Source organism: Wolffia australiana, chromosome 6 (genome assembly GCF_029677425.1).
Source record: "Wolffia australiana isolate 7733 chromosome 6, ASM2967742v1".
NCBI classification, from domain to species: Eukaryota; Viridiplantae; Streptophyta; class Magnoliopsida; order Alismatales; family Araceae; genus Wolffia; species Wolffia australiana.
In genome coordinates this window covers 16,376,319-16,433,788 of record NC_135840.1, presented here as the reverse complement: position 1 = coordinate 16,433,788, position 57,470 = coordinate 16,376,319, and the positions used below count along the sequence as shown (strand labels likewise).

General features: G+C 45.6%; 1 protein-coding gene and 1 long non-coding RNA gene across 3 annotated transcripts; one reads left to right on the top strand and one right to left on the bottom strand.

Moving 5' to 3' along the window:
* Window positions 1-8,059: 8,059 nt before the first annotated feature.
* EMB2016 (mRNA methyltransferase EMB2016) lies at window positions 8,060-55,465 on the top strand. 2 transcript variants are annotated; one of them, XM_078576412.1, is made up of 29 exons: window positions 8,060-8,325; window positions 8,716-8,804; window positions 27,773-27,896; window positions 28,353-28,994; window positions 29,056-29,421; window positions 29,496-29,582; window positions 29,851-30,027; window positions 36,336-36,477; window positions 36,549-36,730; window positions 37,766-37,848; window positions 37,927-37,975; window positions 38,086-38,152; window positions 38,219-38,700; window positions 38,768-38,867; window positions 39,459-39,592; window positions 40,807-40,874; window positions 48,157-48,373; window positions 48,580-48,795; window positions 48,880-49,035; window positions 49,105-49,158; window positions 49,237-49,451; window positions 49,529-49,598; window positions 50,906-51,219; window positions 51,770-51,947; window positions 52,037-53,236; window positions 53,716-54,177; window positions 54,262-54,360; window positions 54,901-54,972; window positions 55,291-55,465. In XM_078576412.1, exons 1-29 carry the CDS (start codon window positions 8,251-8,253, stop codon window positions 55,309-55,311), a joined length of 6,141 nt encoding a protein of 2,046 aa, XP_078432538.1. In that variant the 5' UTR covers window positions 8,060-8,250; the 3' UTR covers window positions 55,312-55,465. The 2 variants fall into 2 exon arrangements, with proteins under 2 accessions (XP_078432538.1, XP_078432537.1); XM_078576411.1 differs by having other exon boundaries at window positions 53,716-54,360.
* LOC144704576 (uncharacterized) lies at window positions 24,995-25,708 on the bottom strand. Its single transcript, XR_013581849.1, has 2 exons — window positions 25,599-25,708; window positions 24,995-25,259 (listed from the first exon to the last, which is right to left on the bottom strand). It is a non-coding gene; the product is annotated as an uncharacterized LOC144704576 (long non-coding RNA).
* Window positions 55,466-57,470: the final 2,005 nt, after the last annotated feature.

Here is a 57,470-nt window from a genome sequence, read left to right as displayed (position 1 = left end):
TTATGTGAAATAGGGTAGTAGACATATTATTATGAGAGATAAATATTAAAGATAAATAGTGTGAAATAGGGTACTATAAATATTATTATCAAAGATAAAAATCACATTTTTCCACTTGCTGCTGCCCATCAGCCATAGTGCTGCCACCATCACCGTCGTCGCTTGTCGCCCCCGTCGTTGTCGCCTCTCTTGCCGTGACGTACCCTCTCCCCTCTTGCAAAGTATTACATGCTTGTTGTCCATGGACTTGACTGTCGATAGTGATTGATTCAAATTTGGCTTTTTTTTCTGATACTCGCGGCCGAACTTATAGGTTTTTTACCAAACTAAAGTTTAAGCATAGGTTTAGGTTTCTGCCAAAACACCAATGCCAGGACTGAGGCCATCATTGACTACTAGTCACAAGCCAATTAGGTTTGAGGGCAAAAATGGAACACGATGACACAATGATTAGGTAAGCCATCTGTCACAGAGTTTGTAGTTTTGTTTTGTTGTTAACTAAGGGCATAGACAGAACGAGTAAGCACCCAATGATGCAACGAAAGGCAGAAAGGCTTACGGTCTGTTTCCAATATGGAGGTTAGGACGGGTGATGGATATAAGATCAATGAAGTGCATGAGTATGTTATCGTACTAATTATTTTTACAAGTAGTTTTTTCTTCTTGTTACACTTGGCTGCCATGAGCTTCCACTATTCTGCACCATACTTAAATTTGAAACTATGTTATGCATGTAAAAACTGTATCAAATAGAATATGAATTGGTGTTAGCCATGACCAAAGAGAAAAAGTATTATTAGACGTCCGTGTTTAATAATTTGCCTATCTCATTTGTCAATACGAGATTATATTGCGTTATCCAACCAGCTTTAAGTCAACTTAGATGTAAATAAGATAACCCTAAGACTGATCATTCACCCAGGGTGTTACCTAAAATAGCAATGCTTTTACTTAGTACTTGACTGAAAAACAATACACAGTTAACGCAGTTTCCAAGTTACATAATATAGTTGAAGTAAACATTACCAGAAATGCAAAAATATTCTCAAATTTCTTGGGTCTAAATACTTATGCCCATCATATTTCCATGTGAAAAATATTTTAAGTGCCTTAATTGATGTTATACGAGTGAAAAATGTAATAATGACTCAGTTTAATTACACTGTATTTATGAGGAGTGATTAGTATTAAAATACAGGTTAACTGAATGGATACCCCAGCGAACAAACTTTACAAATTCACTTTTGATGAGATTCTACGCTTTTATTGTGACATAAAGAGGTTATGCTGATCTGTGGAAACCTAGGTGGCTGACATGACGATTTTGAATCTTTTAAGTTTTGGATCATACAAAAGTTTGTTGAACTATTGAATTATTTTTCCCCATTTCTTATTTGAGGCTTAGCTAGTGAAGTTCATCTTCTGAAATATAAGGAGTCTACTTATGTGGAACATACATAGTTCCCGTCGTGATACACACCAAATGGCAAAAACTAGATAATTTTAGCATACTTATCTACACAATGGTTGATTATAAGATATAGACATTTGGAGCCATTTATCATAGATATCATTTCTGTTATAATGTTTTTGATATTTTCTAAATAATATGATATGAGGTCATTCTTAACTTCACTGCATTTATGTATAATACTTTAACCTTCAATATGATGGGAGGATCTCCCACAATGTGGCAGGTTCATAAGGTACAAGGTATCATTTACTATTGTCTTGATTAGATCTAAAGCCTCGTCCCCATGCTGTATAATTAAGTTTCCTATACCAGCCAATAATAGAAGGTACTTATCTGTGTGTTCTAATCTCAAACTGAATATCCCAAAGAACTCGTGATATATATTGGTCAATGTTGTGGAAACTACCCAGTGTAATTTTTCATCATCTCCAATGCATCGTGAGATCAAAAGGTAGTTTCCTCAAATCACTGTTTTTTCCCATCAAATCCCATGTCAGTTTCATAAATAACTATTTTTATACATACATCCTTTTGCTTTATTTTAATCCAGTTGGATATTCTCAAACTGATTCATCTCACGAATATGGTGAAATTCTAAAGTTTTTTATTTGGTAACTACAATGGTATTGTAAATCATGACAATGTATTCAAAAAGTGAGAACTAATTCTAAAGTTAATGTCATAGTTATATATTATATCAGCTTTATTGTTGTATTGTAGACCATAGGTGTGAAATGAACCTTCAACCTCTTCCTATCATCACTACTGAGATATCTAGATGTCAGCCATAAGGGTGTCTCTCAAGAAGCATGGAGTGTGAAGAAGCAGGTGAAGGAGAATAATGTGGAGGTGAAGGGTTACCGTCCAAATGTCTTCGTAAGACCTAATGCCTATGCCAAAATGGCTATGTTCTATTCTAAATACTACATCTTCCAGAAATCCATAGGGTTGCCTAATTGAACCACCTGCTAACTGAAGTCATAGGAAAATAGGTTATAAAACTCCAAAATTAACATTATCATTTATGGCTTCAGGCAAAAATTTTACACTTTCTCCTGAATTAAGTAAAGATACTGAGAAAAAGAGCTCCAAGATCCCTACATTTCTCAATAGTATTTTGTAAAATAGAATACAAATTTTCAGATAATTAATTCCTATTCCGCTTTCTAATAGGTATGCACGAATTTTTCAAAAAATTAGCATACCAAGGAATTTGATGAATTGCTTCAGTGAAGGGAATTTTAATTGTTATATTTAAAAATTTTAAGATGATGCTCATCATTAGAACTTTTTTAATTTTAGAAGTTTTCCAATCATCACAAAATGGAATGGCTGGCACATAATCTTAGGATAAGGTTCCATTTATTCTACTTTTTCAGAAATATTAGAAAACACCTTGGCATTTCTCGACTTAAAAATTGCATGCACAGTTTGATGATAATTTTCACTAGGGATTTGAGTATCAATTGAAACGAAATTCTAGGTTAAAATTTTCAGGCTGAACTGGGAGTTGACCTTGTTCATGGTCCTGGGAACCATTTTTGTCTGATTTATCATTTTTTTAAATATGTACATGTTGCATGCCCCTCTCCCATTCAATCTATATCCTTCCCGAACTATTGCATCGTTCCCAGCACGTGAACTTGCATTTTCTCCATTCTGTCATGATTTACTTACATGTTCCTGAATAACTCATCATGATATTGGTTAGGGTTTGGCTAGAAAGATTTCTATCGACCTTGTGGAAAGAAACTCCTTTGGTATTGCTACTGAAAGGAAGAAGGGTTAGATGAATAAGAGTTCCTTCAAAAAAGTTAAGCCTATAGTATGGATTATCTCTAGAATTTTGAGCCACAGATATGTTTGTCCGTCTTGGATTTATCAATAGTCATAACCTGTTTGTGCAAAGGACAATCAACTTCCACATAAGCAGCGCTATATCAATGATGACATAATGACATATCTAATCAAGATGGGTGAGGTGAATCAGGAGTGCTCGTGTTGTTAAAACATAAACTTATTTAACTAGCTTGTCAATCCATAAATTAGGTTCAACCACACTTACCTTGATTGCTCCAACTCTTCTAGGATTTGAATTTCTCCTTTTTGCGGTTGATGGTGGCATAGAATGCATCATTAGCTGCAAAGGTTTATAGACTTTTACGTGCTCCGTCCAAATATTTATGCATTGATGTACCTCTACTTGCGGCGCCAAACATCCTCTAATCTTGGTCTCTTAACTCTGTAAAAAAATTATGGAAGATTTCCCATTCTTGTCTATGGTGGTGTGGACATTTCTGAGTGAGTTCTTTCAACTTATTCATGGATATTATATGGTCGTCAAGCCAATCACACTACCATGTTTATTTAAGTTCATTGAATAAAATATTTACGTTCATTATTACTCCATGTGATGTTTGTAATGAAGTCCATGAATACGTGCAATGACTTGCTAAATTATGATGATATCATAATACAATGATCACTAGTCTTTAAACATGTATTCCAAATATCCCTATTCGATGGATAGTCAAGACGGACATCGAATTATCCGGATAGAATAGCACTAAGTGATCCTACTTATATGATAGATATAACTGATCGTGTGGCGATTAGTGTGGCAACACTAAGGACAAATTAGTGGTGCTCTTTGGAGAAAGAGTTCACTGAATTGATCCGTACGAATCCTTGAATGGTATTATACCTAAACGTCAATCGGGTTGATTCATATCACGGCTACAAGTAATCCATTAACCTGAGAGACCAAGGACATCTTGTGAATGGACTACTACATTTTGACTACGACTTACGAGCCTCTAATTATGGGATTCAAACAAGTCATAGCTCGGATGTAGTAAGAAGCTCACAGAGATGATTGAGTGGTCGAGATGGGATCATCTTCCCTCGGTATAAGAAGATATTGACTCAAGGAAGACGATGCAGAAAAACCCCTGGCCAAGGTAGTGAGGATATTGTAGAAGGCGTTGCGCATTAGTTCTAATCAAATAAAGGATTAGGGTTTGACGATAAACCATATATGAAGTCGCTTGAGAGTCTTGCGCGGATGATGGATTATACATATACGGTAATCGATGACAGTTAAGGTTTCATGAGAGAGTTTGACACTACTCAGTATCTTTTAGAACACGAGGTGTAACTTGGCACCCCACGGGCTGGAAACTTAACCTATCGATTGGGTTAAATCGATCTTATTTAATTAATTTATATGTCGATATAGTTAATAAGGTTGGTCAATAATTTTTATTGGGCCATTAAAGTTATCAACTAAAATGAAGCAGGGGCCTAGAGGGTCACACGCACAAGGTCATAAGGGTATTGGTGGATATATTTTACTTTGTAGGGTTTTTGATAAAAATCTTAAGTGAAATATGAAGAGGGTAAGGGCTCTCGTTTTTAAGCACTCGTACAAGCCATATTTGAGAGCCCCTCCCTTTCTCCATTCTCTTCTCCACTCATCCAAGAAGAGTTGGAGATCCAAGCGCCGAGTGATCGCGTGGACACTTCTGGAAGCTGGACAAGTGAATGGCTTCCGAATGATCTTAGAGCGGCAAAGTCAAGCGTGGAACGACTTCCCCAAATGGTACATTCAATGTTTATTTTTAAGATTGACTGTGAATCGATCGACATGCTTCCGCATCCATGGAAACGTGTTTTCCATGGAGGAACCAAGGCACCAAGCCCAACACTGATCACATATATCCACCCTATATTCATACAATCCTTACCTAAATTTCCATATCACTCGCCTATACGCATTGGTCTTTCTAACATACTAAAATTAATTAAAAAATTCAATCTCCATTTCTTTCCACTAATCAAAGCTCATGAATAAGGATGTCGACGAACTATGAGCTTTATCACTAAGACTGAAAGGAAATAATCTTATTTTTATAACCTCATTCACGAAATTACAAAAATGAAACATTTTAAAAATATGAGTGGAATCTTCTAAATCATTATACTTTTCTTGAGATAAACCATAAGGAAGAAACCTTATAATCATTAACAATATTTCTTATAATAGGGAATACAATAATTGATGGGAAAAAATGTTGTGTGAACATGACGTCAGATTCAGAGATTCTATAAAAAATTACTGTATTAATTAAAATTGATAAATATTGTGATACATTCTCACTTTAACTTGAGAAATATCAGTATTACAATTGTGATACCATCTCCTTTCAATGATTTTCGAGTTGGTTGATAAATATTCACCCTTTCAATGTACGGCATTAATAGAATATGTTGAGAAAGTTATTATTATTATAATCGTGTTCCCATCTCAGTCATTGATGATTGTAGGATAATGAGATGTACTATATTCACTACCATTGTCTTAGTGAAGTTACTGTTACCTGATCATCTATCAGTATTAACACTAGAAAGACATCATTTTTGAGTTGGGTGGTAAATATTCACCCTTTCAATGTACGACATGAATAGAATACATTAGAGCAAGTTATTATTATTATAATCTTGTTCCCACCTCAGTCGTTGATGATTGTAGGATAATGAAATGTACTATAATTGCTATCATTGTCTTAGTGAAGTTATGGTTACCTGATCATCTAATTTGATCCAATAAGCATAATCTACAATGTAAGAAAATTTGTCTGTCTTTAATTTAGATGTAATATGCCCATTTTATTTTTTTGTGAATTAAATTGATTATAGTTTAATTGATAAATATTTTGGTTTAGTGTCGTGACTGTTGTAATCCACAATACTCACTTTTTTACTGTTTTAGATCTTACTCAAGATTCTCAAAAAAACATTTCTTCTACCAAATACACATTTTTTAGTTAAACATTACTTCATGCTCACTATAATAAAATTAAGTGGAAACTCTTCGTGGAAATAGATTCCTCGAGTTACAGTAACATGTAATAGTTAAATGGTCAATTAAGTTGGCTATCATACCAGAGATAATGCCAATTAAGATATTACTGTAAATAATGTTTCATGAAAATCCTAAGAAATTAAATCCCTTAAAATATCTGCAGATTACTGCTTCATTGGAATACATTTGTCAAATCAAAATAGACATGTCAAAATATTGAAACTCAAATTGGTCTGACGATTTATAGGCTCACTTCTTCATTAGTTAATTTTAAAATATTAAAGGAATGCACTAGCAAGGGTATATTTCTGGCAGCATATTAATGAGAGAATTAGGAATAATCTGAGACCAAGCAAAATATACTTTGTATTTATCATAGTGGGACATTTTTGCATGCAATGGAGATTAAAATTTTCAACTATTCCACACACCATCTGATGCAACATTTTTGCACAAAAAAATATTGTTACCCCCACTTGTCTCTCTTTGAATTACCACACAAACATCAGTAATGAAAATTTCTAAAAACAAATACCTCGATTGACTGGTTCACTCATTAGAAACAAAAAACAATCTATAATCATTTTGATGCTATAAAAAAATTAAATGTCCAACACAGAAATAGTTGTGGATAAGTCAACCAATATCCTAGAAATATATAGTGGCAAACTCACCTTTCGCATATATTCATCAACTCTAACTGTAGCATTTATACAAAGTTAATAAGTGAAATTATAATGACAATCATCCAGAAACATATTCACAAGCCTACATCTCATCAATATAAAAAACTTTCCAAATTTATAATCTTAATACCATTTGACAGTAATTTGATAACGATCCAAGCAAAAAAAATAGAAAATTCCTCACTAATTGTTTTCAGGCTCATTAGTATGGTTTATTTGCCGGTCAACACAGTTAAATCACAGCCGTTGAAAGCACAGCAAGTGGCAAATAGAAAAATTATTTTTTAAACGTAAATCTAAATGGCACCACTCCTCAAAATATGTTATGGCAAACTCAACTTTGAAATATATTCATCAACTCTAATTGAATCATCTGTAGAATGTTAGGATATAAAATTCTAATGACTACCATCCAGAAAAATATTCACAAGCCCACATCTGATGAATACGAAGATTTTTCCAAATTTATAAACTTGAAACCAGTTGACAGTAATTTGATGAATATCAAAGAAAAAAACTAGAAAATTCCCTACTAATTGTTTTTTAGGCTCACTATTATGATTTAATTGCCTATATCAAACCACAATTAATATCATGGCCAATGAAAGCGCGGCACATGGCAAATGGAACACACTTTTTAAACGCATATCAACATCACACAAGCATCCTAGAAATATATTATGATAAACTTAACGTTGATGTAAATTCATCGACTATAATGGGATCATTTATAGAAAGTTAGGAAATGAAATTCTAATTATAATCATTCAGAAAGAAATATTCACAAGCCTACATCTCATCAGTACAAAGAATTATCCAAATTTATAAACTTAAAACCAGTTGACAGTAATTTGATAAAAATCAAAGAAAAGATTAGAAAATTCCCCACTAATTGTTTTTTTTTCAGGCTCACTATTATGATTTAATTGCCCATTAAACCACAGCTAATACCACGGCCAATGGCTGTATGACACGTGGCAAACAACTATTTAATCCGTTTCGTCCTCTTTCTTCATCGTTGCTTGTTAACCGCCAATCTTCGAACTTTTATCTGAGCCCTAGAGCGTCCTCCCGCTCAATTCAGTGAAGTAGATCGTCGAGTTCGTCGTTCGGAACGTTCTAGGTGTCCTGCGTGCTAGATCGAGGTGAAATATCTGTGCCTTGTAATGCGTGATTTGGCAAAAATGGCTGTTTGAAGCAGGATTTTGAGGTTTTTCGAGGAAAAAATGGGGCGGCCTGAGCCCTGCGTTCTGTTCTCGCATTCCTTCGTCCATGTGGATCTCGATGAGTACGTCGATGAGGTCTGTCGCTTTCCCTATATTGTTTTGAGTGAAGTGAAGGTTTGCTCTGTTTTTACTATTTTGATTGCCTTCTGCTTGGGAATGTGGCGATTCCCGGTCGGTGAAGATCTTTTACGGACTTGTGAGATTTATATTTTTTTCGAGAATTTTGAGATTTCCTTTGATCTCCCTGATTGCGTTGGCCAGGCTTTTTGTAAGATCGTTGTGGCGCTAGCAAATTTTCACTCATTTACTTTTATTTGTATTTCTCGCTATATCATGGCATTTACACTTAGTTTATTTATAGCTTTTAATGGGAACTAGCCCGATACTGTTTTCCAATCAATTTCGTCTTTTGGTGAATAATTCTCGGACGAAAGTAGCTTAATTGGCATCTCTTTCTTTGTCCAGGTTTTGTTTGCAGGACCCGTCGTTATTACGGGTTGCGAGTTTATTGAGCAAAATGCATCTCCTTCAGTTCCCGCAGTATCTCTTGTTGGGTATGACGTACATCTTTTTCTGCTTTAAAGGTTTCCCATTTTCATTTAACATTAAGGCACATGCCATGTACGAGAATTTCGAAATAATTCAGTTTTTCGAAATTCTCTTACCTGAGAAGAACAGATCGTAGATAGATGGAACTAGGAAATGAAATAGGCAGGATTAGGAAGCTAATATTTGTCTGCGAGAAAAGCCTGGGAAATTTTACAGATAGTCATTGAGTAAAAATAATGTTAAGAAAGAAACTCCTTTATTGGAATACGTAACTTCGATACTGTTACAGTGAGATCAATCAGGAAGAGACCAAACATAACCCTAGAAGGAAATCTCTTCACAAATGTGAAATTGAGTTCAATCAATTAACTGATAATGCAATCAACAAATGGTTGAAGAGTATAGGGTCAGGTATGGGGAGAGATCCGGAGAAAAAAAACGTGATGGAGGATGGAAGATGGACGAACAGAATGAGAGGAGTCAGGTTACTCCTTCCCCTTCTGGTCGTGAGTCTCTCCCGCATCTCAACCCTTGGCCCGTGCTGGCTTTCCAGTCGGGGGATGACCTTCCTGAAAATAACGAATCAGATAGTTAGAAAGCATCTTCGCTTACTCAATGACTTGATGCCAACAGAATTTGACTAAGTCTGACGGCGCCTCGTTAGTTCTCACTTACAGTTATTTCCTTTACAGAATGACATGAAGCAAGCCTTATATGTGTGCCTGAAAAATACCATATGATGTCGATTACTCTGTTTACACCCCAGATCCTTCATTATATTTTTAAGCCTTCCGAATGTTGAGTGCTTACTGTCAACTCTTGGATGATCGGAGGAGAGAATGAGAGGCAGGGCGGCGAGAGGAATCCCGCCGCCCGGGGAGCCAGGGAATAAAACCCTAGTGTTAGTGAGACATATCCTATATGGGCTAATGGGCCCTGTTCTATAAGCCCATTAGCCCTCTTATCTGTTTCTCTCTCCATAGGGTATATATACCCCTTTTACATCTCCTTATTCTCTTAAGTCATTACTCTATTCTCCTCTCAATCTCTCGTTCTCTCCAAGGACCCTCTAGGGTTCACATGGTATCAGAGCATTCGATGAGAAATGGACGGCGGATTTTGCGTTCTTGCTGGGAGATTTCTGATGGGATGCCGCTCAGAGGATGATGATTTTTTCCCCTCGATCTCGACACCGAATTAGGGAGACAAGGAGATTGATCTCGGCATCTAGGTCGGCCCACATCGGAGCTTCGATTTCGTCCAAGAACGCCCAGTGATCGGGGATCTTGGACGCGCGACGATCTTTGATCCCCGTCATCTCCTTACATCTCCATAGAGAATTCTTCCGCCTTCCCCGATCGTCTTGATTCCTCAGAGGGCTTGACATCACCCTCCTGGTGCACGGCCTTAGTCGTGCTCGCCATCCCGACTGCCACGTGCAGCCCTAGCTGCGCACAGCAGTCAAGGTCGCAGGCCGCAACCTTCAGGCCGCAACCCGCAGGCCGCAACCCGCAGGCCGCAACCCGCAGGCCGCAACCCGCAGGCTGCCGTCTGTGGAAGCCCAAGCCGTCTGTGGAAGCCCGAGCCGTCAGTTTCTCAGGTGAAGCCGAGGCCATGGTTGATGACAAGACTGCCGCCACGGCGGAGGAATTCTCCGACAACGATTTTCTGGAAAAACCACTGTCACATAAAGTGGTTCACCCCCTGCCGCATCCATCCGATGCGGGTCGTCTTTCTGGCCCCAATGTTCTCAAATGGAGTCGCTTCGTGGAGTCTACGCTGCAGGCTCGACAGTTGTACAAGCACTGCACGGCTCCAGCACTTCCGGCCTCCCATCCTCATTATGCCGCATGGGATGCGGAGGAACATTTTATATTGAATTGGCTTCGTCTTCACACTCTCACGCCGGAGTTTGCAGACACGTTCCCTTATCAGGCCACGGTCAAGGGTTTTTGGGACCAAGCCAACTTATTCTGCGGCAAAGATGGGGACAATTGGCGTCTCCTTGATCTCGTTGACCAGGCCTACTCCCTCCGCTAGGGTCACTGTCGATTATGGAGTATGCCCTGGCCCACAAACGTATATGGGATGAGGTGGATCGCTATCTTCCTCCGGATGATACCACCTGTCTTACGTATCAGCATACGATGCGTCTCCGCTTGCTGGGCTTTATCCGTGGACTGAATCGTGAGTACGAGCATATTCGACGTGCTGCCATGTACCGCAAGGAAGGCCTGCCCACTATTACTGACTTAGTGAAGGAACTTCAAGAAGAGGAGAGTCACATCCTGAAGTTTGGCCGTCTAGCTTCTGAGGATTCAAGGGACTCGACGGCCCTCCTCTCTCGCCCCTCCTCCACTCCTACACCGGCCCCGGGTGGTACTGCCCCTGTGTGCTCATACTGCAACCGCATTGGCCATACTGAGTCCCACTGTCGGAAGAAATTCTGGGCTGAACAGAAGAAGAAGAAGAAGAAAGATGCGGCCATGGTTACTCAGTCTACCCCGTCCACGTCCGGCACTTCGTCTTCCGTCACCGTTGAGCAGTTTGACCGTGTGCAGGCCCAGCTTGCTAGTCTCACGTCCCAGCTTGCTAGTCTCACGTCCCAGCTAGCTGCCCTTCAGCCATCTGCCCCTACGTAGTCGCCCTCCTTTGGTGCGTGCTCTCCCTCCCCCACTACGGAGTGGTATTGTGGCCATACCGCCTTTACTGCTCCCCTTGTTTCGGACACGACTTGGGTGATTGATTCGGGGGCCACGGAACATATGACCCCCTTCAACCACCGGTTTGTCTCGTATGATCGGCATGTTGGGGGTCGTACAGTGCTCACCGCGGGAGGTGGCCGACTCCCAGTGGCGGGTATTGGGGCAGTTTACATTGATGGCCTCGGCGTGGTTTAGGGGGTTCTTCATGTTCCGTCTTTAAGAGCGATTTTGATGTCACCCCAGCGTCTTGTCGATTCAGTGTTTTGCTCTTTTCACCTAACACCTGACGGAATGTCTCTGTCTGACAAGGTGGGGAGGACTACACCGATTAGACGAGAGCACGGGCTACTGCTGTTGGACGACGGGGGGACCTCGCAGTGCTTCCGGGTACAGCTTAGTCTTCGGCCGGCCGATGAGCAACGGAGGGGTCTACTTCATCTGACGCATCAGCGCCTCGGACATCCGTCTTTCACGTCTTTGCGGCGCTTATTTCCGACTTTGTTTGTGGGATTGGACCCGAAGACTATCGTGTGTGAGGCTTGTCAATTGGCTAAACACCGTCGTTCGTCTTTTCCCCCATCTCAGTCTCATACCTCGACGCCGCTGTTTCGCATTCATAGTGATGTCTGGGGACCAGCCCCCCGACCGAGCCTGCAGGGACATCGTTACTTCCTGATTTTCGTTGACGAGGCCACCCGGCTCACGTGGACGTATCTACTTCGGGCCAAGTCCGATGTATCGGAGACTGTTCGCCATTATTGCGCCATGATCCAGACACAGTTTGGCCGTGGTATTCAGCGCTTCCGGTCGGACAATGCACGAGATTTCGTCAACGCCGATCTTGCTGCGTTCTTTGCCGACAGAGGGATCCTCCATGAGTCCTCGTGCGTGGCTACACCGGAGCAGAACGGCATGGCCGAAAGACGGATCGGCTACGTGACATCGACAACTCAGACGCTTCTGGAGAACTATGAGGTCCCGTGGACGTATTGGGGTGAGGCGATTTTGACGAGTACACATCTCGTCAATCGTCTCCCATCCCAATCACTGGGCTTCACTAGTCCTCTTGATCGTTTCAGTGCGGCTTTCCCGGAGGTCTCCTTGAAGACCGGTCTTCTTCCTCGCATCTTTGGTTGCACCGCGTACGTCCACGACACCTCACCGTCCTTGACGAAGCTGGATGCTAGAGCTCTACGGTGTGTGTTCGTGGGGTACTCGACTCTCCAAAAAGGGTACCGCTGTTATCATCCTCCTTCGAGGCGGTTCTTTGTCTCGGCGAATGTCACCTTCGCTGAGTACGAGCCCTATTTTGGAGACTACTCTTCCTCATCCCGCCTTCCGTTGGATGAGGCTCCTTCGGTTGATCCTTCGTCATCTTCTCCTGATCCACCTTCCTTTGATCCTTCCGTTCCCCCCGTGCCATCTCCCGAGGTGCGTACGGAGCCGACCATTCCTGATTTCGACGTCGTTCCGTCTTTGCCTCCCCTTGAGGCCACCTCATCGTCGACTCCCAATGAGGATTCTTCTCCCGTTTTTCCTCTAGTGGAGAACTCACTTCCTCATACTCATGCTTCCGCTCCCTCTTCTTCCGGCGGTGGGCCTCCTTCCTCTGATGGTGACGATGACCACCTTGGCAGGCCCATCGCCCTTCGCAAAGGGGTTCGCAAGTGCACCCGCACTTCCCTTTATCCAATGTCTCATTATGTCTCTCTTGCACGGCTGAGTAACCCCTACCGGCTGTTTCTTTCTCGCATCGACTCGGATCCTATCCCTCGCCGCATCACCGATGCTATCGCTTCTCCTCATTGGAAAGCGGCGATGGACGAGGAGATGCAGTCCTTGCTCAAGAACCACACATGGGATGTCGTCCCCCTCCCTCCGGGCAAGAAGGCGGTGGGTTGCAAGTGGGTCCACGCCAAGAAGCACCACGCAGACGGGACCCTCGAGCGCCACAAATCTCGACTTGTGGCCCGGGGGTTCACCCAAGCTTACGGCATCGACTACTTCGAGACATTCTCTCCGGTGGCGAAGATGGAGACTATCCGTCTTCTCTTGGCATTGGCGGCTCATTTCCACTGGGTGATTCGGCAATTCGATGTGAAGAACGCCTTTCTGCACGGCGATCTGACCGAGGAGGTATACATGCAGCAGCCTCCGGGATATCCTCTTGGCCCGCCGGGCACCGTCTGTCGATTGCGTAAGTCCATTTATGGGCTGAAGCAGTCGCCACGGATGTGGTTCGGCCGCTTTGTCTCAGTCATGAAGGCCGAAGGATACACCCAGAGCAATGGGGATGCCACCTTGTTTTTCTGACATTCTCCTGGTGGCGTTTCCATCCTTGCTGTTTATGTTGATGATATGCTGTTGACGGGGTCCGATACAGTCGAAGCTACTCGTCTTGCTGCTGCTTTGGCCAAGGAGTTCGAGATCAAGGCCCTGGGAGAACTCCGGTATTTCCTTGGCCTTGAAGTTGCTTACTCTTCGAGGGGTATCTTCGTCTCCCAGCAGAAGTATTGCACGGATCTGTTGACTTTGACTGGTATGACAGAGTGCGCGCCAGCTAGCACTCCCCTCGACCCTAACGTCAAATTGGGGAAGGGGGAGGACTCGCATCCAGTGGATCACTATGAGTACCAGCAGATTGTGGGCAAATTGATCTACTTGACGCACACTCGGCCCGACATCAGCTTTGCCGTCAACCTCCTGAGCCAGTTCATGCATGATCCGCACGTCATTCATCGTCAGGCGGTCACTCGGGTACTCGCGTATCTGAAGGGCTGCCCAGGGAAGGGTGTGCTCTTCCCGCGAAGCTCGGACCGGACGGTGAAAGTATATACTGATGCAGATTTTGGTGGGTCTCTTATCGATTATCGCTCCACCACAGGGTATTGCACATTCATCTTCGGCAGCTTGGTTAGTTGGAAGAGCAGCAAGCAGGACAAAGTGTCCCGCTCTAGTGCCGAAGCCGAGTACCGAGCGCTTGCTGATGGGGCCTCTGAGGCTCAGTGGATCTATGGGATACTTCAAGACCTACGGGTTGAGTATTCCGGCCCAATTCACTTCTTCTGTGACAACAAGTCGGCAATTGCACTGGCCAAGAATCCTGGCCAGCAGGGAAAGATCAAGCACATGGAACGTGACCGCTACTTCTTCAAGGAGCGGGTTGACGAGGGCATTTTCGACATTGATTTTGTTGCCTCTTCGGACCAAGCCGCTGATGTGCTTACCAAGGGCCTGTCCAGGCCTCTCTTGCAACGTGCAGTGTCCAAGCTCGGTATGGACGATATCCATGCTTCGCTTGCGGGGGGCTGTTAGTGAGACATATCCTATATGGGCTAATGGGCCCTGTTCTATAAGCCCATTAGCCCTCTTATCTGTTTCTCTCTCCATAGGGTATATATACCCCTTGTACATCTCCTTATTCTCTTAAGTCATTACTCTATTCTCCTCTCAATCTCTCGTTCTCTCCAAGGACCCTCTAGGGTTCACACCTAGAAAAATAGTGGAATAGCTCAATGTCATTCATATTCTACCTGCTTTAAATAGGGAGATAGAGTTTTACACTTTTACACAAAACCCCCTGAGAAACTAGGGAAAGACATTTTAACCCTACAATCTAACACTTATATTTGCAGACCGCAATCCCTCATGTTGATATATTTTAATCTGGTGGAAGATCCGTGTATAAATCCTCCAGTTCTCTATGTAGAAACTAGTCCTTGACATCAAACTGATGACGGATCTTATCTTCGATGGATAGGGTATACAACTAGAGTCAGTGTGGTGCTTTGCTTTGTTAACAGTAGCAACTTTTTCAAATTTATCAAGGCAAAAGGACTGAGTGAAACTTCTGGCATACTATCCACAAAAGAATGCTTCGTACTTCTCAAGTGTGCCATCCGCTGATTCCTGAAATTTTTGTCTTTTGAAGAAAAAAGGGGAAGATTACCGAAGATCAGTGACCAACCCAAAGCTGCATATACATATATATTTATGTTATTTCGAAAAGAATACATTTATGTGAAATATATGAAATACCAGAATTGACCCTCTTCACACCCTTCGGCCCTGCGAAACCAGTACCGCATATAACACACAAGGAGCCTTCCACACTCTGTGGGCCCCCTGCTGGCGCCTCACCTGATGAAGTCCCAGCAGGCCTCTTTCAAAGCCACATCCACCGTTGTGAGCTTCTGTGATCCCCATATGGCCCGAGAGAACAAAGATGCGAGAACAAACGCTCATAAAAAAGATGGGAGCAGTCATCCTCACCCTGTGTACACATTAGGCATGCTGTTGAGGTGTCTGAGAGCATTCGCTTTCAGAACTCTAGTGTCATCAGGCTCTGCCTTAAAAGCAGCCATTCGAAAATCCCCACCTTTAGTGGAAGCGTCTGTTTCCAAAGAAGTATGTAGTTATGGGTAAGTGGCGATTCCCCCCATATGGCCCTCTTGGATCTTCTTGTAGGCGTCCCACACTGAAAATAACGAACCCTCCGTGCCCAGCCGTCCTGTGTTCTGCTCGTCTGGGGATTATACGCCCACTTACCCCTAATCGGTTCCCAAATTATACTCTCACTTACCCCTAATTGGTTCTGCTGTCCCATTTCCCCTACAAAGTCCATCCTGCCTCCAATCCCTCTCCTGCCATCTTTCCTGCAACGTTCATGTCCTCTGCAATCATTCCTGCAATGTCCATTCCACTACCAATCCTTCTTCTGCAATCATTCCTGCAATGTCCATTTTCCGCTAACCCCTCAGCAATCTTTCCTGCGACATCCATTTGCCGCCAACCCCTTTTCCGCAATCCTTTCAGCTATGCCCATTCCGCTGCCAACCCCTCTGCCGCAATCTTTCCTGCAATGTCCATTCTGCCGCCAGCCCCACGTCTGCAATCTTTCCTGCAATGTCCATTCTGCTGCCAACCCCTCTCTTTTAATCGTTCCTGAAACGTCCATTCCGCCACTCCCCTTCTCTTGGTGACACCCATTCCGCCAAGTCCTCTCTTAACCTTTCCTGCCAGCCCTGGCTACAATCTTTCCTCATGTTGCTCTCCTCTCTCTATCTCTCCAACCTTTCCCCTATTGCAGACATCAGGTTCCATCTGATAAGACAACTAGATTCTCACCAGATTGGTGATTTTTGAGGCGCATTGGGGAGTCTAGATAGGGTTCTTCAAAGACCATGCTGTCTGGAAAGACAAGCTAATAAATCATTTTGTACTTTTTTTCTTACATGGCCCTTCCGCCTTCTTTCCTTCATCAATCATGCCCACTTTCTCTGTCCCAAAAATCTAATCTTAGATAGTTGCTTGCTCTCCCTGTAATTGGACTAGATCAGATGATTGCTAGATGTGGAGCTCCTAGATATTGAAGTTTGTCAAGGAACAGGACTAAAAATTCCCAAAATCTGGTCTATGTCAGGTTCCCTTTTGGAACCTGTAATCTCCCTCTCTCACTCCTGGCGGCTAGGGTTTTGAAGAAGAGGAAGACGAAGAGCCACATCTCATTAACTTGACGGATCTGTATAAATACAGATCCAGTAACAGTTACATTCGTAATGGGCCAGGCCCAATAATGAGAGAAACAGGAAATAGTAAGAAATAGAAAGAGAGAAATAGGAAATTCGAAATAGAGAAATAGGGAAGTAAGAAATAGGGCATCGGCTAACACCCCCCCGCAAGTTGGGTATGTATGTTAGTCATGCCCAGCTTGGTGGCTAGCCTGTATACTCCCGGGCCAGGTAGTCCCTTAGTAAAGATGTCTGCTACTTGATCAGCAGATCCAACATTGTCAATAGTAACAATACCAGCTTCAATCTTCTCCTTTATAAAATGTCGATCAATCTCAATATGTTTGGTCTTCTCTTGTTGAACAGGGTTGTTAACAATGGCAATTGCTGACTTATTATCACAATACACTTTAATTGGGTCTTCTTCCTTGATTCGAAGTTCTGTCAAGATGCACTTAATCCACAGTCCTTCACATATGCCCTGGCAAGTGCCCGGAGTTCTGACTCTGCGCTCGATCTCGCAGCAACCTGTTGTTTCTTACTTCTCCATGTTACCAGACTTCCCCCAATAAAAGAACAATAACCGGAAGTTGACCTTCGATCAATCCCTGACCCTGCAAAATCTGCATCTGTATAGATATTTACTGATATATGACCAGTCCGTCGGAATAGAAGTCCTTGCCCCACCGTCCTCTTTAGGTATGCCAAGACTCGATGAGCTGCCTGTAGGTGAATCTCTCTTGGGTCATTCATATGCTGACTCAATACTCCTACAACAAAGGCAATATCTGGGTGAGTGTGATTGAGATAAATCATCTTCCCAATAAGTCTTTGATAAGCGTTTCGATTAAATGGTGCACTGTCCTCTCCTCTTCCAAGTTTCACATTGGGGTCAATAGGATTAGCTGCTGGTTTGCAGGCAGTCTTGCCTGTTTCCTTCAACAAGTCAAGTATGTACTTGTGTTGTGAAAGGCAGATGCCTTCCTTGGAGTAAGCCCCTTCTATTCCAAGGAAATAACGTAGGGTCCCAAGTGATTGAATTGCAAATTCCTGAGATGGGCATCGACCCAGTCTTCCAGTCTCTTCTATGTCACTGCCAGTGACTATGATATCATCAACATATACTAGTAGAATAGTCAATTTTCCATCTGTACTGCGCTTGAAAAACATATTGTGATCTGCATTACTTTGAAGATATCCCAGCTGCTTCATAGACCTTGTAAACTTCCCAAACCAAGATCGAGGTGACTGTTTTAGTCCATATAGAGCCTTCTTCAGTTTACACGCCGTTTGTCCATCAGTAGACAGATTATATCCAGGTGGAGGGGACATATACACCTCTTCATCTAGTTCACCATGAAGGAATGCATTCTTCACATCATACTGAAATATTCCCCAGCTGAAATGAGCTGCCAGTGCAATAAGTATCCTGACTGTATTCAATTTTGCCACTGGTGCAAATGTCTCAAAATAGTCTATCCCATATGACTGAGTAAAGTCTTTTGCCACCAGCCGAGCCTTATACCTCTCCAACGTTCCATCAGAGTTATACTTTGGTGAATACACCCATTTGCATCCCACAACTTTCTTTCCCGCAGGTAACTGTACTAGATCCCATGTGTGGTTGTCTCCCAAGGTCTGCATTTCGAGGTCCATTGCTGCTTTCCATTCTGGCATAGACAAGGCCTGCTCTACAGATCGTGGGATCACCACATCCACCAGGTTACTCAGGAAAGTCTGGTACTGAGGTGACAATCTGTTATCGGTCTAGTAATTGGACATTGGGTAAGTAGTCTTCTTGGTACAGCTTCTTACACCCTTTCGAAGGGCTATAGGCCAATAATACTGATCTGCTGGAGTTGTTTGATCACTTGCTTTCTCAGGCTCAGGTTGTGGGTTATAGTTACCTTCTTCAACTTCTCTGACGCTGTCGTCCACCGATGTAATCTCAGAAGGTTCAATCTGGCCAATATCAGCTTCAGTTTCTGATGAGCTTGGTTTCTCAGATGTACTTGTGCCTGACTGGGGGCCCTCTTCAACACTTGAGGGCATCCATTCTAACTATGTACTGTCACTCCCTGATGGCTTCGGGTTGCTCTTGTGGAAATATGACTGCATCTCATCGAAGGTTACATCTGCGAAATAAAGAATTTACCAGTTGTGGGATGAAAACATTTGTACCCTTTCTGAGAGAATGAGTAGCCAACCATAGCACATTTAATGGCCCTTGTGTCAAATTTTCCTCGCCCTTGATTGTGGACATGAACAAATGCCACCGACCCAAAGACTCGGGGCTTGAGTCCTGTCTTCAGATCAACCTGCTTGAACATCCCTGAAAGAAGTTCCAGAGGACTTTGATAAAGAAGCCCTTTTGAAGGGGTCCGGTTTATCAGGTGGACTGAGGTGAGAACAGCTTCTCCCCACAGACTCTTGGGAACATGATTATGAAGCAATAATGTTCTTGCCATTCCCACAATATGGCCTATACATCTCTCTGCTAGACCATTCTGCTGGGGGTGTTAACGCAGGAGGATTCATGAATGATCCCATTCTGTTGAAAATAGTGGGACAAAAACATGTTAAAGTAATCACGTGCATTATCAGATATGAATCTTTTCACAGTGACCCCAAATTGATTCTTTATCATTTCTTTAAAGACTTTAACAGTGTGACCAACTTCCATCTTGGACTTGAGCAAATACACCCACGTAAATCTTGTTTCATCGTCCACAAATATAAGAAACCACCGGTGACCAGATATACTTGTTGTTGGGCTCGGACCCCATACATCACTATGAATGCGATAAAGTGGGGTATCACTCCTCCCAATATGATTGAATGAAGTTCTTTTATGTTTTGCCAGTTGACAGGCATCCCAAGATAATTGTTCAACCTTAACATCCTTAAATAGAGAAGGAAACCAGGTCTTTAACAAGCCAAAAGAAGGATGGCCAAAACGGGAATGATAAAGCAAGATTTGAGCAGCTTCATGTGCTCTCTCCCTTCCATCCCGGACAGACTGCAGAGTGGAGAAACACGTTGCTCCTTCTTCAAAAAACAGCAATCCATCCTTAGCCTTAACACGTCCAGTCTTCTGGCCCACCACCTTATCATAGAAATAACAGTCATCATTGTCAAGTAGAAATCTGTAAGGAAGCTCTTTAACTAAACGCTGAGGTGAAATTAAGTGTGCCTTCAGCAGTGGAACATGTAACACATTCCTCAGCCTTCCTAGAGGTTGGACCTCTAGATCACCAATACCTGTAACCTGCAATGCTTCTCCTCCAGCTGTTAACACCCTCCTTTGACCATCAATAGGTCTATAGTTAAGAAATTTAGAAACATCGGGGCCATATGATCTGTTGCCCCACAGTCAATGACCCACAATGTCCTTCTTGATTTAGAAAAAATATGTGCATCACCAAAGTAGGCCTTAGCCTCACCTGAGTGGACGAGTGACGTGGAGCTCAACATGCTCTTCAGTTTTTCAAAATCCTCCTCCAACTTCTCCAGCTCGCCCAGCTGGCCTGAGAAAGTAGGCTTCACACACTCGGCTGCCGAAGATTTTTGGGGTTCAGTTTGTGAATGAGTGGTTGTATAAGCCTTCCCCTGTTGAGTTGGTTTCCCATGCAGCTTCCAGCACATGTCTTGAGTATGTCGCCAGCGCTTGCAGGAGGTGCAGAATAGATCATCCTTCTCATCTCCTTTCTTCACGCGTCCCTGCTGAGTTTTGAATTGGTTACCCTGCTGGTTGGAGTTGCTGTTTTTAGTCTCTGATACAGTAGGGCATGGAAGAACTCCATCTTTTTTCTTAGTCAAGAAGGCTGTAGTCTCTCCCTTTCCAGGCTCCACCAGCTGTTGTAGCCTCATCTCTTCATCTAGAATGATACTGATTGCCTCTTCAAGATTTGGAACTCTCTCTTTGTGCAAGATCTTGCTCCTCAATGCCTCATACTCCATGTTGAGGTCCATGAGAAACTTGTAGAGACGATCCTTCATTACATACTGCCATTCTGGTGACTCAGGATTCAGAATTGGCCTGTAGTGGTTGATCTCCTGCCAAAGGGCCATTAATTCAGTTGAATATTCGTCCACGGAGCGCTCTCCCTGGACCAAGCTAGTAGCAGGAGTAACCAAGCTGTAGATGCGCCAGTCAATACCTCGTTTAGAGCTACTCCTCTGTGCATGGTCCCATATTCCTTTTGCAGTCTTCAGGAACAGAAATTTCTTGAATCTTTCCCCAGCCATGCTGCCCAAGAGCCAAGCATGAACCAGTGAGTCCTCTTGCTTCCAAACTCTGTAGTTTGGATCTTCAGAATCGACCACCCTAGTGAGGTGATCAAGGAGTCCCAGTCCATCAAGAATCAACTCGACATACTGACTCCAATGGAGTAGGTTTAAGCCATCATAATTCACCGACTCAGGAACTTTGGGAAAAGTAATCTGTGGAGCTCTCTCACGGTCTTGAAGAGACACCATCTTTTCTGATGAAGCTTGGCTTACTCCAGACTTTGTCGTCATCTCCGCATTGGCCATGACCAGGCGCTCCTTGCTCCAGGCAGGCCGAAATCACTGCTGGTGAACGCAGCAGAATGCCCCGGATTAGGGCTCTGATACCATGTCAGGTTCCCTTCTGGAACCTGTAATCTCCCACTCTGACTCCTGGCGGCTAGGGTTTGGAAGAAGAGGAAGACTAAAAGCCACATCTCATTAACTTGCCGGATCTGTATAAATACAGATCCAGTAACAGTTACATTCGTAATTGGCCAGGCCTAATAATGAGAGAAACAGGAAATAGTAAGAAATAGAAAGAGAGGAATAGGAAATTTGACATAGAGAAGTAGGGAAATAGGAAATAGGGCATCGGCTAACAGCCTATCATAAACGGAATCACCCAATGGAAAGAAGACAATATCTAAGTTGATTATTAGGGTCTACCTTCATTTTATGGCCTGAACCTTAGGCTCTTTAGGCTTTGACAGTAAAGTCTAAATTTGCAACTCATTGTATTCATTGTTTTCTGTAAACAAGAAAATGATTCTCTTAATCTGAGAATAGTGATTACAAGGGTTTATATAGGGGGCCCTAATGGGCCAAAGATAGAAGGGGCCAAATATAGAGCGGGCCAAACATAGAGAGGGCCAAACATAGAGAGGGCCAAATAATGCTCAACACTCCCCCTCAAGCTGGAGCGTGGATGTTTTCCACACCCAGCTTGGAACAGAGCTCTTCAAACCGAGGAGCATGAAGCCCTTTGGTGAAGATATCTGCTAGCTGTTCAGCGGACGGAACATATGGCGTGCAAAAATTTCCCGATTCAAGCTTCTCTTTGATGAAATGACGATCAATCTCGATGTGCTTTGTACGGTCATGCTGAACGGGATCATGAGCAATGCTAATCGCCGATTTGTTGTCGCAGAACAGCTGGACAGGAGAGCTAACTGGACACCGTAGTTCCCGGAGGAGCTTGGTAATCCAAAGTGCTTCGCAAAGACCATGCGCCAGAGCACGGAACTCCGCTTCAGCACTCGAGCGGGAGACCACCTTCTGCTTCTTACTCCACGTAATCAAGTTGCCGCCCAAGAAGGTGCAATAGCCCGATGTGGACCGTCGGTCGACGACAGAGCCTGCATAATCAGCATCAGTGTAGACTTCTAGACGCATGCCTGTATGACGACGAAACAGTAGTCCACGACCAATGGTGCCCTTCAGAAACCGGAGGAGACGATGAGCAGCATGAAGATGACTCTTGCGAGGAGTCTGCATAAACTGACTCAGAACACCCACTGAGTAAGCAATGTCTGGACGAGTGTGGGTGAGATAAATCAGTTTGCCCACAAGTCTTCTATATTGTCCGGGCTCAGCAAGCTCCTCATTCTCGTCGGCACCGAGTCGATGGTTCGCATCAATCGGTGTCGAAATAGGCTTAGAATCCTCCTTTCCAAGCTCGCAGAGAAGATCCACCGTATACTTTCTCTGACAAATAAAAATCCCGCTCGAAGAATATGCCACCTCTATGCCAAGAAAATACCTCAACGGGCCAAGATGGCGAATAGCAAACTCCGACGAGAGATACATGGCCAGCTCAGTAATGGTCGCCGTATCATCACCAGTAATAATGATGTCATCCACGTACACAAGCAGAATAGTGACTCCCCCTGACGTGGAATGGCGGTAGAAGAGGGTGTGATCTCCATTACACTGACGATAGCCACGGCGCTTCATGGCCGTCGTGAAACGACCAAACCACGCTCGAGGAGATTGCTTCAAGCCATATAGTGCTTTCTTCAGGCGACAGACAACAGAATTCGGAGACGACGGCACTAAAGAAGTGTAGCCTGGAGGTAATGCCATGTAGATCTCCTCAGTCAAATCGCCATGCAGAAAAGCATTCTTCACATCATATTGCTGCAAAGTCCAGCCACGATCCGCAGCAAGAGCCAAGAGGATCCGCACCGTATTCAGCTTGGCAACGGGGGCAAATGTCGCCTGATAATCAATGCCATGCTTCTGAGTAAACTCCTGCGCCACAACCCGAGCTTTGTGCCTCTCAATAGAACCGTCGGAATTATGCTTCACAGCATAAACCCAACGGCTACCCACTAGATGCTTCCCGGCCGGTAGAGGAACCAAATCCCACGTCTCATTTTGAGCAAGAGCACGAAGCTCCTCCTCCATAGCCTGACGCCAATGCGTAAATGAAAGTGCAATGTCCACCGTCTTCGGAAGGGAAGTGGCATCAAGTGAGGTAAGAAGTGCATGATAGGATGGTGAGAGACGGTGAGATTTAAATGGATGCCTCTAAGGGATAGAGAGGAGAAGAACGTGAAGAGGGCAGCACGGCTAATGAGGATTCTAGAGGTGGGAGGACGACTGCGGCGGGGCATCGGAAGAGGACGTAACAACCCGAGGTCTTCGACGAGCGAGAGTAATACCATAGCGTTTTTCAGGCGGGCATCGGCGGATAGGAAGTGGTGGAGGCAAAGAAGGTGCTGCCGAAGAGGAGAATTCAGCAGCCGGGACAGGAGGAAGCTCCACATGAGGGACGGAGATGGGGGCCGGAGAGATGTCAGGAGGCACAATTTCTGGAGGCGAGTCGGGAGGCACAACTTCTGGAGGAGACACGACTGGCGGGGCCGGAGAGGATGGACGAGAGACGGATAACGGAGGAGATGGTTGAGGGAGAATTAGGAATTCAAGTGGATCGGATGAGGGTGTTGATGAAGGTGGCTCTGGAGAAGAGGAAGAATAGTAAGGGAGAAATTCATCAAAGTGGCATCTTTAGTGACGCATTTAACCGATGAGAGGGTGGATGATAGCATACATAACCTGTTTGCGTGGAGGAAGAGCCAACAAACACGCAGTTCACAGCACGAGGGTCAAGGTTATCACGAGCAAGGCGATGGTTAGGCGCTTAACAAACACATCCGAATACACGAGGGGTAAGATTAGTCCGGAGAGAGAGGGAGGAAAGGCATGCTGAAGACGGTCAATAGGTGTGGAAAAATCAAGCACTCTAGACGGAAGGCGGTTAAGGAGATGGATGGCGGTGGAGACGGCTTCCCCCCAAAGATACTTGGGCACATGCATATGGAAGAGAAGGCTCCGAGTCATTTCAAAGATGTGACGGAATTTACGTTCGGCAACGCCCTTTTGTTGGGGTGTATATGGGCCAGAGGTTTCATGGATAATGCCTTTGTCTTGAAAGAAGGTGCTTAACGAGGTATTAACATAGTCTTTAGCATTGTTGGAGCGGAAGCGACGGATGGACGTAGAGAATTGAGTTTGAACAAGTGAGTAGAATTGGGGAATAACACGGGATATCTCCGATTTATTCTTTAAGAAATAGGCCCACGTGAAACGAGTTGCGTCGTCAATGAAGATGCATAACCATCGAGATCCGGAAGTGCTGTGAATAGGGGAAGGTCCCCACACGCCGTGTGAATAAGAGAAAAGGAGTGGAAGAATGAGAAGACGAGATAGGATAAGAAGTGCGATGATGTTTCGCAATTCGACAAGCATTACAAACAAATCGGTCCACAGAATGGCCTTGGAAAAGTTTTGGAAAGAGACGATAAAGGGTAGCAAAGGAAGGATGGCCGAGACGTCGATGAAGAAGCCACAAACGCTCGTGAGAAGCCGAAAGAGAGACTGCCGTAGCAGCAACAGCAAAAGAAGGCGAAGAAGGTCGAACAAGATAGAGCCCCTCATGCTCCTCAGCAATGGAAATCTTCCTCCCCGACACCTTATCACGATAAAAACATGAATGAGGTGAGAATGTAAGATCGTGATTCAAATCGCGAACAAGATTCGACAAGGAAAGGAGATGATGAGTTAGGCGTGGAACATGGAGAACTTTAGGTAATTGCATAGAGGAAGAGACGGCCACACGACCAATACCCGCCACGGTGAGAAGATCGCCGGAGGCCGTTTTGACTTTAGAGGATCCAGAAACGGGTTCATACGTTACAAAAGCTCTTGGATTAGGGTCATATGAGCGTGGCACCGGAATCAAGAAGCCAAGTGGAAGATGAAGAGGGATTGTCGGAAGGAGATGGGGGTGGAGGAAGAACGGTGGACATACCTGCGTGGGCCAAGGAACATGAGCCCACGACTGGAGGATCAAGCAAGCGGCGGAGGCGTTCCATCTCTTCCGGAGTAAAGCCGGCGGGCGAGGCACCAGTGGGAAGAAGTCCGTATAACATAGGCACTTGACCCGGAGGAGGCACTTGGCTGACGGAAGGTGCGACGGTAGCGAGGTTGCTCTGTTGCACGCGCTTCCGTTGAAGCTTGTAGCACGTCTCCTTGGAGTGGCCCCGCTTCTTGCAATAATTGCAAAAGAGAGAGGATCACCTTGGAGACTCCTCAGACCGAGTAGTCGGACCACGCGGCAAAGAACCGGGTGGTGTCGTCGTCGATGGGCGCGCCGGAGAGGACTGAGCTACAAGTGCCGTGACCGGGGTCTGCACCTGCTGGAAGCGAGATTCTTCAATTCTGGCACTGCGAAGAGCATCCTTGAAGGTAAGCTCCTTCTCCCGATGGATTAGCTGAGCCCGTAGCGACTCATACTCCGGGTTCAGTCCCATGAGGAACTGGAACACCCGAAGCTGAAGAGTGTACTTGCGATCCACCGAGTGAGGATTTGGTGGCATGTAGTGGTCGATCTCATTCCACAAGGAGATGAGCTCCGTACTGTACTCCATAATGGTCCGGTCCCCTTGCCGCAGATTGGAGGCCCGATGCACCAACTCATACAAAGTGGCGATATTATGCTTCTTGGAGTGACTCTCAAGCGCCGCTTCCCAGACTGCCTTAGCCGACTCCAGGGACAGAAATTCACCCTTAACGCTGGGTGAAATGCTGTCCAAGAGCCAGCGATGAACAATCCTCGACATCCAGCCAATCGTAGTACTGGATCGGTCCGAGGAGGTCCGTCTCCAGAAGGTGGCGCATGAGACGCCTTTAGGGTAATTTGGACGTACTGGCGCCATTGCAACAGATTAAAGCCAGTGAACATGCCATCTGGCGGCATCCGAGGCAAAGAGAAAGGTCCTGGGAGGAAGACCAGTTTCCGACTCAATAGGCGCCGCAGGTGCATGTGGTGTCAAGCCGGGCGTCGAGTTTGGCGTAACCGAGGAGGTCGGAGCTTCAGGTGACTCAGCAGCAGCAATAGGATTCGTCATTGCTGAGATTTGGCCAAAGGAGAGGTGCTGAGATGGCTTGGACAGCACAAACAGCAGATGAAGGCCCAGTCAAAGCAACGCCCACAGTCGAAGCAAAGCTCACGGACGGCAGGCCGGACAAGCGTGCAGGAGGCTAAGGACAGCCAAAGACAAGCAAAGACAACCGTGCGCGGCGGTGGGCGGCCGTGCGTGGTGGAGCGCGGTCGTGCGCGGCTGTTGCGGTTGTGCGCGGCCGTGTGCAGCTGCGCGCAGCTGTGCGCGGCTGCGTGCGGGGCTGTCGCGGCTGTGTGCGGCCGTAAAAGCTCTGCGCGCGGCCGAAGAATGCTGCGCGCGGTGTGCGGCAGCTGCGGCTGTGCGAGGGCGACGGCTGAGCGCAGAGGGCAACGGCGGTGCGCGAGATCAGGCTGGCCGGAGAGCTGCCTGAGATCTGAGCGCAGGAGGAGGAGAGTCCCAAGAACCCAGATTAGGGTTAGGGTTAGGGCTCTGATACCATGTAAACAAGAAAATGATTCTCTTAATCTGAGAATAGTGATTACAAGGGTTTATATAGGGGGCCCTAATGGGCCAAAGATAGAAGGGGCCAAATATAGAGAGGGCCAAACATAGAGAGGGCCAAATAATGCTCAACATTTTCTATTAACCTTTTTATCTCAACGTGCTGTAGACATCTCGTTTATTGAGCTTAAGCTATATCCGTTACTCATATCGGCTGAGTTTTATTTTTATTTGCAATGCCTTTTCAAAATTTCCCTTGCCTATCTTCAAATTATCTTTTACTCTTTGTGTCTTTCTTTATTTGCCAATATCCTAAAAACTCAAATAGTTCCCCGTAAAATGTATACCATAGTGCATTTGGAGTCCGTAACTTTTTTTCCGTTTCAACTTTGACTTTGGAAGTTTTTTGAGTTCATAACCTTATGGCTCTTTACTATACTAGAAGTTTTTGTCACTTCATTTATTTATTGTGATCTGCTAAATATTATTTAGAAAGATTTTGTTGTGGTTACATGGCATCCGTCATACATCTGGAGCCTTTATTTTCTCATAGAAACTCATCTTCTTATCGTTGTCACAGAGCAACATCGCCACCTTCATTTGCGCTGGAAGTTTTTGTGCACTGTGAAGGAGAATCTCGTTTTAGGCGCCTCTGCCAAGCTTTTCTTTACTCACCATCGTCATCAAATGTGTTAGAAGTTGAGGTATTCAATCACGTTAAATTGTTGGCTAGCAGTCTATTTCTTATTGTCTATGGACCTTTTGAGTAGCTACTTTTATGATTACAATCTCCAAATAATGATGCATTCTTGCGGATTCCCTGTTTTCTGTTTACTTTATTGTCTACTTTTGAATGAAAACTTTCGGCGATGACTTATATTGTAATGTGGTAAATAGCTTATATTTTAATTATTCCGTGAGCAATAGTTTTTTGCACTTTTTATTTGTTAGAATCTAGTATTGCGTCATCCTCAGTATGTGCTGTCCTTTTTTACTGTACCATGTGCTGGGTTTAATCTTTTATGCTTCCTCATTAATGTTGCATTGTTTGATTTTTTTTGAAAGATAATCGCACTTTTTATTATACTGTGGGAAGCATAACTTTTTTTGTGTCAGGAACTCTCTCATTTTTTTGATCTTCTAAATCATTTGATTTGCAGGCTGTAGTTACTAACCATTTAGTAGTAAGAGGTACATACTGTAGTCTGAGTCTGGTTATTTATGGCAACACTGCTGAGGATCTTGGTCAATTCAATATTGATGTGGATATGGACAGCTCTCTGGCAAATTTGGTTTTTTCTGCTTCTGAGGGAAAGATTGAAGATCTTCCTCTTCCTCTCCGATCAATGAAGTTGTCTCTTGAAGATTCCATTTCATCTTTAAGATCATTGTCGCCATCGGTTCTGCCTTCAGATCTTTCAACTGAATTAAAGGGGTTTCTACTTTTGGTTCTTAAGATAAGCCAAATCCCTGATCTTGCAGATGCGCTTTCTAAGGTCCTAAGCACTGTAGTCTCATCGTTCATCTCTGGTGAATTTGGACTGCAGAATATTGTAGAGGCTAGAAAATGGATAAAAGATATGCAGTATCCCTCTGATTTAATCTCTGACGCACGAGATGAGTTGGAGAAGCTCTGTAATAATGACCAGTTGTCATTTGAAGATGAGAGAGAGAAGCTACTGGAAAATGGAGAGCCGAGAACGAAGGTTGTTTCTATAAATTCAGAGTGGCTTGTTAAGAAATTTGGACAATGTTTTCCCTTGGAGAAATGTACTACTCATGGGCGTTTACTACTTACCCAGGTGGGTTTACCTCTTATGCTTCGGTCTATATTGCGGCTACTTATTATTCTTTTTTTTCCAGAATAAAAACCTTGTTATCTGGTTGGGGGTTGCATTCCTTTTATGCTCGGCAAAGGAGAGTTGCTTTTGGTTTGTTACGAGTGGTGCAATGAAGAAACTCAATAAAATTATGTCTTCAGAATTTCGTTCTCCTGGCAGTACATTACTTCTCCTTTGTGTTGTTGAACAAGCGACAAGGCATGCCATCGGATGTGAAGCTTTTCTGGGATGGTGGCCACGGAAGGATAGTGAAGTGCCAGCTGGTATTAGTGATGGATACTGTCGTTTGTTGAGCTTGTTAATACAAAAACAAAGACACGATGTGGCTTCCCTTGCTTCGTATATTCTCCATCGTTTGAGATTCTATGAAGTTGCTGTGAGATATGAGGTATTTTCGCATGATGTCTGTTGTTCCAAATTTAATCTTTTATGCGCTCTAATAATGATTTTTTTCCTTTTTAGTCTCAAGTTTTATCTTTCTTGACGCTTCAATCTGCGGACAGAATGAGTTCTCTTTGCGATGCTGATGTTATGCTTAAAAGCATTTTGGTATGTACCTTTTAAATTACTTATCTTCTGCTTGGTAGCTTGTAGAGTAAGTAATGTGGATCTTAATTTGGCCCAACTGGTTCTCACAGAAGCTATTTAATTGGTTCCATGACTTTTAAGAATTGAGTTCTTCATGATATCAGAGTTATCTGAGTCTTCGTACCCTTTATTTGTTTTTTAATGGAAATTCAAATTTTATCATAAGTCCATATAACTTTGATTTAATTTTCTGTTGTGTAATATTTCTCGGGTATTTTTCTTTTTCCAGAAATTGATAAACTTGCGGGTTGAAGTTGAAGATCCCTCTCCGGCTGCTTTGTCAAAGTCGTCTTCACTGGCTCAACAAGATTTATTGTCTTACAAGGCCACGGTGGACTTTATTTCTGGTTCGAAGCGTTGTTTCTCTACCAGGGACATCGATGGGCACTTACTATCCCTCCTCAAAGTATGCATCGATGGACAATGATTAGCTACACTTACATAATCTGATATTTTATGAATTAAAAGAGGGATGAAAATTAGTGCTTATCATCGATTCAAAATTTGAATTGTTGGCAAATGCAGAAACTCAAATATTATTTTGCAGTCGGTTAATATCTTTTTGTCAGGAAGGTATCCTATCAGTTTTTAACTGACGCCATGTCACTTGTACCCTAACAGAATTGAATAAAGTACTCTTCCATTCGACGGGCTTATATGTTGGGGTTCGTGTATTTCGTTTGACAGTTATTTTAATGTTTTGGCTGAAAAGTTCCTTCTCTGATATCGTTTCTTCGCATTTCATTTGCCATCTATGCACGGAAAAAATACTCTACTTTTTGGAAGCTGGGCTGACAATATATATTTGTTGTGGAGGAAAGTGGAAGATAATAACATCCCCATAACTGAGTACATAGGTGGGTATGTATACCCTAAGAGAGAGAAGGATAGATGGGCTAATGGGCTTATAGAATAGGGCCCATTAGCCCATAGTAGCTAGTCTCTCACTAACACCCCCCCGCAAGCGAAGTATGGATATCTTCCATGCCGAGCTTGGAGACGGCAGGTTGAAGAAGTGGGCGGGAGAGGCCCTTAGTGAGGACGTCCGCTGCCTGGTCGGCGGAGGCAACAAAATCAAGGTCAAAGATCCCTTCGTCGACTCGCTCCTTGAAGAAGTAGCGGTTGCGCTCCATGTGCTTGATACGTCCCTGTTGTCCAGGGTTCGTGGCCAACGCGATCGTCGATTTGTTGTCGCAGTAGAAGTGAATCGGGCCGGCGTACTCCACGCAGAGATTGTGAAGGATGCCATAGATCCACTGGCCCTCGGAGGCCCCATCGGCGAGTGCGCGGTACTCGGCTTCGGCACTAGAACGGGACACTTTGTCCTGCTTGCTGCTTTTCCAGCTGACAAGACTGCCAAAAACAAACGTGCAGTAGCCCGTGGTAGACCGATGATCCACTACGGAACCGGCGAAGTCAGCATCAGTGTATACTTTGACGGTCCGGTCAGTACTGCGAGGGAGGAGCAGGCCCTTGCCGGGGCAGCCCTTCAGGTACGCAAGAACCCGGTGGGCGGCCTGACGGTGAACCTCCCGGGGAGAATGCATAAACTGACTGAGCAAGTTGACGACGAAGGCGATGTCAGGCCGAGTGTGCATCAAGTAGAGGAGTTTCCCCACCAGTTGCTGATACCGGTGGGAATTCGTCAGTGGTGAATCCTCCCCTTTGCCCAACTTGACGTTGGGGTCAATGGGAGTGCTCACCGGCGCACAATCGGTCATCCCAGTCAGTGCCAGTAAGTCGACAGTGTATTTCTGCTGTGAGACGAAGATCCCACGAGGAGAGTAAGCCACCTCGAGACCAAGGAAGTAGCGAAGAAGGCCGAGGGCCTTGATCTCAAACTCCTTAGCCAAGGCGGCGCTCAGGCGGACAGCTTCAGCAGCATCAGACCCCGTGATGAGGATGTCGTCGACATACACGGCAAGAATGGAGATCCCGGTCGGGCTGTGACGGAAGAAGAGGGAGGCATCTCCATTACTCTGAGTGTACCCTTCGGTCTTCAGAACGGAGGAGAACCGCCCAAACCACATGCGCGGAGACTGCTTGAGTCCATAGAGAGACTTCCGCAGGCGGCACACGTGACCGGGGGGGCCGAGAGAATAGCCCGGCGGCTGCTGCATGTACACCTCTTCCGTCAGATCGCCATGCAAGAAGGCATTCTTGACGTCGAACTGGCGGATGGTCCAGTGGAAATGGGCCGCAAGAGCCAAAAGAAGACGGACAGTCTCCATCTTCGCCACTGGTGAGAACGTCTCGAAGTAGTCTACGCCATAGGACTGAGTGAACCCCCGAGCCACAAGCCGAGACTTGAGGCGTTCGAGAGTCCCGTCCGCATGATGCTTCTTGGCGTGGATCCACTTGCAGTCCACAGCCCTCTTGCCAGGGGGAAGTGGAACAGCGTCCCACGTGTGGTTCTTGAGGAGAGACTGCATCTCCTCATCCATCGCCGCTTTCCAAGAAGGAAAGGCGAGAGCATCGGCTAGCGACGAGGAACGGATCGGACTCGATGCGGGGAAAGAAATAACCGGCAGGGAGGACTCAACCGGTCAAAGGAGATAAAATGAGAGAGGTATAGGGAGGCCTTAGTGCACTGACGGACCCCTTTCCAGAGAGCAATAGGCCATCCCAACTGATCGTCACCATCGACAGAAGGAGGAGCGGAAGCAAGGGGGAACTCCCGGGAGGAGCAGGAGGCGACACACCGGATGAGGAGTGTATGTCGGCGGTAGGAGGGGAAGATGAGTTGGATGGAGATTTAGGGCTGGTCACGAACAGGTGACAAGGGCGACTCACCGGGAGGGGACGCGGATGGTGAACCGGAGACCAATGGGAGAGGAGGAGTTGCCAAGGGGAGGGGCAGGAAACGAAGTGGAGGACACGCCCAAGGACTCCGCAGGGAACTGAGGAAGAGGAGGCAAGGAGAGAGATCATGGAGGGAGGAGGGTGGTGTGGTGGTAGACTCCACGATCAGACGGGGCCCCAAGGGGGGGGCCGAAGGAGCCTCATCCAGCGGAAGGCGCGATGAGGTAGAACAGTCCCCAAAGTAGGGTTCATGCTCGGCAAAGGTGACGTTTGCCGAGATGAAGAAACGCCGAGAGGGCGGATGGTAACACCGATACCCTTTTTGGAGGGAAGAGTAACCCACGAACACGCACCTGAGGGCGCGAGCATCAAGCTTTGTGCGCGTCGGAGAAGAGTCATGGACGTAGGCCGTGCAGCCGAAGATACGAGGCAAGAGCCCCGTCCTCAGGGAAGCGTCCGGGAAGGCCGCAGTCATCCGGTCCAAGGGGCTGGAGAACTCCAGGAGCGGGGTGGGGATACGGTTAACGAGATGAGTACTCGTCAAAACCGCATCGCCCCAAAAACGCCTAGGCGCCTTCGAGTCCAACAGCAACGTGCGCGCTGTCGAGGTAACATAGCCGATCCGCCGCTCAGCCATGCCATTCTGCTCGGGGGTGGCCACACAGGAGGACTCGTGGAGAATGCCCCGGTCGGCAAAGAAAGAGTCGAGGTCAGCGTTGAAGAAGTCCCGAGCATTGTCGGACCTAAAACGCTGGATGCCGCGACCGAACTGCGTCTGGAGCATGGTGCAAAAATGTCGAACATTCTGCGCAACCTCCGACTTCGCAGTCAGAAGGTAAACCCACGTATAGCGGGTAGCTTCGTCCACAAAGAGTAGGAAGTAGCGGTGCCCCTTCAGACTGGGCTGTGGGGCCGGCCCCCATACATCACTGTGGACGCGGAACAGCGAGGTCGTAGTGTGAGACAGAGAGGAAGCAAAAGAGGATCTACGATGCTTGGCCAACTGACAAGCTTCACAAATCACAGTCTTGAGGTCCATGCCCAGACATAACGACGGAAACAAACGCTGTAAAGTAGAGAAAGGGGGGTGTCCAAGGCGCTGATGCTCCATCAGAAGACGACCCCGACACTGCTCAGCCGCAGAGAGTAGAGTCCGGTGCACCATGAAGCACTGGGAGCGGCCTCCGTCATCCAGCAGCAGCAGTCCATTCTCCCGCCTAATCGGTGTAGTCCGGCCCACCTTGTCAGACAGAAACATACCGTCAGGCCTGAGGTGGAATGAACAGGAGATGGCATCAACTAAACGCTGTGGAGACATAAGAACTGCCCGCAGGTCGGGAACATGCAGGACGTTGTGGACCACACCAAGACCGTCCACATAGACTGCCCCGATGCCAGCCACACGAAGACGTCCACCCCCTGCCGTGAGAACAGTACAGCCACCCTGATGCCGCTCGTAGGACACAAACCGAGCATTACTCGGGGTCATATGTTCGGTGGCCCCCGAGTCAAGGACCCAAGTAGTATCGGAGACGACAGGAGAGTGAAAAGCCGTATGACCACAGTACCATTCATCGGAAGGGGAAGGAGTGGAAGACGCACCAAAACCACCGAAGTAAGCCGTGGATGGATTATGCAGGGCTGCCATCTGGTCACGAAGTCGGGCCAAATCTGCCTGGAGCTGATCCATGGTCACTGAGGAGGCGCTGGCGGAGGATGAGTCAGACTGGGCTACCATGGCCTTGCCATCGGCGGCCTCTTTCTTCTTTCTCCAATCATTCAGGCGCTTCTTGCACTTGTTCTTCCCGTGGCCCGGTTTGCCGCAGTATGAGCAAACCGCCGTCCCAGCTGGTGGAGCAGCGGATGTGGGCGTAGGGAGGATCGCCGGGGGCTTGCCGCCGGAAGAAAGTGCAGACGCGGTGGGGGCAGAAAGCAGGGCGGTCGACTCGCCCGGAGGACCGGAGGAGGGAGTCCCATGGAGGAGAAAGTGACTTTCCTCCTCTTGGAGCTCCTTCACCAATTCCTCAAGAGCAGGTGGACCTTCTTTGCGGTGCAAAGCACGACGACGGATGTCATCATACTCGCGGTTCAGGCCGCTGAGGAAGCCCATGATCCGCAAGAGGAGCACATTCTGGTACGTCTTCGATGTCGGGTCGTCGGGTGGAAGATAATAGTCCACCTCATCCCATATCTTCTTGTGGGCAAGTGCATATTCAGAGATGGTCAGCGTCCCCTGACGGAGATTGCTGGCCTGACATGCAAGAGCATAAAGGCGCCACCAGTCGTTGTCCCGGCCACAGAAGGAGCGCCTGATCCCAGAATCCTTTGACCGTTTTCTGATGCGGAAACCGGTCGTGGAAGTCGGGAGCCAGGGTGTACGCATACAGCCAGCCGAGGACGAACTGTTCCTCAACGTCCCATGCCGCATGGTGTGGGTGGTCGACTGTAAGGGGCTCTTCAGTGCAGTGCTTGAAGAGCTGACGTGCCTTCAGGGCGGTTTCGACAAAGCGCATCCACTGAAGGAGATTCGGGCCCCGTAGGAGTGTCACCTCCGGGACCGATGGGAGCGGATGGGCCACCTTGTAGGACAAGGGCCTCTCGGCGAAGTCAGTCTCAGTGAACGGCATGTTGGTTTCGGTGGCGGCGGCGGGCGGCTGCGGCGCAGGCGAGCTGCGGCTAGGGCTGCGGCGCGTGCGCGGCGCGGCGGCGGCTGCGGCGCTGGCGCGCTGCGGCTGCGGGGCTGCGCGCTGGCGCGCGGTGGCTGGCAGCTGCGGTGCGGCGCGCTGCGGCTGGAGCTGCGGCTCGCGCGCAGCGGCTGGCGGCTGCGGCATGGCGCGCTGCAGCGTGGGCGCGCTGCGGCTGGAGCTGCAGCGCGTGCACGCGCGGCGGGCGGCGCGCAGGCGCTGCGGCTAGGGCTGCGCGCGTGCGCGCGCGCGCGGCGGCTGCGCGCGCGAGCGCTGCGGCTAGGCTGCGCGCGCGCGCGGGGCTGGCGGCTGTGGCGTGGCGCGGCGGCTGGAGCTGCGCGCGCAGCGCGCGGCGCGGCGGCGGCGCGCGGCGGCGCTGCGGCTAGGGCTGCGCACGCGGCGCGCGGTGGCTGGCGGCTGCGGCGCGGCGTGCTGCGGCTGGAGCTGCGGCGCGCGTGCGCGCGGCTGGCGGCTGCGGCGTAGGCGCGCAGCAGCTGGCGGCTGCGCGCGCGGCGTCGGCGCGCGGCGGCTGCGGGCTGCGGCGCGTGCGCGCGGCGGCTGCGGGCTGCTGCGCGTGCGTGCGGCGGCGATGTGCTGCTGCGCGTGCGAGCGGCGGTGGCGGCTGCTGCTGCAAGAGCGGCAGCGGCGATGTGCGGGCGATGTCAAACCCTAGGTGAGGAGCTCTGGAGCTCTGATACCATGTTGTGGAAGGAAAGTGGAAGATAATAACATCCCCATAACTGAGTACATAGGTGGATATGTATACCCTAATAGAGAGAAGGATAGATGGGCTAATGGGCTTATAGAATAGGGCCCATTAGCCCATAGTAGCTAGTCTCTCACTAACAATATTATAATGACTATAATGACAAATGTTGTTCAAAAAAAAAATTTATAATGACTATTTGTGTATATATTTTCACTAATGATTCGGAAAAGAATATTTGGTATGCCCAATTCAGAAGTCGATTATGTGAGTTGTATCAGAACTGATAATGCTAGGTTCATCGTTTTTGTGGAATAAAAATGTTGATGATAGCAAATATTGGTAAGTTCAGAGGTGTAATCGATATTTCAAAGGTGTATATTAGCCACGGGTTTTTTCATATGGTGATCGTGCGATTACTTGCCATATGATGCTATCTATCAATTTTCTGTTTTTCAACGCACTTTTGTTCGAATGTGTGAAATTACCTGATTTATAATTTTGCGTCTGTGGCTGAACCAGGAGAGAGGGTTTCTTCCTCTATCTGCTGCTATATTGTCATCACCTACTCTTCGCATGAATAGTGGTGTCACTTTGGAGATATTTATTGAGCTGGCTGCTTCGATTGAAGAAATACTTCTGAGGCTTCTCAACTGTCGCTCAGGTTTTTGTACATCTCTTATCGAAGATTTTTTTCAAACGTCTTCCTGACTGCTATTATTCCTCAATTTTCAGGTTTATTATTTCTGCTCTGTCAACCAGAGGCTACCGCAGCACTTGTTTTGTCTCTACAAGGAATGGAAGAATCAGAAAAGGCAGACTATGTCACGCTTAGACATGCAGCAGTTCTAATGTCAAAGGGTTTCTTTTGCCGTCCTGAAGAAATTGGAATGATCGCAGAGGTTCATCTTAGAGTGGTACGGAGTGATCTGTCACCTGTTTGTCTCACTTGTGGTGGTTTTATTTTTTCCCTTAAGTATAATAAGATTGAGCAGTTCACAGCTCGCCGAGTTTCCCTTTTTGTTTTGGCGATAAAATTTGTATCACCTTGTCAGGTATATAGCCCTTATATTGATTTATCTTACATATTGGTCCAGCATACTCTTACGTTTATGTACGTTAAGTTCATTGTTAGGATCCAATTTTTTGGTAAGTGATGGATAGATCAGTCAGGACAGAGGATGAATCGTTTAACTAGTTTTTTTTCACAAAATGGCCTTATTGATTACTTCCTTAGAAGTCGTTTAAAGGTATTTCCATTTGGGTTTGAGTCAGAGAGATCATTTATGCCGCAATATTCCGAGTCTTTGGGCGGTGATGCTGATCAGCAACTTATTTCTAATTGGATTGTGGTTTTTGTTCTGAATCAGCTCCAGTTGAGATGTTACTGAGTTCTCCGTCAAAAGTGTAATTGACAGGCTGTGATGCTTCAAGTTGGTCTTTGATCTATTTGTCTTATTTTCGTTGTCTATGATGACATCATTCACCTAATGCGGTGTGAGAAACTACCAGGAAACAGCTGGTCATAAAAAATGCCACCACCTCCTTAATTAAGTATTTGGTTGGAGAAAGTAAAAAAACTCAAGAGAAAGAAAACTAATCATCAACTGAACCTCTCTGTTCATTACAATGTAGGATACAAATTCTTAAAAAAAGTACAATGTAGGACACTAATCTTTATGGGGTAAAAGAAGTAACTTTTAGAATCCATGACACTTTTAGAACTTTCCAGACCCTATTTCTTTTGAGAACCTTGAAGGTTGAACGTTCTAGAACCTTCTGCATATCGTTTGAACCTTTTAGTATGAACATTCTAGAACCTTTAAGAAATCAAGAACATTCTAGAATCCTTTAAAATCTCAACATAGGATCTATTGTTCTAATGAAAATCGGGTGTTTCATTATGTGTTTATGGTTTAGTGTTTCTTACTCTTTTCTCTTTTGATACGTAGGCCGGCACTATTGACATGCTGTTGTCATCTCCTCACTCTGAAGAGCAACTATGGACTCTTTGGGAGCTTTGTGCGATTTCCAGGTTGAACGGCTGGCTTCTTATATCTTCCGTTCCTCTCTCTGGGCTTTCTTTCATAACCTTGGGTTTATTTTTGTGCAGATCTGACGCAGGACGACAAGCATTGTTATCCGCCGGGCAATTCCCTGAGGTCTTAAATCTATTTTATCTGCCTGGTTATTTTTGTTCTCCTAAATGGATTTTCACTTTGTTCCATATTATTTATTGATTTTATCTCCACATATTGGTTTCCATTTGTAGGCAGTATCAGCTCTCATCCAGATATTACGATCCTTTAAAGACATGGAACCAGTTTCGGTGAATGCTGGTATGTAGAGGCTTACTTTTTCAATCTCAAGGACTTTCGCTTAATTTATCCAAGATAATATTTCAGGGTCTTTATCATCTAGTATTGCTGTCTTCCATTTCGCTGCGGAGATAGTTGAAGCCATTGTCATGGATTCAAACGCGACGTCGCTGTCGGCTTGGATACGGCATGCTGTAGACCTTCATGGGGCATTACATGCCTCGTCACCAGGGTTGAATAAGAAGAATGCCCCAAGCAGAGTACTAGACTGGATCGATGCTGGCGTTGTGTATCACAAGAGTGGGCCTGTCGGGCTCCTCCGTTATGCTGCTGTTTTAGCTTCTGGTGGAGATGCTCATCTCAGTTCTTCAAGCGTTCTTGTGTCTGAATCAATGGACGTTGAAAATGTTGTGGGAGAGTCTGGGCCCAGTTCCGATTTTCATTTTGTTGAAAACCTGCTGGGAAAGTTTGTTGCTGATAAATTATTTGAGGGCATTGCCCTTCCCAATATGTCTCTGGTTCAGCTGACAACGGCCTTCAGAATTTTGGCTTTTGTCTCTGAAAATTCGGTATGTTTTTGGTGTGAATTAAATTAAATTTATTTGTTTTTCACTCTGTTTAATCCTGTTGGTGAAGACCGTGGCAGCAATGTTGTTCGAAGAAGGAGCAGTGACCCTCATATTTGTGGTTCTAATGAACTCGAGATTTATCCTTGAACGATCGTCAAACACATTTGGTATGTCTTATGCTTATTCAGATCTAACCCTTTTCTGAAATTAAAAGTTAAATGCAAGAACTTCCTCCAAAATATTTCTATCGGGAGTCATTTCATTTGTTGCTTAACTTGAAATCTTTGCTATCTTAGAACTTTAAAATTGACTTTACACTCTTGTGAACAAACGCCAACCAATGAAGAAAAGTGCATTGTGCATGTTGAAGAGCAACATCTTTTCATTTATTTTAATTTGGTGTGGCTCTTTTGGTTTTGCGTTTTATAAGTTTTTTCCACCATCCCAACTTCAGATGTTCTCCTAAAGTGAATCCTGCCTGTCACTTTCATTTAATTTGGTCTTTGGGATCTCTGTCGGCTAACTCCTGATCATAATTTGAACTTTCCTTTGTTTTTGTGTCCAACCTTTTTTTGTGCCTCATTAAATATCTTAAAATTGAAGAACTCCAGCGATGTAGAGAAAGATGGAGGACAGAGAAAAATATAACGTCTTCTAAAAATGGGGTATTTAAACCCGGGCACACAGATAATTATAGAATTAAAGAAAGAAGATGGATGATAATGAAATAGGCTGATAACAAATATTGTTTATTGCAGATTATCTTGTTGACGAAGGGGGTGATTGTGGCTCCACCTCTGATTTGCTCCTTGAGCAAAATATAGAGCAAAGTGTGGTTGAGCTAATGATTCCTGCATTAGTTCTGCTGATTAATCTTCTGCGGCAATTGCATGTATGATATTTAGTGTAACTTTTTTCTGTGCACGTTTGAACTACTTGTTTTCATCATGTTATCATCAAATTTGGACTTAAGAGTTTAATCCATCAATGGATATATGCGTAAAAACCCTCATCCTATTGGCGTCAGGGAGTCTGTGTTTGAGGACCTAAGTTGAACATTCTAAAAATCTTTCTACGAAGAGCTACTATGTTGTTCATGTTTATTATCACTCTGCAATATTTATTTTGGTCGCTCTTTGCTTTTCAAACGTCATTCATTTTGTGCATGAAAAATGAGGAACATGTATCCTAGGTTTATTCTTAGTGACCAGGTTTTGGAGAGCTTTTCATCAAAATAAAATTCTAGAAAGCCAAATTTCATCTTTCTAGCAGGTGAGTGGCAAGTTATATTCCCGGTTGCTACGTCTGCATCTTGCCCAATCGGGATCTTTAGATTCGTTGCCCAGTCAGTAGTGCAGATTGCCCTATTTCTTTCAGCCACGTCATTATCTAGACTACAAAATTATTAATGTTCTTAATACGCTTTGAGTCATATCTCAGAGCGGGTCTCTGTATGTTACTTAACTGCTGCCAGCATATCATACTTAATAAATGATTGGTGAGTTATTGTTCTCTTACCCAGACTGCTCTAATTTATGGCTATACAATTTTCGAATAGACTCAGAAGGAAACACGCGCCACCTTCCTTGTCAATTATGGCTTGCCGAACAAAACGTCATCTCACTAATTCGTGAAAGCCTTATAGGTACGGGTTACTACTGGGCTGGGCCTCTCCCAGTGAGTATCTTTAAGTGTCCGTCTATATGACTGACTCACTTTAGGTCATATGTACAAATACATTGTACACGAGGCTTAAAGAAATATTACATGAGGAAGTAGGGACTTAAAAGTATAATTAGGACATAGTGCGGCGTGTCTATTAGACACTCGAATTTCTTCCCAAATTGTGAAGACCCCCTGTTCAATTTTCCCAACATTTTTAATTAGTTTTTCTGATAGACTTGGTTTATATGCATAATGTCCGAATTCCCGTTGTATGTGCCTCATTTTCAGTCTGGTTGTGTCCGATTGTTTTATTAGTTTTATTTGGGAGCTGTCTATTTCCTACAAAGTCATGTGTAGCAACATCTGACATTTGCTCATTTTGGGCAACTAAGTTTACCCGACTATTAAAGGGATTAATTTTTTACCATATTTTCTTTACAGGAGGCTAAAGAGCAGTATCGGAACACGAAATTGCTCAAGGCGCTTCTGCGGTTGCACCGAGAGTTGAGGTTGGACCATATTTCTTACCTCCCTTTTGATATACATTTCTGATCTGAACTTCATTTTGTTGTGTGTTTACACAATGCCCTAGATGATTTGTCTTGATGGGTTTACTGAAAGTTTATAATTCAAGAATCAGACACGAGTATCAGCACAATAGTGTACCGTATCCCATTAGAACTCAGAAGTTAAGCGTACTTGGGTGGGAGCAGTACCAGGATGGGTGACCGACTGGGAAGTCCTCATTGGTGACCACAGCATGGGCATGTGATCACAGCTCAAAATTTCAAAAAAAAAAAATTCAAGAATCAGAGGAAGAGAGAAAGAAGAGGCTGGGAGAGAGAAGCAGGACAACAGCACGATAGCACTTACTTAGAATAGGTGACACGTCTACAGATAGAGATCTTTGATTAGATCTCTATAATGGAGGGTTCTTAGAGGGAAGTTAGAGAGGAAGGTAAAAAGAAACTAGATGATAAAAGGTCTGGATTGGCGCATGTGCCACCTCTGGAAGATCCCCTTAGTGGAGGGCTACCCTTATTCACATTTTCTTCTGTTACCTCTTCGCCTTGCTCGTAAAATCCCGCCTCAAACTAGCAAGGGAAGGTTCTTAGTTAATAAAATAAGTACTTATATGATGAGAAAAAAATCGGAATGAACTTATGTGATAGGGAATCAACTTAGGAAGTTGAATCATTAATGTATTGAGTGGCTGATTAGCATCAGATCCCAAGGATAATGTCCTTTTTCTTACCTGTCCATTTTCGTATGTATAGATTTTTTAAAAATCTATATATATATATTTCTTTTTTTTTTTTGAACGAAAAATATGGAAGACCACCCGGGGTCGGTGGTCTACCTGATACCATTAAAATGAAAGTCATGTACAGACCATATGCAATCAAGACCCGAAGAGGGTCTGCCTTTCAGCTCCCTCCAACCCACCTTGACACTAGCGCCTGAATATTGTGGATGACATTCTCCACCGAAACTGTCCTCCCCTTAAACACCACCTTGTTCGGTGCAGCCACAGTGCCCATAATGTCGCTAACAGCCTCCCCCACTCCAGTCTGCTCCTGGGTCTCCCGAGCATGGCTGAGGCCCAAAATGCCTCGTCGGAGGAGATAACCACCCCTGGGACCTGCTGGGATGCCCATACTCTCTGAGCAAACTGACATGTGAAAAACAAATGGGAGCAAACCTGTGAACATAACGTAATGGGAAATACATCTATGAAACCGAGATAGTTAACTTTTAGAAAAATATAATGTAATGGGAAATACCGTTCCAAATCAACGGTTCATTTTTTTAAAAGGGAACAAACCTGTGAACAGAAGACTGAGATAACCCTGGACAAGGTTGGGGATACTAACTGTTAGTTAAGTGCTTATCCTCCTCTTGGGCCCTATTCTATAAGCCCTTTAGGAGCTCTTATTTCCTCTCTCTCATAGGGTATAAATACCCTAATGTAAGCCACTTACTTTCTTATGTCAATCTATTCTCTCATTTCTCAACCTCCATCGACCCTTCTTCTCCTCCAAACTCTCTAGGGTTTGTCATGGTATCAGAGCTCTAGATCCCCTTGATCTCACCCTCCCTCCATCCCTCCACCCTTTAGGGTTCACCCTCCCTCCCTCCCTCCTCGCAGCCAGCACAGCCGCGCAGCAGCCAGCCGCGCGACCAGCCAGCCAGCGCGACCAGCCGCCGCGCAGCCAGCCGCGCGCTCAGCCAGCAGCGCAGCAGCCAGCCGCCACGCGACCAGCCAGCCGCACAGCAGCAAGCGCGCGCAGCAAGCAAGCCGCGACCAGCCAGCCAGCGACCAGCCGCTGCGCACAGCCAGCCGCCCGCGCCAGCCAGCAGCGCAGCAGCCAGCCGCCGCGCGACCAGCCAGCCGCACAGCAGCAAGCCGCGCAGCAGCAAGCCGCCGCGACCAGCCAGTCGCACAGCAGCAAGCCGCCGCGCAGCCCGCTCAGCAGCCAGCACAGCCGCGCAGCAGCCAGCCGCGCGCGACCAGCCAGCCAGCGCGACCAGCCGCGCGCACAGCCAGCCGCCGCGCTCAGCCAGCAGCGCAGCAGCCAGCCGCCGCGCGACCAGCCAGCCGCACAGCAGCAAGCCGCGCAGCAGCAAGCCGCCGCGCGACCAGCCAGCCGCACAGCAGCAAGCCGCCGCGCAGCCCGCTCAGCCGCGCAGCCAGCCGCGCAGCCCGCAGCGCAGTTAGCCGCACAGCCAGCCGCGCAGCCCGCAGCGCAGTCAGCCGCGCAGCCAGCCGCACAGCCAGCCGTGCAGCCAGCCGCACAGCCAGCCGCACAGCCAGCCGCACAGCCAGCCGCGCAGCCAGCCGCACAGCCAGCCGCGCAGCCAGCCGCACAGCCAGCCGCGCAGCCAGCCGCACAGCCAGCCGCGCAGCCAGCCGCACAGCCAGTCGCGCAGCCAGTCGCACAGTCAGCCGCGCAGAGACCGACACAGAGACCATGCCTTACACAGAGACCGACTTTGCGGAGAAGCCGCTCTCCTACAAGATCACTCATCCGTTGCCTCTGGTCCCGGAATCAACTCTTCTCCGCGGCCCGAATCTTCTGCAGTGGTCTCGCTTCATCGAGACCACCCTCAAATCCCGTCAACTGTACAAGCACTGCACCGAGCATCCCTTGACCGCCGATCACCCTCACTATGCGGCTTGGGATGCCGAGGAGCAGTTCATTCTTGGGTGGCTGTCCACGTTCACATTGGCCCCGATTTCGCGACCGCTTTCCCCATCAGAAAGCGGTCAAAGGGTTTTGGGACCAAGCCACGAAATTTTGCGGGCGGGAGAATGATTGGTGGCGCATCTACGCCCTCGCTGCTCAAGCTTCCAACCTGAAACAGGGCTCTCTGTCGATCTCCGATTATGCTCTCGCACACAAGAAGGCGTGGGATGAAGTGGACCACTACCTGCCAACGGACGACCCCAAGTGCAAGACCTATCAGAACATGCTTATCCTGCGCATCATGGGGTTTCTCAACGGCCTAAACCGGGAATATGAGGCCATTCGTCGTCGGGCCCTGCACAACAAAGATGGCCCTCCGGATCTCGAGACGTTGGTTCAGGAGCTCCAGGAGGAAGAGAGTCATCTCCTTCTCCATGGGACTCCCACCTCCGACCCGGCTGAGTCCTCTGCGCTTCTGGCAGCACCTGCTGCCGCTGCTGGGCAGTCCTCGGCCCTCTTACCGACTCCGGCAGCCGCTGCCCGCCCTGCAAAAACACCCGTCTGCACCTATTGCGGGAAGCCGGGCCACTGGAAGAACAAGTGCACTAAACGTCTCAACGACTGGCGAAAGAAGAAAGAGGCGGACAGCAAGGCCATGTTGGCCCAATCTGAATCTTCCCCGGCCCCGAGCACGTCTACCACGGCTCTGGACAGCATCCAAGCCGAGCTTGCCCGGCTCCGTGATCAGGTGGCAGCCATGCAGCCTTCTTCGACTGCCTACTTCGGCACATTTGGTGCGTCTTCCTCCCCTGCCGACACTTGGTATTGCGGCCATACGGCGTTTCACTCGCCGGTCGTATCGGACACGACTTGGGTGCTTGACTCGGGGGCCACTGAGCACATGACCCCCCTCAACACTCGGTTCGTCTCCTACGTCCGGCATAGTGGTGCACGTACTGTTCTCACGGCCGGGGGTGGACGACTACGCGTGGCTGGAATCGGGGCAGTCTATGTGGACGGCCTTGGTGTGGTCCGCAACGTCCTCCACGTTCCCGACCTGCGGGCTGTACTTCTGTCACCCCAACGCCTTGTTGATGCCGTCCAGTGCTCATTTCATCTCCAACCTGACGGCATGTTTCTGTCTGACAAGGTCGGCCGGACTACACGGATTAGGCGGGAGAACGGGCTGCTGTTGCTGGATGATGGGGGACGGTCGCAGTGCTTCGCGGTGCATCGGACACTTCGGACGGGGGCCGAGCAGCGGTGGGGACGACTCCTGATGACGCACCAGCGGCTGGGCCACCCGCCTTTTGCGACTCTTCACCGTCTTTCCCCTGAATTATGTTCTGGCTTGGACCTTAAGACCTTGGTGTGTGACGCTTGTCAGTTGGCGAAGCATCGCCGTTCTTCCTTCACTCCGTCCTCGGCTCACACATCTGTCCCGCTGTTCCGGGTGCATAGCGACGTGTGGGGACCTGCCCCGAAACCTAGCTTGAAAGGTCATCGGTACTTCCTTCTACTTGTGGACGAGGCAACTCGCTATACGTGGTCTACCTCCTCACCGCGAAGTCGGAAGTTGCGCAGAATGTCCGTCATTTTTGTGCGATGGTGGCGACGCAGTTTGGTCGGGGTATCCAGCGGTTTCGCTCGGATAATGCCCGCGACTTCTTCAACAACGACCTCGACGCCTTCTTCGCCGACCGGGGGATCCTCCACGAATCTTCATGCCCTGCCACCCCGGAGCAGAACGGACTAGCCGAACGTCGCATCGGCTATGTCACCTCGACGGCCCGGACGCTCCTTATCGACGCCAAGGCCCCGTGGCCGTATTGGGGCGATGCCGTCCTGACGAGCACCCATCTCGTCAATCGCATTCCCACCCAGCTGTTGGCGTTCTCTACCCCCTGACCGGATGAGCGCGGCCTTCCCCGACACGTGCCTGCGGACGGGTCTCTTGCCACGGATATTCGGCTGCACGGCATATGTCCACGACACGTCTCCGGGCCGGACAAAGCTTGACGCTCGTGCTGTTAGGTGCGTCTTCGTTGGGTACTCCTCTCTTCAGAAGGGGTATCGGTGCTACCATCCGCCGTCTCGGCGATACTTCATCTCGGCAAATGTCACCTTTGCCGAGCATGAACCCTATTTTGGGGACCACTCTTCCTCATCCCGCCTCCCGTTGGATGAGGCCCCCTCGGCTCCCCACTTGGGGCCCGTTCCTTTCTTGGAGCCCACCGCTCCCGCATCTTCTTCCTCATTCCATGATCCCTCTCCCTTTGATTCTTCTCCGTCGGTGACCCCCGAGGGGCCTTTGGACGTGCTGTCCTCCCCATCTTTGCTTCCCGCCATCCGGCATGCTCCTCCTCTTCCTCCTTCCTCCGATCAGTCCCCTCTCGAGTCATCCTCCTCGCTTCCCGTTGCGCCTCCTCCCCTTGATGACCCTTTCCTTCCCTTCCATGACGAGTCTTCTTCCCTGCTCCGTCATCTGATTCTCCCGTGGAGGCTTCTCGTCCTCCCCCCGAGGACTCCCCTCCCCCACTGCTTCCGCTCATCTTCCATTGGCCGAGCCATCCTCAACCTCTCTCGACGATGACGACCAGTTGGGATGGCCCATTGCCCTCCGGAAAGGGGTTCGTCAGTGCACTCAGACGCCCCGTTATCCTCTTTCGCATTTTCTTTCCTTCGACCGGCTGAGTACTCCCTACCGGCTGTTTCTTGCTCGCATCGAGTCGGATCCCATCCCTCGCCGCTTAGCCGATGCTATCGCTTCTCCTCATTGGAAAGCGGCAATGGATGAGGAGATGCAGTCTCTACTCCGAAACCGCACTTGGAACATCGTCCCCCTCCCTCTTGGCAAGCGGGCGGTGGATTGCAAGTGGGTCCACACCAAGAAGCATCATGCGGATGGCACCCTTGAGCGCTACAAGTCTCGACTTGTGGCTCGCGGGTTCACCCAGTCTTACGGAGTGGACTACTTCGAGACGTTCTCACCTGTGGCGAAGATGGAGACCGTTCGCCTCCTCCTGGCCCTCGCGGCTCACTTCCGGTGGGCTATCCGACAGTTCGACGTCAAGAACGCCTTCTTGCATGGCGACTTGACGGAGGAGGTGTACATGCAGCAGCCGCCGGGTTACTCTCTCGGCCCCCCTGGCCACGTCTGCCGACTGCGGAAGTCCCTTTATGGACTAAAGCAGTCTCCGCGCATGTGGTTCGGCCGGTTCTCCGCTGTTCTGAAAGCCGAAGGGTACACTCAGAGCAACGGAGATGCCACTTTGTTCTTCCGCCACCGTCCGACCGGGATCTCCATCCTTGCTGTGTACGTCGACGACATCCTCATCACGGGATCAGATGCTGCTGAAGCCGTTCGTCTTAGCACCGCCCTGGCCAAGGAATTTGAGATCAAGGCCCTTGGCCTTCTCCGATATTTCCTCGGCCTTGAGGTGGCGTACTCCTCACGGGGCCTCTTTGTTTCACAGCAGAAGTACGCCGTCGACTTGCTGACTTTGACAGGAATGACCGGGTGTGCGCCAGTGAGCACTCCTATCGACCCCAACGTCAAGTTGGGCAAGGGCGAGGACTCTCCTTTGACGAATGCTCACCGCTATCAGCAGTTGGTGGGCAAACTCCTCTACCTGACTCACACTCGGCCCGACATTGCATTCGCGGTCAACCTGCTCAGTCAGTTCATGCACTCACCGAGGGAGATCCACAGTCAAGCCGCCCACCGGGTACTTTCGTATCTCAAGGGCTGCCCGGGCAAGGGACTCCTCTTCCCTCATAGCTCGGACAAGACGGTGAAGGTGTACACCGATGCCGATTTTGCTGGCTCCGTTGTGGATTGTCGGTCTACCACGGGGTACTGCACGTTCGTTCTTGGCAGCCTCGTCAGCTGGAAAAGTAGCAAGCAGGGCAAGGTGTCGCTCCAGTGCGAGGCGAATTTCGCTCTTGCTGATGGGGCAGCCGAGGGACAGTGGATCCACAACATCCTCGCCGATCTTCACGTGAAGTATGTGGGACCAATCCACTTCTTCTGTGACAACAAATCCACTATCGCCTTGGCCAAGAACCCCGGACAGCAAGGGCGCATCAAGCACATGGAGCGCAACCGCTATTTCTTCAAGGAACGTATGGACGAGGGCCTCTTCGACCTCGAATACGTCTCCTCTGCTGACCAGGCAGCGGATGTCCTCACCAAGGGACTGTCCCGGCCGCTGCTTCAACGTGCTGTATCCAAGCTCAATATGGACGACATCCATACTTCGCTTGCGGGGGGGTGTTAGTTAAGTGCTTATCCTCCTCTTGGGCCCTATTCTATAAGCCCTTTAGGAGCTCTTATTTCCTCTCTCTCATAGGGTATAAATACCCTAATGTAAGCCACTTACTTTCTTATGTCAATCTATTCTCTCATTTCTCAACCTCCATCGACCCTTCTTCTCCTCCAAACTCTCTAGGGTTTGTCACTAACATCTACTCCTTTATAGGTAGACAAAACCCTAACACAAGCCATACAAGAAAAACCATAAAGAGAACAAAATAAAATTCTCCTGTGTTCCAACAAAGGATTTCCTATTATTTTTACCCTAATACCTACTTGTTTCTGCAGTCCAAAGCTTGCAGCATGTGAAGCAGAGTTCTCTTTTCATTATCGTTCCTCAGCTCTCAGACTGTGTACTTTGTGCCGTCTTCTTGCCTCTGCAATGGCATGTTGGCCAATTTTTGGTTGGGCTCCAGGTTTGTTTCACTGTGTTCTCGATAACATTCAAGCATCTTTAGCATTGGCTTTGGGCCCGAAGGACGCATGCAGCTTATTCTTCCTTTTGGTAGGCCGTCTCCCTCCTTAAATCTTATATGATCCCCATCTTATCGCGGGCATTTCTGTCATTTTAGCCCACTTTAGGCATTTCTGTCCTCTTGCCTGATGGGATATTTCTTTGGTTTTCCTTTCCCTTTTATTTTTTGCCCTTGTTCCCAGTTGTTGCACTTAAAGAGCATCATTTGACGACTCTATGGTTTCTTGTCCTTGAAGGGGGATCTGCTTCCAGAAGAAGGTTTATGGCTTTGGAAGAACGGCATTCCCTTGCTAAGTGCTATCAGAACACTTGGTGTTGGAACTATACTGGGCCATGATGGAGAGAAATTCGTAGAATGGCATCTTCAGTCCGAATGCCTGTCGATTCTACTTGGTCGATTAGCTCCGCAACTCAATAAAATTGCGCAGATCGTTTTGCATTTTGGGTCTGCTGTGAGCAATACACTCTCTGGCTGTTCTTTACCTAGAAATAAGACCCAATGTTTCTTAATTGACGTTGTAACATGATTTGATCAGGGCTTGGTGGTTATCCAAGATCTGCTTCGTGTTTTTGTGATTCGCATAGCATGCCAAAGTATAGAATCTGCAGTCCTTCTGTTGTCTCCTGTTTTATCATGGATTAGCACTCACACAAAGGAAATAAATAATCAGTCTGAGATCGACCTCTTCAAGGTAGTACTTCAGGTCTTTGCTTTCCTTTTTTGTTGGTTAAATGTTAACTATTATTTTTGGAATTTTCAGATACATAGACTGCTCGAGTTTGTTTGCAGATTGCTGGAGCACCCGTATGGAAAGGTTCTCTAACTTCTGGCCAATTTTCTTCCATCAAATTTTCAAGTTATACAATGTGTTTCATTTATGCTTTTCTTCTAGGATCTGTTGCTGAAGATGGGGATTATGGATATCCTTGATCAAATACTTCTGCAATCCCATGAGGCATTAGTATTCTTAGAAGACCCTGGATATGAAAAGAGAACGGGCCGTCAGAGTTCAAGAAATATTCTGGACTTCTGCATTTCTTCTTTCAAATCATTAGCATTGATTTTTGATTCACGTGAATCAGCCATGGATCCCTGCATAAGTGATAAGTAAGGGATTTTCAGAAGACCAATCATTTTACCATTTCACGTTTTGAATATTTCGTAATGTTTTCTTTCTTTCGCAGAATCTTCATTGAGAGCATAAATGTGGCGTGTTGTTCTAGAATAATCCGGATTGTCCTGAGCATGTGCAAGGTTTGCAAGCTTGTCTTTCTCTATGTATCCTGATGCATAGGCATCGGTGATGAATTTATCACTACAATTTCATATATTTATTGTCTATGTTTTGCCTCAAGCTATTTATGATTTGTGTCAAACCTATCTGATAGCATGGTTTACCAAAAACTTCAAGGGGTCCTTAGGTTTGAAGGTTGCCTTTTTTTCTGTGAGTTTTTCTCTGGGAGATCAATATTTAAATATTTTTCTTTATTCTTGACGTCTGGTGTTAATCCGAAGCTCTTGGAGTTAGCTTAATGTCGTATTTCTTTGAGTTTCTTTGGGATCGAGATGGTGGTCTAGTTGTACTCTCTTGAGAGCCTGCTATGCAGTTTCATCATGCACTTGATAGGTCATGCCAAGGCCTGATCCTTCAGATTTGGTTCAGCTTTACGAATCTTAACTGACATTTTGGAACACCTTTTTTTCTTGGCCCTTCTAAAATTTGGTACCGTAAACCTAGTCTAATGCTTCCAATATGCATGTGTGGAAACCCCTTTCACTGCGTCTTACACAGAATATCAATGCGTTCATTCATTTTTGTCAGATCCGTTCATCGTTATGTTATTGTATCCTCTGGATCTCTCTTCTCCCGTTTTATATTCCTGTCATACGATCTCAGTTTCTCAAAAATTTAGTGAGTCTGGCATAAATTGTGGGCTGCCAGTCTGCTATGGTTAATTTTCTGTTTTGACGGGAAATTCCATGCTGTTCTTCGATGACTATGCAGAAACTTTTTATCGTAGATTTATCAGAAGTTTGGTAGTCCCACATTGTTTGGACGAGGGCTCAGAATCAGCCGATGAATCTTCTTGGTTCATTTCTGAACGGCATAACTATATTATGCCAAAGGAAAAGGAAGGGTACATCAATTCTGTAATAAAAAGCTGGTTTTGTTGAGAAGTTTCTGAATTTCGTGAGTATATAGGTGACCAGATGGCCAGAAGCAGCCCAACGGGAGGGTCTGTATGAAGGGTGAAATCGTGTTCCCCTTTCATTTTAAGTTTTACTGCGACTCTATTTTTGTTTCCCTATCATATTGTCTTAGACTGACTATCTGGAAGAATTTAGAGAGCTAGGGCCCATTAATATTCAACGTGACATTAGCAGCAATCATCATCTATCGGTATTTATTTCTTGGTCTTGGGTTCCGTTTTAAAACTCTTTACGTCCTTGAGGTGCACTGGCTTTAAATAAAGTTTTTTGGAAACGGATTAATTTTTTTTGATGTTTGGGTAGCATTTAACTTGTAAATATTTAACACATGTCCATTTATTTCTCGGCAGGCTCTGCCGGTTGGAAGAGAACTTCTTGGTTGCCTATTGTGTTTGAAGGAATTTGTCACCACCGTGAAGGGAAGGAACGCATTTTTAAGCATACATTTTCCTAATGAATTACCAGAGGCAGGCGAGCCCATTGAGCAAGATGTTGATATTAATATTCCTGATATCTCGTCGTGGAGGGACTCGCCTCCTTTCCTCGTTTGCTGGAGAAAACTTTTGGACGTCCTGCGGAGAAAAGACATCGATTTAGATTACGCCGTTCAATCCGTTCATTTACTGTCTCTGAGCTGCTTATGCGTCTGTGAGGACAGTGGCAAGTAAGTTCTCAAATACGGAATATCTTTCCTGTAACGCATAATTTTAAAAAGGCCTCGTTGTATATAGGCAAAATGAATCCAATTTCAATTGGAAAAGATTGCGATCCTTTTTCAATTGATTTGTTGACCGTCATTTTAAAATCTGGATTTGGTTTATTTTATTTTTTTACCATTGATTAAGCCCTGTTCTGGCTTTAAAAATTATTTTGGTTCCTCGGTTGTTGGACAATTAAATTGGTACCATTATTTTAGTTCTTGTCCATTCGTAAAATGAATTCTAGTTTTACAGTGGAGTTGGATACTTATCTATGAGAAGCTAAAGATGTCTCTGATTTCCTAGACAGATGTTTTTATGTAATAAAAGGTTGAGAAACATTTACCATTTATAAAATTATTAAAAAATCTATAATGAAAGTGTCACATTGTTTAATCGATTCATATTTCAAACAATTAAGGGAGCAGAATATGAAAACTTTCAATAATAGCCAGGTAGAATAAAGGGCATTCGCAAGGGGCTGAAGTCTTTTTTCTCTGTTGTATTGTCTGGCAGCTTGGGCTCAGCGATTTCTATTCTGAGATCTCTCTTTGGACTCTCCTTGGATAAAGATGAGTCAGGTTCTTCTGTTGATTCCCTGGAAGATCTGCGCAGAATAACTTCTGCGTTCGATCAAAAGACAACAGATGATGAGTCTGTCTTATCTTCGTCAACCCTTAGAGTCTGGCACCAGGTACGATACCCATCGAATACCTGTATCCTTTTTTTATTTTGTGGCATATTACAACACTTGATAACTCAAGACTTTGTTTCTCCATAAAGGCAAAAGAAGCTGTTAATGCATTGACACTCCTACTTCAGAATTATAAACCCTCCTCATTGAAGGCAGAAGGCCTGGTTTCTCCTGGTCTGACCGACACATCGAACTATTATGAACTTCTGCTGAGGTCAAACGAAGAAGAAGACATGAGCTTAGATAGTGCTTTTGCCGAAAGATTTGTTTGGGAGTGCCCCGACGTAGCCCCTGATAGATTGATGATGTCATCATTGCCAGCAAAAAGGAAGCTTACGTCAGCAGAGGGCTCTGTACGGCGGCCACGCGATGTCTCTGCCCCGGAGATACTATCCTCCAATGGGTTCCCTCGTGGGCTTGGGCCTGTGAGCAGCAGCTCCGGCCCAACTCGCAGAGACACTTTCAGACAGCGTAAACCTAATACCAGCAGGCCTCCATCCATGCATGTCGATGATTATGTGGCGCGAGAGAGAAATGCTGATGTCCAAGGAGTAAGCACTCAGCGTGGAGGAATTTCTACTGGAAGACCGCCTTCTATCCACGTGGATGAATTCATGGCCAGGCAGAGAGAGCAGCGCCAGAGTTCTTCACCGGCAACCACTGCGGACGTCGCGCTTGGAAGAAACCCACTACTCGTGGCTGAAATTGACTCCCAGAAAGAGGACAGGCTGCAAGAATTAAAGCCCGACCTCGACGACGATAATGAGATCAACATTGTCTTTGATGATGAGCCAGAATCTGATGATAAGATGTTGTTTCCTCAACCGGATGATAGTCTGCTGGCTGCGCCGGTGGCGATGCGGGCTAGTTCTCCGTCTTCGACTGCTGAAGAGAATGAATCCGAAAGAAATATGAGTTCTTCTGATGATGTTCATTTGAGCAGAAGAAACAGCGCCCAGAGGGATCAGAACACAAGTGGGAACGCGCTTCCTCATTTCTTTGGTATCAGCCATTCTCAATCTCAAGTAGAGGCACAACTTTCTCGAGCAGGCTTTTATCACAGGGATAGACCTCAAAAGGGGGGTAGTGGTTTATCATCAGTGATGAGCAATCAGCCTCCTTTGCCTCATACTCCGCCCCCAACCATGAGTTCGATTGCTATTCAATCTGCTCAATCTGGGCAGAGCTATGGCTCTGGAAAAGATGGGCAACCTCCTCTTCCCTCGGGATTTCCATTGCAAGGGTACGAAGTCAATGCCCAAGGATCTCTGTCTGGTCCCAATTTCCAAGTAAGCAAAACTCACCTCCATCCGTTTCTGCTGCAGATGAATTCTATTTTATTTTTATAATCGGGTTATTCTTATTTCTTAAATAATGTTCTCTGAAAGATTAGCGTATCAATCTGCAAATAAATTGCATTTCCTTTTCCTCCATGGGTTAGTGTTTCATTTTTTAAAACAGGTGTTCTGTGAAAATTAGCTTCTCAATAAGCGATGGATTTCATTATTTTTTCTAAAATAAGTGTCCTCTAAGAAATAGCATCTCATGCTGAAAATCAAGGCCGTTTTATTTTTCCCCTCCTCTTTAAAACTTTTTTTTATAAAACACGCGTTCTCCGGAAAATTAGCATCTCAATTTTTTCTAATTAGGTTATTATTATTCAAAAGCAGTTATTCCCTGAAAAATCAACATCTCAGTCCGCAAATGACAATTTCACTTAATAATATTATTATTTTCTTACTGAGTTATTAATTTTCTATCTAAACAGGCGTTCTCCGAGAAATTGGCATCTCAATCTGCAACAAATAAGTTGAATATCGACATCTATGCCTCGAGCTCTTCTGCAAGATCGTTGCCGCCTCCTTCCACCCCGCTTCCGCCGTACTCCAGTCCTCTGCCGTCGACCTTCAGTTCACACCCTGCCCAGCTTCCTCTTACATCCACTCCTGGAATTTTCCCGGCTTCAGGATCGGCCTTATCAACTCATTCTCTTCCTCCCTTCACGCCATGGCCAACGCCTTTATCTGGCTCTCTCTTTACTTCTCTTAACTTGCAGCCCAGCCAAAGTCCCCCTCCCCCAGGTCAACCTTCCTCTCAACCTCGTCTCCCGGGCCCACCGCCTCCTCCGCCTCCGCTCGTTCCTCGTCCGTCTCATCCTCAACAGCAGCCTCGGGTTCAGTTTTCTCAGCTGCCTTCCGATCAGGTTGCCTCTCTTAGAAGTCCTGTTCAGGTGCAACTACAGCCTCTCCAGCTTCCCCATTTGGTTTACTACCAGTCTCAACAACAGGATAAGATGATCGGTCGCTCTTCTCAGTCGTCGTCTCTCGAACAACATCTCCCTGAGAATACTCCGTCTCAACAGGATCCCGGGCTTTCGTTGCAACAGTACTTTTCTTCTCCTGAGGCGATCGAGGTACGTGTTTCTGCATGATGGATGAACCGATTTCAACATCAGATCGGAGGACGGTGATGAGTTTGGCGTCGTCAACTTCATCATTGTCGTATGTAGATCGATGGATGACGATTGCCGATTTGTTGTTGTTGTTGCTCACACTGAACATGGATTGGCTAGTTTTTTTTTGTCATCGCCTTCCGTAAATCTTGTCATTGCCATGCGATCCATATTTAGATGTGGACGAATGACGATGTCAATTTCTTTTAATTTTTCATCGTCATCATCTATAACAATCAAGAGTTGGCAGGTGATGAGTAATGTGTTACTGTCATCGTCCCATATCTTGTTATCATCATGTAATCCATGGTTGGGTGTGAATGAATGACAATGACAAGGATGATTGATCAACTGACGGATGAAGAAGAGGACTATGACGATTCGCTATTGTCATTATTTACTTGTCTTGATCATTGTCGTTACCAAACCCTATTTGGAAATGTCTTCTGTGGTAGCTTCCTGATCAATAAACATCCATATTTTGCTTTCCTTGATTTGCAGTCATTGTTGAATGATCGAGACAAGCTCTGTCAAATTCTTGAACAACACCCGAAGTTAGTCCAAATGCTTCAGGTTAGTTACTCTGCTTTCCATGCAAAAATATGCATAATCCAAGTTGTTGGCTTTTCAAGTATATATTTTCTTAATATAACTATACATTTGAATTAAATAACCCACACAATATATGTCTTGATGGAACACTAAATTGTATCCAAATAATCTATTTTTTAATCAGTAAGTAATATATTAAAAATATAATAAGAAAGTATTTTTAATTACTCTTTTTCAAGGAACAAAAGATTTCTCAAAACTTGCTTGAACGCTGCTGACATGTGGCAGTTTTCTGAATCTATAATCACTTAAGAGTTTATCTTTTTTCCTCATTTCCAGGAGCGGTTGGGTCAGCTATGAACAGAATCTACATGTGGTAGGTCTACTTGGTCCCTTATTTTTTGGAGTTTAATTTATCGATAGTCTGTAAATATTGATCAATGAGGGCCTTGTAATCATTGACTAACCATGTTCCTCCACTCCTTCACTTTAGTCTTCCAGTTTTTTTTTCTGAGATTTTGCTCAATTAATTCTCCTGGTTGAGTAAGATTGAACAAATCCAATCTAAAGAACTCTCTTACCGTTATTTTTAGATAATACTTCCATTCTGGAATGAATTTAGGAACAAGGATAACACACTCGATTACTGTTGTTTCATATTTTATTTTTTTGTTTCACCATTTTGGTAGAACTGTTCAAATTCTCCTTTTTTTAGGCATGTTCTATGTTGGGGTTGACTGATGATGACAAATTCACTGTCAACAAATAGATGAGGATGATTCTGTAGATGATGCTGGACGCTGATGATGATGATGAATGTGTAATCGTCGTCGTCATCCCGAACATGCATCTGTAAGATTAATTTGTTAATCTAGGGATCATCATATGTTATTAAGCTATCATCTCTTAGATTAAGACATTTATAAGTATAGTTATAAAAATTAAATGTGTAGAGGCTAAGTCTGTCTGAATTAAAATGATGGGATTAATTAAACTTCTGGTAGTCATATTGTGTTTATCGATCCAAAAGATGACCCGATTGAATTTTAGTGGAAAATGGGATGGATTGAGGTAAATTTTACATTCATTTACAATAGGTTCATCCTTAAGAAACAGTGGTAGCTTACTTCAGATTGAACGACATGACCTTTATTGTCATCAATGTTTGAGCATGGATGAATGGCAATGACTGTAAATCACATTTCAAGATGGGTCAACTCACATTAGTTTAAATTGCAGTACAAAGATAAATTTAGCATCAGAGAATGACATACAAAATTCAGTATCTGAAGAATAATATCTGTCGCGGTAAGAGGATTCTTAAAGAAGTTTTGCTAGAATTTTATATACTTTGTGTGCAAAAACAGAATTTGGTCCTTGGTAAAATTAATTACTGAATAAATATAGAATAAAATCGGACCTTTATTCTATATGACCCCATAATCCACAAACTTCTGTTTCACTTCCTATATTTTGCTTTAGATGTTGACAGAGCAATGAAAATTTGCTTTTTAGACTTCCAGTTAATCAATAGATGTACATGCACTTGCTATATACTTTTGAATCTGCTCTCATCTAATGAATTCAAAGTGTCACACTGGTACAGAAAGTTAAACTTTTCCTTTTTGGGATACCATAATTCCACATCTATTGTCCAGTTTAAACCTCTAATAATTATTTTTACATAATTTTCATGTTATTCTTCAGGATTCTTTGAAAACTTGCACATGGGCATAAACATGTTATTTAACAGGCCTCTGGGCCTATTAAATATCATTTATCATTCTTCTACTAGTGATTAAGAATCTTAAGTCTCTTGACAATATCCTGAATCTGATTTCAATGTTGAATTCAGGTGAAAGTTATTGATATTGAACTTGTTTATTGCTTCAGTGGTTTCAAGATCTGAATCACTAATATAGTTATTAAGGATTACCTGTCTATTATTCAATTTAATATATATATATATATATATTTATAAAATTTAAGAAATAAATATTTAATCTATAATATTCATTCTCTAATATTTATTTTGTGGATCTAAACCCATATTTCCAATTTAACTTTTTTATAGTGGAATATGTCTTTGAACTAAATCTGGATACATATTGTCCATTTAGAATCATATAAATGTTGAATAATAAGTTATGTTTTCATTATTATTTTAAATATATAGATACTAATTTAAATCTAATGTTGAATAATATATCATCTTATATTGGGAAAAAACTGCATTTGCCTTGTATGGCTTACACCATTTGTTTATATTGATCTTATAATGATCACTTTATTTGTGGTCTGTTCCAGAGGAAACTCCATATTTTGATAAGTTTGAATATTGACATATTGACCAGCTCAAGATTTAGGGTTTTAATTCTTTGTTGGTGTTTTTGATATTATTCAATAAAATATAAACCTGTACTCAATTAATAATTTAAGCTAGTGATGAGTACAGATCTTCTCCACAGCGAACAGTGATTAAGGATCTAATATTCTTAAATAGTTACTATTGTGGTGAG

Bases quoted from the DNA above. Each gene is read 5' to 3' on its own strand.
- EMB2016 (XM_078576411.1), top strand. From the start codon at position 8,251: ATGGGGCGGCCTGAGCCCTGCGTTCTGTTCTCGCATTCCTTCGTCCAT. The intron at 40,875-48,156 runs GTTGGACCATAT...TTGTTTCTGCAG, and splicing joins CGGTTGCACCGAGAGTTGAG to TCCAAAGCTTGCAGCATGTG. The intron at 49,036-49,104 runs GTAGTACTTCAG...TGGAATTTTCAG, and splicing joins CTGAGATCGACCTCTTCAAG to ATACATAGACTGCTCGAGTT.